Here is a 71,666-nt window from a genome sequence, read left to right on the forward strand (position 1 = left end):
GGTGGGTTCAAACCCAGCCCCAGGCAAAAACTGCAAAAAAATATATATATTCTTGCCTATCTCCTATTCTCAGGAGCCTGGTTGTATTAGTTTCCTTTTGCTGCTATAATGAACTACCACAAACTGACTGAAACCAACACAAATGTATTATTTTGTGGTTTCAAGGACAGAAGTCCAAAATGGTTCTTATAGGCTGAAATCAGGGCATAAGTAGAGCTGTATTCCTCTGGGAGGCTCTAGGTAAGAATCTATTCCCTTGTTCTGTTCATCTTCTAGGGGCTGCTTGCACTCCTAGGCTCATGGACACACTACTTCGACCTCTGCCTCCACGATCACTTCTCTGACACAGAGCCCCCCACCTCCCTCTTCTAAGGACCCTTGTGATGACAGTGGGTCCACCTGGACAATTCAGGCTAACCTCCCAATTTCAAGATCTTTAATTTAATCACACATGCAAAGTATCTTTTTACAATGTAAAGTCACGTATTCATAGGTCCTGAGGATTAAGAGACGGAAGTCTTTGTGGGAGGAATTATTCTGCCTACCACACTGGTATTCTCTTCCCTCTGCACTCTCCCCTTCAGCAGGGCTTGCTATTGGAGCCAGGCTCCTGGGAGAGGAGCTCAAGGAAGGTAGCCGAGACAAGCCACGTCTGATTTCTTGTGCCTAGACCAGCCATCTTCCTGCGATGATTTAGCTGCATCTTGCCTAAGGACAAAGGCACGGTGACATTTTATATCTCTTCCTGAATAACTAGACTGGTACATATATTACTGTTAAATATGCATCTGTGTGAAAAGAATGGGATAAGTTTACATGTACTAACACAGAGAGACCTCTAAGACATATTAGTGATTGACCAATCAAGTCACAGATCAATATGTAGAGTCTGGGCCCATTTAGGGAAAGAGAAACCCAAACCCAAATGTATGTGTGTATAAATGCATAGAGTGCATAGAAAGGAGACTGTTAACAAAGAGTGAATAACTTTGAGAAGGGATGTGGGACTGATGGGGGAGTGAAGAGTCACGGTCTCAATTTACTTCGAGTACTTCTTCCTAGTCATATGTTTTCACAGAATGTTTTTATGTGATTTTGAAACAAAAAACCTCACCCTCTTTCTCTTCCAGCTTAGACACCATTTTACAAAGGACTTTTCCAGACTACACAGAAATGCACGTGTACCTGTGTGCACACACACACCATACATCATACATTCTTAACGATGGGGATAAATTCGGAGAAAGGCATCATTCGGTGATTTCATCATCATGGGTGCATCTTAAATGTATTTACACAAACATTATGGGGATACACAAACCTAGATGTTATAGCCAACTACACACGTATTGCTCCTAGCCTAGGCTACACACTTGTATGGCATATTACTTGTGTGGCACTGAATACTATAGGCAATTATAACACAATAGTATTTGCACATCTAAACATAGAAAAGGTACAGTAAAAATATGGTATTATAATCTTATGGGACCAGTGTCATATATGTGATTTCACTGTTGACTGAAACATCTCTGTATGCCACGTGACTGTGTGTGTATATATAAATACACACATATATATACTATTTTATATATGTAAATATATATTTTTATAAAAATATATACATACATACCATATAGTCAACATACATAAAATACATATTCATATATACACTCTCTCTACATATATATAGACAATATATGTTTCCTTTTGTTCATGTTGCTTTTAACCTGCCTAGGCTGCAGTTGTACAGAGGGAGTGTGTGTGGATTGACAGAAATGGTAGGGCAAGACAGGGTTGGAGAATCAGTATTTGAGGCTTCAGTCTCTTCTGGGAGTGGGTGGCACTTTGAGGAAATAACCCTGTACTTCAGGGTCATCTGAGCTGCCTTGTAGCTAACATTTATGGGGCCTTTAAGTGCCAGGTTCTGTGCTGAATATACAACATGGATTTTCCTTTAATCCTCACAACAATTCTATAAGATAGGTACTATTGGTGCTTCAATTTTACAAATGAGGAAATCTAGGCACACAGAGAAGGTGACTTAGTGATATTTGCCCAAGGCTATGCAGCTTGTAGGTGGAAGATGTTGGAAATTGTCAGAGGAGCCAGCAGCTCGTGTGGGACCTGTGGACAGCCACCAAGAGTTTGTACTGCCTCATATCAAACACAGAGACTACGTTTGTCCTCTTCCCTTGTTGGTTTGTGTCTCTGCCTTTCGAACTAACACTTTTATGCTTTGGGTTTTATCAAAGATAGCTGGGTTTAGAAGTGGAAGCCTTTCTTTGGCAAAAAAGTTTAGTGATCATGGAAAGTGAAGATCATTTTACCTTGAGCCCAAGGAAATGTGTAAGTCTGAACTCATGTATACCTCTCCATTTATATTCCCACTCCTTCTTTTCATTCTTGCTATTGCCTCTTTCATTTAGGACTTTATCATCTTTCATCTGCACTATTGCTGTAGCCTTCTAACTGCTCATCCTGTCTCTCCTCACGTGAACATCCTCCTATACTAGCACGATTGCTGCCTACTCTGCTAGTTACTACATGAGGAAAGAGCTTTTTATACATTCAGGTAACATGTTGTGAGCTACAGGTTATTATTATCTCCATTTTACAAATGAAGAAGTTGAAGCTTGAAGAGGAGAACCTCCTCAACTTTACCTAACAAGAAAGGGCTGCAGGTGGCAGAGGTGAGCTAGTACTGGAATCCAGTTCTCCTTACTCCTGGCCAAAAGGTCTTTTTGCTATTCCATGTTGCAGAAGCCTTGGTATAGTAGGCCGGCTGAATCAAGCCCTTCCCGCCATAGATGTCCACTTCCTAATCCCAGGAACTTATGAGTACGTGACCTTACATGGCAAGCTATTATGCTTTGAAGGTATGATTAAGTTAAGGATCTTGAGATGGGGAGGTTATCCTGGATTTTCCACGTGGACCCAGTGATAATCACAAGGATCCTTACAAGAGGGAGTCAGAGTGAATGGTATTGGGGATATGACAACAGAAGCCGGAGGCTTTAGCAATGCAAGGAAAGAATCACAAGCCAAGGATCTAGGCAGCCTTTAAAAGCCAGAAAAGGTCAGGAAACAGATCTTCTCTGAGAGCAGTGGTTCTCAACCTTCCTAATGCCACGACTCTTTAATATAGTTCTTCATGTTGTGGTGACCCCCAACCATAAAATTATTTTTGTTGCTAAGCATTAGGAAGGTTGAGAACCACTGTCCTAGAGCCTCCAGGAGGAACAAGCCCTGCCAACACTCTTGACTTTAGTCCAGTGAAACTGATTTCAGATTTCTTTATTCAAGAACTGGAAAGTTTAAGTGTGGTTTTAAGTCACAAAGTTTGTAGTAATTTGTTACAGCAGCAAAGGAGAATAATACTCTGGGTTAAAAGGTTAATATGAGGAGACGATTAGAAAACTAGGTCCTAGTTACACTTATCCTTAGCAGTAGCTACTGCCCAAGAGGCATTTGGTTGCAATATTACAAAGGTTCTTTCCTAGCCAGGGAAGAGCAGCATTGTTGGCCCCAGATGCCAAAATGCCACTTGCCAAGAATCCCAGCAGAGGGCACTCTGCAGGGAGAAAGTGATCCTTGGAAAGGATTTAGCTAGATAAGTAGGAGGGGTTTCTAAAAAGAAAGATCCTTTCAGGCACTTCTAGTTTGCTCTGACTGTGTTGGATCTTAGCTGTGATTTATTCAGGACAGAGGAGCTGCATGTGTTCGCATACAATACACGTGCATACAAACAAATTCAGTGTCTCAGATTTCCTGAAGCCCATGCATGGATCCCAAATTAATATCTCTGGAAGAGATGATTTAGTAACATGATACATCATTTCTTATTCCCTTTATCCCCCCAGGCAACCTACTATTAAAGAAAAGACCTTTTTAACAAATACACTTAATCAGTTTTCTTAACACAGGAAAGTACTATCTACCCTTTCAGACTTGGATTTTTGCTTCCATAAGACAGCATTACCCACACATCTCCAGTGTGAGAGCAGTTAAGTACAGGATGGCATGCTGGTTAGATTTATGGGTCCTCTTGAGTCAACTTTTTTGATGGTGACACTGTTTTTTTTTTTTTTTTTTTTTTTTTTTTAGGATGAAGGCATACAAAATTTATTAACATGTGTGCACAGGAGTCATACAAAATATGAATATTCAGAGTGCCAGATGGTTGTGTTATAGGTGTTCTTTTTTTTTTTTTTTTTGAGACAAGTCTCACTCCATCATCAGGTAGAGTGCTATGGGATCATCTTATAGCAACCTCAGACTCTTGGGGTCAAGGAATCTTCTTGTCTTAGCCTCCTGAGTTGTTGGGACTATAGGCTCAGCCTGATCTGGTCTGGTGACACTGTTTTAAATCAACTGAAAGAAGTGGGTGAAAGCAGTAAAAAATTAAAGGTGCTTAGTCCAAGAGAACTTTTATGCATTGTTTGATAATAATGATCACCTTTTGCTTTCTTTTGTTGTTTTAAAGACTTGCTTTTTTTTTGTTCTTTTTTTGAGACAGTCTCATTCTGTAACTCTGGGTAGAGTGCTGTGGAATCATCATAGCTCACAGCAACCTCACTCTTGGGCTCAAGCGATCCTCTCCTCTCAGCCTCCCGATTAGCTGGGACTATAGGCACCCATCATGACATCCGGCTAGTTGGTTTTTTTCATATATATATATATTTTTTTTTTTTTGCAGTTTTTGTCTGGGGCTGGGTTTGAATCTGCCACCTCTGGCATATAGGGTCGGTGCCCTACTTCTTTGAGTCACAGGCGCCACCCTTTTTTATTAATATTTTTAGTAGGGATGGGTCTCACTCTTGCTCAGGCTGGTCTGGAACTCCTGAGCTCAAGAAATCCACACTTCTTTGCCTCCCAGAGTGGTAGGATTATAGGCGTGAACCACCTCACCTGGCCAGATTACTTTTTTTTTTTTTTTTTGAGACAGAGCCTCAAGCTGTCACCCTGGGTAGAGTACTGTGGCATCACAGCTCACAGCAACCTCCAACTCCTGGACTCAAGCGATTCTCTTTGCCTCTGCCTCCCAAGTAGCTGGGACTATAGGCGTCCACCACAACACCGGCTATTTTTTGGTTGCAGCCGTCATTATTGTTTGGTGGGCCGGGGCTGGATTCGAACCTGCCAGCTCAGGTGTATGTGGCTTCTTCCTCAGTCTCATTTATTGACTCCTCAGGCACTTTTTCATTCATTTATTTTCCAACCGAGGTCACTAATTTTACTGCTAACCAGTTTTCCTACCTTTCTTACCTTGGCAAAGGGTGTCACTACCCAACTCGTCTCTCAAACCAAAAACCTAAGTGTCATCCTCAGATGTTTCCTCACTACCCACATCAACTTTAGTCAAGGTGTTATCCCTCTAAATCTGTTGATTTTGGTTCTGCACACCATACCAAACTACTCCCCTAACTTATTTCCTAGCATCAAGACTCATGTGTTGGCTCGGCACCCATCACTCAGTGAATAGGGCGCCAGCCACATACACTGAAGCTGGCGGGTTCAAGCCTGTGCTGGGCCTGTTAAAAAACAATGACAACTGCATCCAAAAAAAAAAAAAAAAAAAGCAGCCGGGCGTTGTGGCAGGTGCCTGTAGTCTCAGCTACTCGAGGGGGCAACCTCAAATCCCAAGAGTTTGAGGTTGCTGTGAGCTTTGACGTCACAGCTCTCTACAGAGGGTAACATGGTGAGACTCTGCCTCCAAAAAAAAAAAAAGAAGACTCATGTGTCTTCAGTTCAACCCCTATACTGGTTCCAAAACAATCTAAAATTAAATTGGCCACGCCACTTGCATGCTCAAATTGTGTGTGTTTTTTTTCCACATAAATATTTTCCTTATATGCTGAGCGTGTTCACGTTTGTATTCTCAGCACCTAAAGAAGTGTCTTTATATAGCAGGTCCTCCACAAAAGTGGCTGACTTGTTGGTTGGTTGAATGAGCCATATTATCACTTCTCGTTGCTTACAGGCTACGATCTAAACTTGTTGCTTTCACCTGAAAAGCCCTTTACAACATGGCCCAATTTTTTTCAACCTTATCGTCAGCTGTTATTGCCTGGCCCCGTCCCATCCGCCATCATACCACACACCTTTCACACTTTCAGGCTTTTGCCTCTGGTAGTTCTGCTGCTTGAAATGCTGACTGTGCACCATCTCCTGTCTTCCATCTACATGGTGACTGCCTTCAAAGCCCAGCTCAATTGTCACCTGCCTGTCTGTAGCTTTCCCTGACAATCTGTTTTCTACCCCCAATTCCTTCTGACCCCTCAGTAGTCACAATTAGTTCTCCTTCATTTGGTTCTAATGGCATTTCACTCATACTTCCATTATGACACTCATCCCTTTCTTTTATGTTTCTACTTATCTGTAACTATCTTTTTTTTTTTTTTTCCCTTGGTAGAGTGCTGTGGTGTCACAGCTCATAGCAACCTCCAGCTCTTGGGCTTAGGCAATTCTCTTGCCTTAGTCTCCCGAGCAGCTGGGACTACAGGCGCCCGCCACAACGCCCGGCTATTTTTTTGTTGCAGTTTGGCCGGGGCTGGGTTTGAACCCGCCACCCTCAATATATGGGGCTGGCGCCCTGCTCTCTGAGCCCACAGGCCCCACCCTGTCTGTAACTATCTTGCAACACTGGGAGCTGCTCATAGACAACGACTAGGTCTTGTGCTCTTGTTAACTGTACCCCAGCATTCGGACCAGTGCCTGAGTGATGAAAAACACGGGATATGCCTTTGTGTTCAAATCATGTGAGTTCTTATTTATTTTTATTTAAAAATACAATATATTTTAGTTTGAAAAATATCAGCATGGAACACCACCTTCTTTGCTGTCACCCAGAGGCAAATCACTATGACCTCTTTCCTGAATGATCACAAAGCTTCCCAACTAGTCTTCCTGCTTCTATCCTGGGTGCCTTCCTACTCTATCCCTAATCTGTTATCAAGACACAGCCAAGGAGATCCTGCTAAAATATTCATCAGATCAAAGTCCTTTGGTGACTTCCTACCTCCCATCAAGCAAAATCCAAAGTCAGTACCCAACATGTCTGTGCCCCATCTGTTTCCCTTACCCCAACTTATCCTGTGCATAGTGGTTAAGAGTGCAGACTTCAGAGCCAAACCACCTAGACACTTCTTTAAAGAAGACATATGAATAGCTAACAAACACATGAAAAAATGTTCATCATCTCTATATATTAGAGAAATGCAAATCAAAACAACCCTCAACGTCCCTAATTATTAGAGAAATGCAAATCAAAACCAGCCTGAGATATCATCTAACCCCAGTGAGAATGGCCCACATCTCAAAATCTCAAAACTGCAGATGCTGGCGTGGATGTGGAGAGAAAGGAACACTTTTACACTGCTGGTGGGACTGCAAACTAATACAACCTTTTTGGAAGGAAGTATGGAGAATCCTCAAAGAACTCAAATTAGACCTCCCGTTTGATCCTGCAATCCCATTACTGGCATCTATCCAGAAGAAAAAGAAATCCTTTTATTACAAGGACATTTACTCTAGACTATTTATTGTAACTCAATTGCAATCGCCAAAATGTGGAAACAGCCTAAATGCCCACCGATCCAGGAATGGATTAACAAGCAATGGTATATGTATGCCATGGAATACTATTCAGCCACTAAAAAAGATGGAGACTTTACATTTTGTGTATTAACCTGGATTGAGTTGGAACACATTCTCCTTAGTAAAGTATCACAATAATGAAGAAGGAAGAATCCAATGTACTCGATTCTAATATGAAGGCAGTAGATGAGCTAATACAATGTGTGGGGTAGGGGAATAAGGGATAGGGAGAGGAGAGGAGGGAGGTGGATGGGGGTGTCACAGTGTATGGCATATTTCTGGGGGTGGGATGGGACACAGTTACAAGAGGGAATTTACCTACCAACTGCAATTGGTGTAACCTAATTCTTTGTACCCTTAAGGAATCCCAAACAATAAAAAATAAATAATAAAAAAATCTATCATTCTCCTCTTTGCCCCCTCTTCTCCAGCCATACTGACCTCTTTATTGTTTCTGAAACACACTGTCTCAGGACATGTGCACTTGCTGTTTTCTCTGCCTGGAACACGCTTCCCCAGATGCCACCATGGATTGCCTTCCATTTTCTTGCATGTCTCTGCCACTTTGTCACTTTATCAGAGAGGACTTCTTTGACTGAACACCCTTTATCAAATAGCAACAACCCAGCACTCTCTGTCCCTTAACCTACTTCATTTTTCTCTCATAGAACTTATCAACCTCAGATGTATATTTATATGTTTATTTTCCTTCAACATCAAGAATGTATGCTCCATGAGGACAGGGACTTTGCTTACCTTGTTCACTATTATAATGCTAGAACCCAGAACAGTGTTTGGCACTTAGTAGCTGCTCAATAAATATTTAATGAATGAATTAAAGACAAAAGCAAGTAGCCAAGACATTACTCAGAAATAAAAAAACAAAGCAGGAGGAATCACGCTACTAGACCTCAGACTATACTATAAATCAATAGTGATCAAAACAGCATGGTACTGGCACAAAAACAGAGAGGTAAATGTCTGGAACAGAATAGAGAACCAAGAGATGAACTCAGCTACTTACCATTATTCGATCTTTGACAAGCCAATTAAAAGCATTCAGTGGGGAAAAGACTCCCTATTTAACAAATGGTGCTGGGTGAACTGGCTGGCGACCTGTAGAAGACTGAAACTGGACCCACACCTTTCACCATTAACTAAGATAGACTCTCACTGGATTAAACATTTAAACTTAAGACATAAAGAAACTATAAAAATACTAGAAGAAAGTTCAGGGAAAACTCTTGAAGAAATCGGTCAGGGTGAATATTTTATGAGGAGGACCCCCTGGGCAATTGAAGCAGCTTCAAAAATACACTACTGGGACCAGATCAAACTAAAAAGCTTCTGCACAGCCAAGAACACAATAAGTAAAGCAAGCAAACAGCCCTCAGAATGGGAGAAGATATTTGCAGGTTATGTCTCCGACAAAGGTTTAATAACCAAAATCCATAGACAACTTAAACATATTAGCAAGAAAAGAACAAGTGATTCCATCTCAGGCTGGGAAAAGGACTTGAAGAGAACTTCTCTGAAGAAGACAGGCACATAGCCTACAGACATATGAAAAAATGCTCATCCTTAGTCATCAGAGAAATGCAAATCAAAACTACTTTGAAATATCATCTAACTCCAGTAAGATTATCTCATATCACAAAATCCCAAGACCAGAGATGTTGATGTGAATGTGGAGAAAAGGGAACACTTCTACACTGCTGGTGGGAATGCAAATTAATACATTCCTTTTGGAAAGATGTTTGGAGAACACTTAGACACTGAAAATAGAACTGCCATTCAATCCTATAATTCCTCTACTAGGTATATACCCAGAAGATCAAAAATCACACTATAACAAAGATATTTGTACCAGAATGTTTATTGCAGCCCAATTCATAATTGCTAAGTCATGGAAAAAGCCCAAGTGCCCATCTATCCACAAATGGATTAATAAGCTGTGGTATATGTACACTGTGGAATATTATGCAGCCTTGAAGAAAGATGGAGACTTTACCTCTTTCATGTTTACATGGATGGAGCTGAAACATATTCTTCTTAGTAAAGTATCTCAAGAATGGAAGAAAAAGTATCCAATGTACTCAGCCCTACTATTAAACTAATTTATGGCTTTCATATGAAAGCTATAACCCAGTTATAACCTAAGAATATGGGAAAGGGGAGGAGAGGAAGGGAGGGGAGGGGGAAGGATGGGCTTAGGGAGGGTGATTGGTGGATCACACCTACCGTGCATCTTATAAGGGTACATGTGAAACTTACTAAATGTAGACTATAAATGTCTTAACATAATAACTAAGAAAATTCCAGGAAGGCTATGTTAACCAGTGTGATGAAAATATGTCAAATGGTGTGTGTGTGTGTGTGTATATATATATATATATATGGCAAAAGCAAGAAAATAAAGATCATGATATTTTTGCAAAGAAAACATGACAATAAAAAATATAAGTGATATCTGCAAAGATAGAGATACAGATCTATGGAACAGAATAGAGAATCTAGAGATGAACCCAGCCACATACAGGCATCTGATCTTTGATAAACCAAACAAAAGCACACATTCAGAAAAGAATCCCCTTTTAATAAATGGTTCCAGGAGAACTGGTTAGCCACATATAGAAGACTGAAATTGGATCTGCACCTCTCATCACCGCCAAAAATCGACTCTTGCTAGATAAAAGATTACAATTTAAGGCACAACAAAATAAAAATCTGAGAGAAAGTGTGGGAAAAACTCTTTGCAAAATCAGCCTGGGAAATTTTATGAAGAATACCCTTTTGGCAATTGCAGCAACACCATAAATAAATAAATGCAACAAGATCAAGCTAAAAAGCAACTGCACAGCTCAGGGTACCACAACTAAAGCAAACTGACAGCCTTCAGAATGGGAAAAGATACTTGCAGGGTATGATTCTGACAAAGGGTTGATAACTAGAATCTACAGAGAATTTAGATTAATCAACAAAAAAGAGCAAACAATCCCATTTATCGGTGGACAAGAGACTTGAATAGAAACTGCTCTGGAGAAGACAGATGAATGGCCAACAGATACATGAAGAAATGTTCATCGTCCCTAATTATCAGAGAAATGCAAATCAAAACCACTCTGAGATATCACCTAACCCCAGTGAGAATAGTCCATAGCACAAAATCCTAAAGCTGCAGATGCTGGTGTGAATGTGGAGAGAGAACACTTTTGCACTTCTGGTGGGTTTGCAAACTAATACAGCCTCTATGGAAAGAAGTATGGAGAATTCTCAAAAAACTAAAAGTACCAGTTTGGAGAACTCTCAGGGATCTAAATGTGGACATGCCATTTGATCCTGCAAGTCCTCTTCTAGGTGTATATCCAAAGGACCAAAAATCATTTGGCAATAAAGATATTTGCCCCAGATTGTTCATTGCAGCTCAATTCATAATAGCCAAGTCATGGAAGAAGCCCAAGTGCCCATCGACCCATGAATGGATTAATAAATTGTGGTATATGTATACCATGGAGTACTATGCAGCAGTAAAAAAGGAGACTTTACCTCTTTTATGTCTACATGGATGGAACTGGAAAATATTCTTCTTAGTAAAGTATCTCAGGAATGGAAAAAAATATCCAACGTACTCAGTACTACTGTGAAACCAATTTATAATAACTCACACTTGCATATGAAAAATGAAACACAATTTTAGCCTAAAATGAAGGAGGGAAGGGGAGGGAGAGGGATGGGAGTGGGTGGGAGGGATAGTACGGGACAGTAGGGGGACCACAACTATGGAGCACATTGCAAGTACAAGTTGATTCTATCATGTGTAGAGCACAAATGTCCTAATATTGTAATTGGGTAAATGAGGTGAAAGCTATATTGATTAGTATGATGTAAACACTCCAATTTGTACAAATAATCAACACACTGAAATTAGCATAAATGTATTTATGATCTATATGCAAAAACAATAAAAAAACAAAACAAACAAACAAAAAAACTAAAAGTAGACATTTCATTTGATTCTGCAGTCCCATTGCTAGGTATCTACCCAGAAGAAAGAAAATAATTTTACCACAAGGACATTTACACTAGAATGCTTATTGCAGTTCAATTCACAATTGCCAAAGACATAGGAGCAACCCAAGTGCCCACTGACTCATGAACAGATTAATGAATGGTGGTATATGTATATCCTGGAGTACTATTCCGCCATAAAAGTATGGAGACTTTACATTTTTGGTAGTTACCTGGATGGAGTTGAAAAACATTCTTCTTAGTAAAGTATCACAAGAATGGAAAAGCAAGTATCCAGTGTATTCTATACTACTATGAAACCAATATATAAACAACTACACATGCCCATGAAAGAAAAACACAGATATATTCAAGTGAGGGGGAGGAGGGGACGGGGAAGAAGAGAGGGGCATTCATAAGTTCTCACATAATGTGCACAATGTAAGAGTATACAGCACACCCCCTGGGTGAAGAGCTCATCTACAACTTGAACGTTCCCTTAAATATGAAAACAATGTAGCCAAAACATTTATGCATTCATATCAAATTGAAATAAAAAAATATATAAATGATATCTAGATAAAAGTAAGAAAATTCTAACAGTATAGAATGGAGTAAAGGTGGGGGATTGGGGTACAGACAAAATAAAGAGAAAGTGTCTTTTTTTTTTTGGCCAGGGCTGGGTTTGAACCCACCACCTCCAGTATGTGGGGCCAGCGCCCTACTCCTTTGAGCCACAGGCACCACCCGAGAAACTGTCATTGGTGGATAGCTTTTGTTCTGCTTCTAGTCAGGACATTGGCTACCATGGTTAGTCATTGAGAGTATGGTTGTCATTATAATCATAATGTTTCCATGAAGGCCCTAATATCTAATGTTCTGAGTGAGCTAGGCCTACAGAGCGAACTACCAGCTCTGGAGCTTCACTTTTAAAAAATCATGGTCCAAGACCAGGTATTGATAGGGAAACATGCAAGATGGATTAAAATTTTCAATATGGGTTAAATCACACATTGTATATCAACCATCTCTTCTACTGATTTCTTGATATTTCTGGAGTGAAATCTATCGAGCAAATACACTTTGTCCCTGAATTGTATTATTAGCTCCTTGAAGTAAGAGGACAAATCTGTACACTTCTGTCTACAGACCTTAGCTATACAGAACAACTATAGATGCTCAGTGAAGGCTGATTAAATCAACCTGATCTGATGGGTGCAGGCACATCACGTTTCAAGCTAATTCCTTCCTTAGAAGGTAATTGTGTGTACTTCATGGGGTTGTTGCCAGAGGGGAGAGACTATACATGCAAATTACTTCGCACATCATCTAGCACTGGGCTCACACCTGTAATCCTAGCACTCTGGGAGGCTGAGGTGGGCGGATTGCTTGATCTCACAGGTTCCAGACCAGCCTGAGCCAGAGGGAGACCTCGTCTCTAAAAATAGCCACGCTTGTGGCAGGCGTCTGTAGTCCCAGCTACTTGGGAGGCTGAGGCAAGAGAATCGCCTGAAGTTTGAGGTTGCTGTGAGCTATAAACGTCACAGCACTCGACCAAGCAAGGGCGACAAAGTGAGACTCTGTCCCCGCCCCCCCAAAAAATCTAGGTAGTTTATCATATTATCTGCTCAATTGTTAGCTATTTAATATCAACTTCTGCCTCCTGCTCAACTAGGAGTCTATGGAAAAGAGTGAGTGTAGCAGCTCTCACACAAATCTGTTATTCAATTCAGTCTGTAGAAGCACACTAATCAGTTGCCTATGTGTTGGGGTTGAGGGACAACAAATAATTTACTATTTCACCTATCTGCCTCACTCTTCTACTGTAAGTCCCGAACAGGGTTGCATTTGATGGGGCTGCGTGTGAGCCCCACTGTGGGACTGGGAGCGAGGGATAAACTAAAGTCGCCACATCAGGCACCTTATTCAGTCTTCATTCAGCTAACCCAATCAGTGCCAGGCATCGTCCAGGAGCTAGGAGTCTTTTAACGGATCAGGCTTGTACCATTGCCCCATTTCACAGAAGGGAGTAGCGAGGGAACCACATAGAACACAGAAAGCCTCCTCTGAACTAGTGCGCAGGCGCCGCGCTCCGGCGGGAACACCTCTTTAGGCGCGTCCAAGCTCTTCCGGCGCAAGCTCACTGACACCAATGAGCATGCAGCGGCGGGGCGGCGCAGGCGTCACACAGCCCCATCCGGAAGCTGAATCCTCACTGCAGAGCGCGAACTTTGGAAGATGAAGTAAGGACTGAACTTCCCACCGAGGAAGTGGGAGCGGGGATCGAGAGTGGCTCTCTGGGGCTAGGATGGTAGAGCGTTTGTGAGCCCAAGGCGGGGGGTGGGGGGCGTGGCGACCAGAACAGTTAGTCCTCTAGTTTTGCTCTTCCTCCCCTCTGACTGGGCCGCACTTATTTGTCCGCTTTTTCGCCTCCCCTCCCCCCCGTGCAGCCCTTTAACTAAGGTGAAGCTGATCAACGAGCTGAATGAGCGAGAGGTCCAGCTTGGGGTGGCGGATAAGGTGTCCTGGCACTCTGAATACAAGGACAGCGCCTGGATCTTCTTGGGTAAGGTCCTCATCTTTCTCCCGCAGCGTTCCCTAGATTCTCTCCTGGCGCTCCTCCCCACATTCATCGCTGATCATTTTTATACCCATCTGCTGTCTGCCGGTGAATCCATGTTCCATACCTCTTTTCTCCCCCATTTCTGGTTTGCTATCCCTGCCAAAATAGTGCTTGTGAGAGTTACTGTTCCCCATTCACCGTGCTAAAGCTCAGAGACTGTTATCTGTCTCTCTCTCTCACACACACACGTATTATACATATGAGGAACCTGAGGTAGAGAGAAGTTAAGGGACTTCCTTAAGGTCACTTGCTAGAAAGTGCAACAGCAATAACTGTGAGATTCTAGAACTCATGATCTTAGCCCACTACCCTATTTCATTGCTAACCTTCCTCTCCCATTTTCCTCTCCCAGAATTCACTTTCCTCCTATATTTGGCTCCTGCTGTCTGTCAGTGACCATATTATCATCCCTGTATTCACTTTCTACAGTTTTGCTCTTCAAAGAGGTTATTGTGGGCGGTGCCTGTGGCTCAGTGGGTAGGGCACCGGCCCCATATACTGAGGGTGGTGGGTTCAAAACCTGCCCCGGCCAAACTGCAACAAAAAAGTAGCAGGGTGTTGTGGCGGGCGCCTGTAGTCCCAGCTACTCAGGAGGCTGAGGCAAGAGGTTGCTGTGAGCTGTGACGCCATGGCACTCTACCAAGTGTTAAAAAGTGAGACTTTGTTTAAAAAAAAAAAAAAAAGAGGTTATCATACCAGATATTGTGCTAAACATTTATTATGCATTTTTATTTAATTCTTATCACAATCCTGTGAGGTAAGGACTAGTAGTCCCATTTTTCAGATGAGGAAAGAAACTTTTGGAGGAGAAATTACTCCCTATGAAATGTTTAATAGTGTTTTCATAATCCTTAGTCTGTATGTATGTAGGTGCGGTTAATAATGACATTAAACAGGGTGCCGCCTGTGGCTTAAAGGACTGGGGAGCCGGCCCCATATGCCAGAGGTGGCGGGTTCAAACCCAGCCCTGGCCAAAAACTGCAAAAAAAAAACCCAAAAAAGACATTAAACAGCTTTTGTATAATAGCAGTTTGTGGCTAACAAGAAGGTGAATTCAAGATATATTTGTGGAAGAAGACTTTTGTGATGGAAGCTATCTGCTTTGGCCATAAGATTTTGGGTGTGAAGAGAAGGACCAAGTGATCAGATTAATTTGGTTAGTGGTGACACTGACCTTTCCAAAGTTAATCACTTCCTTTTCTGTACTACTGGCATTTCTGTCATTGCATCAGACTGCGATTTCCCTGTGGCTTATTCTTTGCACTCCCAGCACTTGGGCTAGTGCATGGTACATAGTAGATACTTGGTAAATGTTTGTTGAACTGAAATATGTTTTTTTCTTCTAGGAGGGCTTCCTTATGAACTAACCGAAGGGGACATCATCTGTGTGTTCTCACAGTAAGTCCCCTTTCATTTCCTGCCTTCTGAGTCAGTAGAGTAGTTTGCTTCCATGATGTATTTTGTGGCATCATAAAAGCCATTTATTTTAATTGTGTAATGAATGGCATCCCTACATGGGGAGGGCTGGAGCTTCTGCTCTAGTCTCAGGTCATGGTTCTAGAATACTCTCAGGTGGAAGATCCCAGCAGTTGGATAATTTGAAAGGCTGTCTTAGAGATTCTGGTCTATTTCTGTTGTTTTTCCCGTGGAGGCTTGTTCATCTTGGGCTTATGGAACAGTCTGGAACTCTCAGGAAGTTCTACTATCCCACCTTGGCTCCTGCAAACTAGGGATAACCCATGATCACAGGACCTTTTTGAATCCTCACCTATGTGGCAGTGTAGGATTGGGGCAAAGCACAGAGGAACTGGGGGAAAAACAGAAGGTTTAGGTGGTAGTTTGCTTTCTTTGTTTATAGACAAGTGTAACGTTAGGAGAGTCAGTCTCTTTACCCAGAGGCTGAGAATCACAGGCTGATGAGGAACAAGAATGAATAGGAGACTGTGTATTCTTCATTTCTGCTATGGGATGATGGCAGGAGCACTTGGTGGGAGAAGGTGTTGGCAGCTCACACTGGTAGTAGCAGTTGGTAGGAGAAAGACTGGGCAGATGACACATAACTCCAGAGCTAAACAGAGTGGTTAGACAGGCTAAGAGGACCATGGCATCTTACAGGAGTAGAGGGCCACTAACTCTGGGTTTTGTAGCCCTTAGGAGCAAAGGACTATTTCAGAGAAGTTGGGCAACATGTACAGGCAGAGGACTGTAGGAAAAGGAGCTGGCCAAGCACACACAGGTAGCATACCCTGGCAGAGGGATTGCTGTGGCAGGATGGTTGGGTAGCTTGTGGGGCAGCAGGCAGTAGGAAAGGATTCGGGCAGTACTGGTGAGAAGGCTGTGGTAGAGGCCCAAGGCGGCCCACACAGACAGAGAGCCTTGTCATGGACAAACTCTGCTTCCTCCACCTTCTGAGTGTCAGGAAGTTCACAGCAGGTGCAGCCTATACTTCTACCCCTTCCTGGTACCTCTACCTGATCTAGCTTTCCATTTTGGAGCTGTTTTCTGTTGCAGTGGCATTGAGTGTCGAGCAGTTAGTGTGTGTATATGTTCATTCTAATTCTCTATTCTGGCTATATGCGTTGCTCTCCATGAAGATTGTCTTTGCCATTGATAACAATGGCTTTCCAAATATGCTTTGTTTTCTGAATATGAAGGTAATGTACAGTCATTATAGAACTTTTGGCAAAAAAGATATTAAGAAAAACTAGAATATAATCTTAAGGAAATACTTAACATTTTGGTATATTTCTTTATTTTTTTTTAAATGTTAAGCATTATTTCTAATGGTTTGCTATTATAAATTATATTGCAGTGTACATTGTAGCATATAATCTTTGTGTGCATCCCTGATGGTTTCCTTAGGGAAAAAGGAATATGGATCACTATGTTAGCATTTTTTTTAGAGACAGTCTCACTTTATCACAGCTCACAGCAATCTCTAGCTTTTGGGCTTAGGTGATTCTCTTGCCTCAGCCTCCTGAGTAGCTGGGACTACAGGCACCCGCCACAATGCCCAGCTATTTTTTTTTTTTTTAAGTATTCTCTTTTATTTATTTATTTATTTTATTATTATTAAATCATAGCTGTGTACATTGATATAATCATGGGGCATCATTCCTCTTTTTTATTTTTCTTTTTCTTTTTTGTAGTTTTTGGCCAGGGCTGGGTCTGAACCTGCCATCTCCAGTATATGGGGCCGGCACCCTGCTCCTTTGAGCCATGGGGCACCGCCTGCCCAGCTATTTTTTTGTTGCAGTTTGGCAGGGGCCGGGCCTGAACCCTCCACCCTCGGTTTATGGGGCCAGCGCCCTACTCACTGAGCCACAGGCGCCACCCCTTTGTTAACATTTTTAAGATATTATATAAATATTGCCAAATTGCTCTCTGGAAAGGTTGTACCAATTTCCATTCACTAGAATGTCCATTTTTCTGAACCCTAATCGACAGTGCTTATTAAAAAAAAACTTGTAGTCCTGGAGGCTGGAAAACAAATACTTACCTAATAGTTTCTTATTATTATTTTACTTTGCCTTTGTTTCATCAACAGTGAGGTTGAACATCTTTTCATAAATTTGCAGCCTACTATTACTTATTTTTCTTTGTAAATTGTTTATTCATATCCTTGGCCAGTTATTCTCTACTTGTGTGTTCCTTTTTTTTGCTGTTGATTTTATATGAGTCCATGTTCATGTATTAAGGATTTTATTTAACTCTTTGCTACAACACTTAGTCCTATATTGTATTACAGCATGAATATCCCTTATTCAAAATGCTTAGGACCAGAAGTGTTTCAAGATGTTGGGTATTTTTTCCCTGGATTTTGGGATATTTGCATATACATAGTGAGTTATCTTGGGGATGGGACCAAAGTTTCTACATGAAATTCATTTGTTTTATATACACCTTATACACATAACCTGAAAGTAATTTTATACAGTATTTTTAGTAATTTTTTTGAGACAGAATGTCACTATATTTCCCTCAGTAGAGTGCTATGGTGTCACAGCTCACAGCAACCTCTAACTCCTGGGCTTAAGCAATTCTTACCTCAGCTTCCCAAGTAGCTGGGACTACAGGCGCCCACCATAACACCCGGCTATTTGTTGTTGTTGTAGTTATTTAGGGGCCTGGGCTGGGTTCGAACCCGCCACCTTCAGTGGATGTGGCTGGTGCCATAACACTGTGCTGTGGGTGCCGAGCCAGTAATTTTGTTATTAAACAGAGTTTGTGTACATTGAACTATCAGAAAGCACAGGTATCGGGTGTAGAATTTCCCACTTATGTCATCATTTCAGCACTCAAAAAGTTTTGGATTTTGGAGCATTCTGGATTTCAGGTTTTTGGATTAGGGATGCTCAACTTAGACTATGGACTTTTAAAAAGATTAGACAGCACCTGTAGCTCAGTGGGTAGGGTGCCAGCCACATACACTGAGGCTGGCAGGTTAAAACCTGGCCCAGGCCAGCTAAAACAACAATGGCAACAACAACCACAGAAAAATAGCCGGGCGTTGTGGCGGGCTCCTGTAGTCCCAGCTACTTGGGAGCTGAGGCAAGAGAATCGCTTAAGCCCAAGAGTTGGAGGTTGCTGTGAGCTGTGACGCCACGGCACCTACTCAGGGCGACAGTGAGACTCTGTCTCAAAAATAAATAAAAAATAAAAAGATTAGATATGATATCGTTATTCTTTCTTTTTTTTTTTTTTTTTTGTAGAGACAGAGTCTCACTTTTATGGCCCTCGGTAGAGTGCTGTGGCCTCACACGGCTCACAGCAACCTCTAACTCTTGGGCTTACGCGATTCTCTTGCCTCAGCCTCCCGAGTAGCTGGGACTACAGGCGCCCACCACAACGCCCGGCTATTTTTTTTGGTTGCAGTTTGGCCGGGGCCGGGTTTGAACCCGCCGCCCTCGGTATATGGGGCCGGCGCCTTATCGACTGAGCCACAGGCGCCGCCCATCGTTATTCTTTCTTGATGCTTAAGTTGTCCCATTTATCCCTTCAAGCCAGTTCCTATATATTTTTCTAATTTGAATTTTGAAATAATTTTAGGCTTAAAAGAGGAAGATTCTAAAATAGTATAAAAAATACCTGTATCAAAAAAAAGATATGGGTATGCTACCTGTACCTACTTCATCAAGATTTCCCAGATGTGGGCGCCAGCCACATACAGTGAGGCTGGTGAGTTTGAACCCAGCCTGGGCCAGCTAAACAACAAAGACAACTGCAACAACAACAACAAAAAAATACACACACACACACACACACCCCGGGCATTGTGGTAGGCTTCCATAGTCCCGGCTACTTGGGAGGCTGAGGCAAGAGAATCGCTTAAGCCCAAGAGTTGGAGGTTGCTGTGAGCAGTGAAGTTATGGCACTACTGAAGGCAACATAATGAGACTTTGTCTTAAAAAAAAAAAAAATTCCCAGATGTGAACATTTTAGCACATTTGCTTTGTTATTATTTCTGTCTATACATACTGTAATTTTTTCTGAACCGTTGGAGTGTCAGTTGCAGATGTGATTTTCATATATCCCTATATTCTTCAGTGTATTTCCTAACCATAAGAACATTCTCTTGTTTCACCTCATTATAGTGATCCAATTCAGGAAATCAGCATTAATACAATGTTGTTATCTAATCAGTAGACTTAGTTTTCTATCAGTTGTCCTGATGATGGCCTTTATAACAAAAGAAATGTTTTCTAGTTCTTTATCTGTAATATAAATTATAAATTTTATTTATAGATAACTTATTTACAATTAGAAATTATAAATATTTTCTCTGTTATCTTTTTGTCATTTATCTTTTAACTTTTTTTGCTAAGCAAAATCATTTTATTTTATGCATTCATTCATTTATATGTTTGATTAGTATATGGTAAAATTTACTTTTGGGGGGAGTGTATAGCCCTTTGAGTTTTAATACATATATAAATTTGTGTAATCAAACTCATAATTTGAATGCAGAACAGTTCCATCACCCCCAAAACTCCTTCCTCCTTTCTCTTTACAGTTTCCCCCTCAGTATTTTATGTTTATCTAGTGAAATTTATCAATCTTTTAAAAAAATTGTTTCAGGATTTTTGAGTCGTAAATAGAAAGTATTTCTCCCCACTTACCCATCTCTGTTCTCTTCTAGTGCTTGCACCCGTGTGGTTTTCATTTTGTACATTGAAGTTTCTGATCCATTTATTCTGTTCTACAGTGTAAGGTTTGGGTCCAGTTTTATGTTTTATTTTTTTCAAATTGCTGTCTGGTCCCAACACCATTTCTCTAGCAAATTGCGATGTCACCCTGCCATATACTAGTTTTCTCACATATAAATCCAAGAAAGAGTCTCTTTCTTGGATTTCTATTCTGTTGGTCTGTCTATTCATTTGCCACACTGGTTCCTCACAGAAGCTTTTCAGTATATTTAACATCTGGTGGAGTTACCCCCCTTCATTCTTTTTTTTTTTTGCAGTTTTTGGCCAGGGCTGGGTTTGAACCCACTGCCTCCGGTATATGGGGCCAGCGCCCTGCTCCTTTGAGCCACAGACGCTGCCCCCCCTTCATTCTTTTTTAAAAGATATTCCTAGCTATTACATGTTTATTTTTTTCCATAAGAATTTTGAAATTAACTTAGCTCTAGGAAAAAAAGTAATATTTTTATTGAGATTACATTAAATTTATATATTGGGGGAAATTTTGATATCTTTATGATACTGAGTCATCTTTTCCATGAGCAAGGGATGCCTTCATATTTGTTCAAATCTGTATTTGTGACTTTTTAGTTGGTTTTTTTTTTTTTTTTTGGTTGGTTGTTTGTTTTTTGAGACAGAGTCTTACTCAGTTGCCCTGGTTAGAGTGCCATGACATTATCGTAGCTCACGGCAACCTCAAACTCTAGGGTTCAGGTCATCCTCCTGCCTCGGCCTTGCCAGTAGCTGGGACTGCAGGTGCCCGCCATGATGCCTGGCCAGTTTTTTTATTTTTCCTGTTTTTAGTAGTGATGGGGATCTTGCTCTTGCTCAGGCTGGGCTGGAACTCCTGAGCTCAAGCAATCCACACTCTTCGGCCTCCCAGTGTTAGGATTACAGGTGTGAGCCACAGCACCTGGCTTTTTTTTTTTTTTTTTAAGGACAGTGGTGCTCAACCTGTGGGTCACCACCCACAGGAACTGTATTAAAGGACCGCAGCATTAGGAAGGTCGAGAACCACTGTTTTAGGAGATTTTTAAAAAAGTTTTCTTAATATAGGCTTTGTACATTGTTGTTAGGTATACTTCTCAGTATTTTATCTTTTGTTATTATAAATGGGATTTCCTTTCTAGTATTTCTTCTGATTATTATTTGTATGTAAGAGGGTGATTGATTTTTTAATTGTATAACTTATTTAACAAATTGTCATAGTTTGTTTTTAATCATTGTTTATCACTGATTCTCTTAGGTTTAATCTATATACTATTACATATAATCTGCAACAGAAGTAGTTTTACTTTCTTTCTTTCTTTCCTGCTTTCTTTTGTCTTTCTGTCTTTCCTGTCTGTGTCTCTTTCTTTCTCTCTCTTTCCATCTTTCTTTCTGTTTTTCCTGTCTTTTCTCTCTCTCTCTTTCTATTTCTTTCTTTTTTCCCTTTATTTCCTGTCTTTGTCTGTCTTTCCTGTCTCTCCTGTCTGTCTTTCTGTCTGTCTGTCTTTTTTTTTTTTTTTTTTTGAGACAGTCTCACTATGTTGCCCTCGGTAGAGTGCTGTGGTGTCACAGCTCACAGCAACCTCAAACTCTTGGGCTTAAGTGATTCTCTTGCCTCAGCCTCCCAAGTAGCTGGGACTACAGGCGCCCGCCACAATGCCCGGCTATTTTTTTTGTTGCAGTTGTCATTGTTGCTTAGCTGGCCCTGGCTAGGTTGGAACCCGCCAGCCTCGGTGCTTGGGGCCAGTGCCCTAACCATTGTGCTACGGGTGCTGAGCCAGCCAGTCTTTCTTTTCCTTCCTTCTTTCCTTTCCTTCCCCTTCCTTTTCCCTTTCCCTCCTTTCCTTCCTTCCTCCCTCCCTCCACCCCCTGTTGGTCTTTCTGTTTTTCTGCCTATATTTTTGTCTTTCTGTCTGTATTTCTTTCTGTTTTTCTGTCTCTCCTTTTTTTCCTTCTTACTGTCTGTCTGTTTTTCTATGTGTCAGTCTTTCTAGCGGTCTTTCTCTCTTTCTGTCTTTTTGTGTGTATGTCTTTGTCTTTCTGTCTTTTTGTCTTTCTTTCTGTTCTGTCTTTTGTCTGTCTGTCTGTCTGTCTGTCTCTGTATTTCTGTCTGTCAGTCGATCTTTCTGTCTCTTGTCTAGTTGTCTGTGTGTCAGTCTGTCTTTCCGTATCTCGTTGTCTGTTGGTCTGTCTTTCTGTCTGTATTTCTGTGTGTCTGTCTGTTGGTCTGTCTTTCTGTCTGTCTGTTCATCTGTTGGTCTGTCTTTCTTTCTTTCTATCTGTCCGTCCGTCAGTGTCTGTCTGTCTTTCTGTCATCTGTCTTTTTGTCTGTCTGAATTTCTGTGTCTTTCTGTCTGCTGGTCTGTCTGTCCATCTGTCAGTCTTTCTGTCTGTCCTTTTGTCTGTCTGTCTCTGTGTTTCTGTCTGTCTTTCTGTCCATCTGTCCATCTGTCTTTTGGTTTGTCAGTCCATCTTTCTTTCTGTCAGTTTGTCTTTCTGTCTGTCTGTCTGTCTATCCATCTGTCTTTCTGTCTGTCGGTCTGTCTCTGTCAGTCCATCATTCTGTCTGTTGGTCTGTCTTACTGTCTGTCAGTCTGTCTGCCTGTCAGTCTGTCCATACTTCTGTCTGTCGGTCCATCTTTCTGTCTGTCTTTCTGTCAGTCTGTCTGTCTGTTGGTCTGTCCATCTGTCAGTCCATCTTTCTGTCTTTTGGTCTGTCAGTCCATCTTTCCGTCTTTCTCTCATTCTGTCAGTCCATCTTTCTGTCCATCTGTCTTTCTGTCTGTCCGTCTGTCAGTCTGTCTGTTTCTGTCAGTCTGTCTGTCTCTGTCCATCTGTCAGTCCATCTTTCTGTCAGTCTGTCCTTCTTTCTGCCTGTTCGTCTGTCAGTCCGTCTTTCCGTTTTTCTGTCCGTCTGTCAGTCCATCTTTCTGTTTGTCTGTCTTTCCTTCTGTCCATCTGTCTTTCTGTCGTCTGTCTCTCTGTCAGTCTGTTTATCGGTCTGTCCGTCTGTCAGTCCATCTTTCTGTCTTTTGGTCTGTCAGTCCGTCTTTCTGCCTGTCCGTCTGTCAGTCCATCTTTCCGTCTTTCAGTCTGTCTGCCTTTCTGTCATTTTGTCAGTCCATCTTTCTGTCCGTCTGTCTGTCAGTCTGTCTTTCTGTCTGTCCATCTGTCTGTCTGTTGGTCCATCTGTCAGTCCATCTTTCTGTCTGTCGGTCTTTCTGTCAGTCCGTCTTTCTGCCTGTTTGTATGTCAGTCCGTCTTTCCATCTTTCTGTTTGTCCGTCTGTCTTTCTGTCTGTCCATCTGTCTTTCTGTCCGTCTGTCTCTTTCTGTCAGTCTGTCCATCTGTCAGTCCATCTTTCTGTCAGTCTGTTTGTCGGTCTGTCTTTCTGTCTGTCTTTCTGCCTGTTCGTATGTCAGTCCATCTTTCCATCTTTCTGTCTGTCAGTCCATCTTTCTGTTTGTCGGTCTGTCTTTCTGTCGGTCTGTCTCTTTCTGTCAGTCTGTCCATCTGTCAGTCCATCTTTCTGTCAGTCTGTTTGTTGGTCTGTCTTTCTGTCGGTCTGTTCGTCTGTCAGTCCATCTTTCTGTCTTTTTTTTTTTTTTTCATTCATCTTTCTGTCTTTTGGTCTGTTAGTCCATCTTTCTGCCTGTCCATCTGTCAGTCCATCTTTCCGTCTTTCTGTCGTTCTGTCAGTCCATCTTTCTGTCCATCTGTCTGTCAGTCCATCTTTCTATCAGTCTTTATGTCTGTCCATCTGTCTTTCTGTCAGTCTGTCCGTCTGTCAGTCCATCTTTCTGTCTGTCTTTCTGTTGTTCTGTCTGTCAGTCCATTTTTCTGTTCGTCTGTCTCTTTCTCTCTGTCTTTCTGTCTGTTGGTCCATCTGTCTATCAGTCCATCTTTCTGTCTGTCTTTCTGTTGGTCTATCCATCTGTCAGTCCATCTTTTTGTTGGTCTGTCTTTCTGTCTGTTGGTCTGTCCGTCAGGCCATCTTTCTGTCAGTCTGTCAGTCCTTCTCTGTCTGTCTGTATTTCTGTCTGTTGGTCTGTATTTCTGTCGGTCTGTCCGTCAGGCCACCTTTCTGTCAGTCTTTCTGTCTGTCTGTCTTTCTGTCAGTCCTTCTCTGTCTGTCTGTCTGTATTTCTGTCTGTTGGTCTGTCTTTCTGTCTGTCGGTCTGTCTGTCTTTATGTCTGTCAGTCTGTTTCTTTCTGTCTTTATGTCTGTCGGTCTGTCAATCCATCTTTATGTCAGTCTGTCTTTCCATATGTCAATCTTTCTGTCAGTCTGTCTCTTTCTGTCTGTCCTTCCGTTTGTCTGTGTGTCTTTCTATCCATCTGCCTGTCAGTCTGTCTTTCTGTCTGTCGGCCTATCTGTCTGTGATTCTGTCTTTCTGTCTGTTGGTTGGTTTATCTGTCTGTCCATCTGTCTGTGAGTCTGTCTCTGTTTTTCTGTCTTTCTGTCTCTCTTTCTGTTTGTGTGTCTTTCTATATATCTGTCTTTCTGTCTTTCTGTTTCTGTCTGTCCATCTGTCTCTCTTTCTGTGTGTTGTTCTTTGTCTTTCCTTCCTCCTTTCCATTCCCTCCCTTCCCCCCTCTCTCCCTTCCTCCCTTCTTTCCGTCTTTCTTTTCTTCCTTCCTTGTCTTTCCTTTCTTGTCTTTCTGTCTTCCTTCCTCCCTCCCTCCCTCCTTCCCTCCTTCTTCCCTGTCTTGACAGAGGCTCACTATGTTGCCTAGGCTAGCGTGCTGTGGTGTCAGCCTAGCACACAGCAACCTGAAACTCCTGAGTTCAGGTGATCCTTCTGCCTCAGCCTCCTGAGTAGCTGGGACTATAGGCACCTGCCACAATGCCTGGCTCATTTTTTTTTGTATTTTTAGTAGAGACAGTGTCTCACTCTTGCTCAGGGTGGTCTAGAATTCCTGAACTTAAGGGATCTGCCTGCCTTGGTCTCCCCAGAGTGCTAGAGTTATAGGCATGAGCCACCGTGCTAGGCCCCTTTTATTTATTCTATCTGTTTTATCTCATTACTTTGGCTTACACCTTCAATATAGGGTTAAACAGTTCCCAACCTTAGCTGAATTACCTCTAATATTTATTAAGAATGATGCTAGATTTCAGGTTGAGCTATATGTATGTGATCATGTAGTATTAATTTCTATTTTATTTTTATGATGTTATTTCTAACTTATAAAGCTTCAACTTTTTGAAATTTGTTTTTATAATGAGTGAGGTAGACTTTTTTCTATTTAATTTCTGTTTTTATCTTTATTAATTCCTGTCTGATTTCATTAGGTTTTGCCTTCTTATACTCATTTTTTAATATAAAATTCTTATAGTTATAAATTTTCCTTAGTATGGATTTCTCCATATTCTGTAAATTTTGGTATATATTCTAACATTTGTTATTTTCAAAATAACATTGATTTGTTTTTCTTTAGTTTGTTTCATTTCCCCCTTCATCTAGTTATGAGGATAGGTTTCAAGTTTGAGTAGGGTATTCATTATTTAAAATATTTCCAGCTTGGTAACATTGTGATTGGAGAACCTAGTCTGTTCTAGTGTTTTCTTAGAGTTTATTGAAAAGTGATCTATAGTTAGTTTTAATACATGTTTCATGAGTTCATAAAAATAAATCTTCATCTTGTAGGATTTATAATTTATTAATATAAATATTATTTGTATTTATATCACAGAATTATATGTTGATTTATTAATTTCTCTGATCTTATTTCTGTCAACTTTCTATGTTATATGCTTTAAAGTGATGCATTAAATTTTCTCATAACTTTCTCTTTTAGTTTTTCTTTGCATTTCTTATTTTTTTTGTTTTGTTTTGTGAGACAGAGTCTCACTTTGTCACACTTGATAGAGTGCTATGGCATCTTAGCTCACAGCAACCTCAAACTCTTGGGTTCAAGTGATCCTCTTGCCTCAGCCTCCCAAGTAGCTGGGACTACAGGTGCCCGCTACAACACCCAGCTATTTTTTGTTGTAGTTGTCATTGTTGTTGTTTAGCATGCCCAGGCCAGGTTTGAACCTGCCAGACCCAGTGCATGTGGCCGGCGCCCTAACCACTGAGCTATGGGCGCCGAACCTTTCTTGGCATTTCTGATAGTTTTTTAATTAAAATTTTTTGATTTCCTAATTGATGCATAAAGTTTCATGACTTAGACCTTTAAATGTATATTAGGACCTTTTTCGATGTAAAATACTTCTTGATTCCACTAAATGTTTTTTTTTCTGGCCTTGAATTTGACTTTGATCTTGATATAGCCACCTGTTTTTTTACTTGAGCGTTCCTTTTATTGTCTGACTTTTAATTTTTAACCTTTCTATGTCATCTTATTCTAAATGTGTCTGCTGTACAGAGTATATTATTTGAATTTCGTTTTATCACCCAATCTGCAAGTTTTTACATTTTAAGTCAATAATGTCTTATTCTTTTAAAAATAAATAGATACGGGGAGATTGTTAACATTAATCTCGTGCGGGACAAGAAGACTGGGAAATCCAAAGGATTCTGTTTCCTCTGCTATGAAGACCAGAGGAGCACAATTCTGGCCGTTGACAATTTTAATGGAATCAAGGTAAGGGTGCTTATTAAGCAGTATTGGCTGGACTCTTCTCATGTGTAGTGTTAGGTTTTGTTTTCTACCTGGTCCCCACAAGCAGAACAGAGCTGGTCAGCTATGTGTATTCTGAGGGCTGCAGAGGAAGTATAGAGACACACTGGCCAGGAAGTAATCCCACAAAATAATTCTTTTGTCTCATGGCCCTACTAGGAATTGTTTTTTCCCGTTAGCAAACTATCTCTGTAGGAGTGTAGATACCAGGCCTGTTCCCCATCCAGGCCTCTGTTTTTTACCTTTCTTCCTTGTCCTCCACTCATCTCTGATGCACTGGACAACAAGAGACTAGCAAACACTGCTCTTCCATATTATTCCGTGTTAGGGGGTTTGGGTTTCATCATGGCCTCATGACCTTAGACTTAGCCATGTATTCCTGTCTTATATCTCCTGTGACCTCGCACATTCGGCCCTGGGAATTCTCTAGCTAAAATCTGAGGACAATTTCACAGAAGTAACTCATTGTAAAATCTTCTCTCTTCTGTCCCTCTCATCCCCACCCTTATAAGTGAGGCACTGAGCTGAGGGAAGGAGATAAGGCAAGTCAGTCTTATCTTTGCTCCATGGGGCCCCTGCATATGTTTAGGAAAATGATGCAGTTGAAACGAACATTGTCCTAGGATAAAGGATAACTCTTCATTTGGATAGTTTGTTACTGATTATACCAATATGAAATAGTTAGAGATTATAGAGGTGGGGGGAGGGGATTAGGTTCTAGGCTTGATTTTTTTTTTTAAGGGACCCAGCAGTCAGAAGGAATCACTGTAAAAGGAAGGTTTTCAAATATTGTTTCAAAATGGGGAATAGGCTAGGTGACAGAAGCTGCTCAGGCTTCAGGGTAAGAATAAAAATCTGACCTTGTACTGGAATAATAAAAGCCAAACTTTTCAAATTTTGGGTGGCTTTTCCTATGGAATAAGGCTGTATCTACCTGAAAACAGAATGTTTTTAAGTGTCCGTTGTTCACTTGGACAGTTGTGAGTCGTATGTAGCACAAGAATCAGAGTGAGCCAGTGCTATTATGGTAGGGATAGAGTAAAATATGAGGGAGTTAAGAAAAAAGAAAATGATCCTTTCTTAATTCCTTCTGCCTTCCCAACTATTGGTCTGACCTTGCCTCTTCCTAATTACTGTGTTGAGAAAGCAGCTGTAGCATTAAGCTTGATTTCAAGAATTTCTTCTAGATTGCCAGGCCATCCCAGGGTTTGTGTCTTTCTCTTTTCTCTTCCCTTCCCTTCCCTTGGTCTCTTCCCTTCCCTGGGTCCCTTCCCTCCCCTCACCTTCCCTCCCCTTCCTCCCATGGGTCTCTTCCCTTTGGGTCCCTTCCCTGGATCCCTTCCCGCCCCTTCCTTTCCTCCTGTCCCGTCAGGTCCCTTTGTCCCTTCACTTTGGGTCCCTTCCTATCCCTTCCCTGTGTCCCTTCCCTTCCCTCCCCTTTTCTTCACTTTCTCCCATCTTCTGGTCCCTTTGTCCTGTCCTATTGGATACATACCATCGTCCCTTCCCTTTCCTGGGTCCCGTCCCTTCCCTCCTCTCTCCTCCCCTCCCGTAGGGTCCCTTCCTCCTTTCCCTTCAAGTCCCTTCTCTTCAGGTCCCTCGGGTCCCTTCGTCCCTTCACTTTGGGTCCCTTCCCTTCGGGTCCCTTCGTCCTGTCCCTTACTTTTCCTGGGCCCCTTCCCTTCCCTACAAGTCCTTGGGTCCCTTCCCTTCGCGTCCCTTCGACTCCCTTCCTCCCTTCCCTTTGGGTCCCTTCGTTCCTTCTCTTTGAGTCACTTCGTCCCTTTCCTTCAGGTCCCTTCGTGCCTATATCCCTCCCCTTCTGGTCACTTTGGGGTCTCTTTGGGTTCCTTTGTCCCTTCCCTTTGTGTCCCTTTGACTCCCTTCCTCCCTTCCCTTCGGGTCCCCTCATCCCTTCTCTTTGAGTCACTTCGTCCCTTTCCTTCAGGTCCCTTCATCCCTATATCCCTCCCCTTCCTGTCCATTTGTCCCTTTGGGTTCCTTTGTCCCTTCTCTTTGAGTCACTTCATCCCTTTTCTTCGGGTCCCTTTGTCCCTACGTCCCTCCCCTTCTGGTCCCTTTGTCCCTTTTGGGTCCCTTCGTCTGGTCCCTTCCCTTCCCTCCCCTTCCCTTTCCTTACCCCTCTCCCCTTCCCTTCCCTCACCCCTCTCCCCTCCCCTCTCCTTTCACCCTTCTCCTCCCCTCCCCTTTCACCCTTCCCCTCCCCTTCCCTGTCACCCTTCTGGTTGGGTCCCTTCATCCCTTTCTTTAGGGTCCCTTTGTTCCTTCCCTTCCGGTCCTTCGTCCCTTCCCTTCGGGTTTGTTTGTCCCTTCCCTTCAGGTTCCTCGGGTCCCTTTGTGCCTTCCCTTTGGGTACCTTCTCTTTCTTGGGTCCCTTCTCGTCCCTTCCCTGGGTTCTTTTCCTTCTCTGTGTTTCTTCCCTTCCTGAGTCCCTTCCTGTCCTGTCCCTTCAGGTCTCTTCATCCCTTCCATTCCCTGGGTCCCTTCCAGGGGCCCCTTCCATTCCCTTCTCTCCCCTCCCCTTCCCTTCCTCCTCTCAGGTCAGGTCCCTTCGTTCCTTCCCTTCGGGTCCCTTCATCCCGTCCTTTCGGGTCCCTCGTGCCATAGCTTCGGGTCCCTTAGTGCCTTCCCTTCGGGTCCCTTCGTCCCTTCTCTTTGGGTCTCTTTGTCCCTTCCCTTTGGGTCCCTTCATCCCTTCCCTGCAGGTCCCTTCGTTCCTTCTCTTCTGGTCCCTTCGTTCCTTCTCTTCTAGTCCCTTCGTCCCTTCTCTTTGGGTCCCTTTGTTCCTTCCCTTCAGGTCCCTTCGTCCCTTTGTCCCTTTCCTTTGGGTTCCTCCGTCCTTTTGTCCCTTCCCTTGGGTTCTTTTGTCCCTTCCCTTCGGGCCCCTTCCTTTCCCTGGGTCCCTTCCCTTCTTTTCCCTTACCTTCCCATCCTGTCTCATTCCGTCCAGTCCCGTAAGTTCCCTTAGTCCCTTCCCTTCGGGTCCCTTTTCCCTTCCCTTCAGATCTCGTCCCACCCCTTCCCTTCCCTCTTATTTATTATTATTATTATTATTATTATTATTATTATTATTTTGAGACAGAGCCTCACTCAGTCACCCTGGGTGACAGGAATTGCTTGGCTTCATAACCCACAGCAACCTTATACTCCTGGGTTTGAGTGATCATCTAGCCTCACCCCTCAAGTACCTGGGACCATAGGCACCTCCCAAATGCCGGGCTCATTTTTCTATTTTTAATAGAGATGTGGTCTTGGTCTTGTTCAAGCTAGTCTTGAACTACTGAGCTCAAGCAATCCACCCACCTCAGCCTCCCAGAATGCTGGGATTGCAGGTGTAAGACACTGTGCCTGGTCAAGGTACGTTTAATTCTAAACTAATGTTACAGGTTTGGGGTAATTCACCATGGTGCATTTAATTCTCACATTCTTCCTTGATGCTTGTGCTTTGGGGTAGTACTTCTCAGTCTTTTTTCACTTAATGGCACACATAGAACACGAAGCTATTCATATGGCACCCTGGAGTAAACCAGTGAGGCTGCTGGTAGAATTTCCCCAGGGGCTCCAGCTGTCCCAGGCCCCCACCTGGTTGCCCTAAGGATTGAGTGTATTAGTATCTAGTATGTGCTGAGACACACCAGTTGCAAAGGTCTGCTTTAGTGATAGAATTAGCAAGAAAGTCACGGGTATGATTCAAACCATGGTTCTCTGTTGCTTGGGTTCGTGTAGTTTGGTACAAAGGCTGTCTTTGCTGAAGCATCTCCTGTCTGCTTAGATCAAAGGGCGAACTATCCGAGTGGATCATGTGTCTAACTATCGGGCTCCTAAGGACTCAGAAGAACTAGATGAGGAGACCAGAAAGCTGCAGGAGATTGGTTGTGGGGCTCACACCCCCTCACCGACTTTGTCTGAGGGCTCTGAAGATGACAAACCCACAAAAAAGCACAAAAAAGGTAAACCGTTAAGATCCGAGAGAAGATTCTGGGTTGTTTTAGTGTATGCTCTTCCTAGTGTTCCCTGATAGTTGGTAATCAACTCTTACATGTGGAGAGAGAAGGCCTGGGGCACGTTATTTTAATCAGGAAAAGGGGAGGGATCAGTGGAAGTATAGTATTATGAGCAGAACTCTATCCCCCCAAGTTGGCATGTTGAAGTCCTAACCCCTGTACCTACGCATGTGAGTGTTTTTGGAGAGAATGTTTTTAAAGTGGTAATTTAGCATGGAGTAGCCTTGTATAGTAACTTGACATATCAAGAGTGGCAGACATCCCAGTTGACTTCTCAGAGGCACTTGAAATCTAGACTATGACAGCTTCATGCTGCTTCCAAAGGTATTTTTCTTATGTGTATTCTCCACTTCCTAGCATGGGAATATTTTGAACTACAATGCCTGTCTTAAAGTAACGTACTCAGAGAAGAATGGAACTTGTTTTTTTTTTTTTTTCAGACAGAGTCTTAAGCTGTCACCCTGGGTAGAGTGCTGTGACATCACAGCTCACAGCAACCTCAAACTCTCGGGCTTAAGCTATTCTCTTGCCTCAGCCTCCCAGGTAGCTGGTGCTACAGGTACCTGCCACAATGCCCAGCTATTTTTTGTTGCAGTTGCCTTTGTTGTTTGGCAGGCTGGGGCTGTATTTGAACCTGCCAGCTCCAGTGTATGTGGCTGGAGCCCTAGCTGCTTGAGCTACAGGCACCGAGCCAAGAATGGAACTTGTATTGAAGGAATTCTGTACCTTTTTCTTATTGTTTGCCCCCCACCCCCACTTTTTTTCCTCTAGAAAAAAAGGAAAAAAAGAAAAGAAAGAAAGAAAAGGGGAAGACTGACCGGGAAATACAGGCAAAGCAGTCCTCCTCTTCTTCATCGCCCAGAAGCAAGGCAGCAAAGGAAAAGGATGACCCAGGCCCTAAGAAGCTCAGCAGCAAGAACACTGAGAGAGTTCAGAAGCCAGAGTCCAGGGAGAGATGGAAGCACTGCTCAGGCTCCCCCGAGGTCAGGACCACCTGCCATGGTGCAGCAGAGGACCTGAGGAAGGAGCTGAGGAAGGAGAAACCCAAGCATGAACACAAGTCCTCAAGCAGGAAGGAGGCAAGAGAAGAAAAGAACAGGGATAAGGACAGAGGGCGAAGCTCCGATGGACATTCTAGCCGGAACAGTGGGCGTTCTGAAGGACATAGTCACAGAAGCAGAAGTAAGAGCCGAGACAAATCCCACAGGCATAAAAGGGCTCGGCACTCCCGGGAGCGGGACTTCTCAAATCCCAGTGACCGTAGGCATCACTGAGGTCTTTTCACCTGCTCAGTAGATTTGGCAATGAATTGTGTGTTTCAAAGACAGATTCAATTATGCTATTACTATTTTTTGTATATAAAACCTCTGAGGATGAACTATTTGAATCCTTTGAATATTAGAGTCATTGAGAGGGCTGTAGTTTCAGCAGCCATATATCCTGGATGTTTTAGCATGTTTAATTGTCCCTGACAATGAATACACTTGGTACTTAGCAGAATATGTGTCCTAAATTTTGGTTCATTTATGTGAGTCTTAGACTCATAGACCCCAATTTAAGATGTCATTGCCAGGAATGGGAAAATACTGGACAGTTCTAGAATTCTAGTTTTCATGTTAGATGTTGAAGAATCAGTATCATAGGACCTTTGCAGTTTGCAGTACTATACAGTGAGAAATGTGGTGTACTAGGTTTGGACAGCTTGATGTGAATGTGAAAAGATCCTTAAAATCAGCTCCCTCCTTAACACTTTTTTTATTGTCTTTCTAATTAAAAAAAATATTGTTGGTTCATACATCTCTTTCCAATTTTTTCCTTGCAATTTATTTATTTGTATTGAAGTGAAGTTCACACACATGATGTAAAATTAACTGTTTTAAAGGGAACAGTTTAGTGGCATTTGGTACATTCACAGGGTTGTGTAACCATTATCTAAACAACTCCCCATCCCACTGCACTCCCACACTCACCCCCTGCTTCCATCTCTGTCATCACCAGTTTTATGTTTGTAGATTTGCCTATTCGGGGTATTTCAAATAAGGAATCACAATCATGGCCTTTTGTGTCTGGCTTCTTTCCATCTATGGTAGCATATATAGCAATACTTCATTCCTTTCTATGGCCGTGTAATATCCTATTGTATGACTGTATCACATTCTGTTTATCCACTTGGTAGGTGGATGTTTGGTTTGTTTCCATCTTTTGGTTAGTCAGCTTCCTTATTGTGTTCCGGACATACTAGGATACCTTCTAGGTTTAGGCCACTTTTCAGGTAGCTGCTCTTTCTGAGATGAGAAACTTTGTCAGCTCCATTATCTATCTCTCTTGTCTGCTGGGCAGTTCCTTATTATGTGGAGTCTTTTTCTTTTTTTTTTTCATTAAATCATAGCTGTGTACATCAATGCAATCATGGGGTACAATGTGCTGGTTTTATATACAATTTGAAATATTTCCATCAAACTGGTTACCATAGCCTTCACGGCATTTTCTTAGTTATTGTATTAAGACATTTATATTCTACACCTAGTAAATTTCCCATGTACCCTTGTAAGATGCACCATAGTTGTGGTCCTACCAATTACTCTCCCGCCACCATCCTCCCCCCTCCCTTCCCTTCCTTCCCTTTCCCCTTCTTCTTGGGCTATAATTGGGTTATAGCTTTCATAAGAAATCTATAAATTGGGTGGCGCTTGTGGCTCAGTCGGTAAGGCGCCAGCCCCATATACCAAGGGTGGCAGGTTCAAACCTGGCCCCGGCCAAACTGCAACCAAAAATAGCCGTGTGTTGTGGCGGGCGCCTGTAGTCCCAGCTACTCGGGAGGCTGAGGCAAGAGAATCGCTTAAGCCCAGGAGTTGGAGGTTGCTGTGAGCTGTGTGAGGCCATGGCACTCTACTGAGGGCCATAAAGTGAGACTCTTGTCTCTACAAAAAAAAAAAAAAAGAAATCTATAAATTGGTTTCATAGTAGGGCTGAGTACATTGAATACTTTTTCTTCCATTCTTGAGATACTTTGCTAAAAAGAATATGTTCTAGCTCCATCCATGTAAACATGTAAGAGGTAAAGTCTCCATCTTTCTTTAAGGCTGCATAATATTCCATGTTGTACATATGCCACAATTTATTAATCCATTCGTGGATCGATGGGCACTTGGGCTTCTTCCATGACTTAGCAATTATGAATTGGGCTGCAATAAACATTCTGGTACAAGTACCTTTGTGGTTTTTTTTTTTTTTTTTTTGAGACAGGTTTACTTTGTTGCTCTTGGTAGAGTGCCATAGCCTCATAGTCCTTAGCACCCTTAAATTCTTGGGCTCCAGCAATTCTCTTGTCTCAGCTTCCCAAGTAGCTGGGACTACAGGCACCTGCTACAACGCCTATTTTTAGAGACGAGGTCTCGATCTGGCTCAAACTCCTGATCTCAGGCAATCCATACCTGTCTTAGCCTCCCAGAGTGCTAGGATTACATCCTTCTGAGTCTTAACTTTTTATCTGCCAATCTCTTATGAGTTTAGTAGGAATTAGTTCACAGAACCTTTAGTTACCCTGTGGTAAATTCTTCAGAGTGAATTCCTAACCCTGCTAAACAGAGGACCAGCGCTTTAATAGTGAGCATATTAAGTTAGATTTCTGTGTTAGTTTGGGTCCTTGATGAGATGTGCAGGAGATTTTGAGAGAAGATGGGGGAAGTGGAAGAGTCTGGGAAAGCTATCAGATTTTGTAGGTCTGATAAAAGTAAATTAGCTAATCTGTGTGTGTTTTTTGTTTGTTTTTTGAGACAGAGTCTCACTTTATTGCCCTTGGTAGAGAGCTATGGCGTCTTAGCTCACAGCAACTTCAAACTCTTGGGTTCAAGTGATCCTCTTGCGCCAGGCTCCCAAGTAGCTGAAACTGTAGGGCAAGCCAATTCAGAGATCTGACTCCTCAGAGGGCCTCAAGCCTCCAGGCCTCCTCTTAGCCCTTCTAAGACACATGGACCACTGATGTGGACAGGAGGAGCTCATGCTTTTCAGTCATACCTGTTCCCCTGTACTTGCCAAAATTCAACTGATGGAGAAAGGACAGGCCCCATCTAAAACACCAAAGTCAAGTAATCATAAAGAGCAAAGCAAAACCTGCACCCATCAGCTGACCTCAAACACAGTGCTCAGCTAGAAACAGTTTCCATAGACAGAAACACCACTGTCATACTGAAATCTCCACTCTGGCCCTCCTCTATCCACTCATTGAGCAGGAAAATGATCAATCAACTAGTTATTCTCATACTCTAGCTTCCACGAAGCTAAGTCAGCATGTCCCAGCCTTATCCAAAACTCTCCAGGGAAATATTTTTAGGCAAATTTCCTTTATGCTGTATCTAGTCCGTGAATGTTGGGTTAACTGAACCTCTAAATAGAATGGCAGGCAGTTCTACTCCCCAAATTTGGCTGCTTTCATCTAATTATTCATTCCTGCCTACCCTTATATAAGTTTATCACAGGTAGCAGCATAAGCTTTAAAGTCAGTTTTTAAAGGTTCACAATAATGATAAGTACTGATCTTACATATGGCTTTAATTCACTTTTATTAATAAATAATATACTCAGTACAGAATTAAAAAGTACAAAAGACACAGTGAAAAGTAAGCCTCTCTCTGCCCATCACCCTCCTCCCCAAATTGTTACCTGGTTCTCTTTGCCAGAAGCAATCTCTGTTACTAATGGATCAAGTACCTTCCCAAGATAGTTTGTGGGGATGACGAGTATACTAACATGTGACTTTATTTAATTTTTTTTTTTTTTAAGTAAGGGTGGCATCAGATTCCTCTGTGGGGTGAAATTGTCTCTTTATTTATTTATTTGCAGTTTTGGGCCGGGTTTGAACCTGCCTCCTCCGGTATATGGGGCCGGCGCCCTACTCACTGAGCCACAGGCGCCGCCCAACATGTGGCTTTAGAAAGAAGTCTAATTGAGTATCCTCCCTCATAAAGGCAGAAAACAGGGAGGAGAGGGAGAGAATGCCATTGTGCTTATATAACAGCCACTATTTCTTGGTGGCATTGCTTTGATCTGTTTCTATGCTTGCAATTATAGCTTTGAATAAACAGTCTTCATTTTCATATCGCTTTGTGTCTAATAAATATAAAAAGGTGAGCACCAGAATAGGGGGAAAGGTACTTACCATAGCTGTTCAAAGCCTGCTGGCCAGAGTACATTAAAAATGCCTGACCTGGGGTGGCGCCTGTGGCTCAGTGAGTAGGGCACCAGCTCCATATACCGAGGGTGGCTGGTTCAAACCCAGCCCTGGCCGAACTGCAACAAAAAAATAGAGCCGGGCGTTGTGGCGGGCGCCTGTAGTCCCAGCTGCTGGGGAGGCTGAGGCAGGAGAATTGCGGAAGCCCAAGAGCTGGAGGTTGCTGTGAGTCCTATGACATCATGGCACTCTACCGAGGGCGGTAAAGTGAGACTCTGTCTCTACAAAAAAAAAAAAAAAAAAAAAAAGCCTGACCTGGGGTGGGGGTGGCGCCTGTGGCTCAACAGAATAGGGCGCCGGCCCCATATGCTGGAGGTGGCGGGTTCAAACCCAGCCCCAGCCAAAAACTGCAAAAAATAAAAAAAATAAAAAAGCCTGACCTGGTATCTATTGTCCTTGGAAATGAAACATTTAAATATTTTTTTAAAAACTAACGTGTAACAAGTAAAAATGCATAAACAGCCTCACCTGTGTGAAAAAATGCAAATTACAATAATCTAAAGGTATCCCAATGCATCTTTCTGAGAAGAAAAGAAATAGTAAGATGTTCAAATCAGGGTTGTCCTGAATGTGGGGAATTATACTTGAACTCTATAGTGATGATGGTTCTACAAATCTGAACTTTCTGAAAAGCACTGACAATAAGACAAAATTTGGTTCTATCTATATTTATGGGCTTGGTAACTCCACTTTGAGAAATATAGTACAAAAAAAACCTTAAAGAAAAGGAAAAAATGGCAGCACCTGTGGCTCAAAGGAGTAGGGTGCCGTTCCCATATGCCGGAGGTGGTGGGTTCAAAACCGGCCCTGGCCAAAAACTGCAAAAAAAAAAAAGAAAGAAAAGAAAAGTAAATCACTCAGTATAAAGATATTCATAGCAGTACTATTAATTACAATAAAAACTAAAATAATTCAAGTGGGAGACTGGTGTAGGGTATTAGGGGAAAGAATGCTATGCAGTGATTTTCAACTGGTGTGCTGTGAGAGGATCTTAGGTTTGCTTTGAAAATATTGAAAGATCATTAATTAAGTTATTCTCAAAAGAAGTTCAAAGCACAGTAAGTATATTCTTTTTTCTCTCTTTTTTTCATCAACATAATTTAAGTGTGCCATGGAAGTCTAACTATAGGTTCAAGTGTGAAGTAAGATAAAAACGGTTGAAAAATGCTGCTATGCATTCACTGAAAATGACAGGATATTGACAACATAGACACATAGAAATGTACCTATAAGTGACAACTTCATACAAAGTAAGATGTACACTCCGGTAACAATCACACAGTACACTTTATCATTTAACAGTCATGTGGTGTAAGAATAAACATCCAATAAACTTTAGGATTTAAATTAATAATCATGAAGTTTTTTTCTGTTTTGATAGCTGCTTGTTAATCACACCTTCCTCTTAAAGAAACATCATAATCATCACCAACATCATTTCTTAAGGAAATGCTAATCCTAACCTAAGGTGAATGGAATGACGTCAAATGTCTCAGCTTCTCACCAGGCATGAGAAAAAAGCATTTATTCAGACTTCTTTGAACAGCTTCATTAAAGAGGCTAGGTCATCCTCAATTGTCCCCAAAGTATTCTAAATTCTAAGCTAGCAAAAAGTAACCAAATTTTACTAAGCAATGGACTCTCACCAAATAAGACGAATAGAATACTACCACACTTATCAATTATCTCAATAAATGTTAATGGCTTGAATTCCCCACTGAAGAGATATAGATTGGCTGACTGGATTAAAAAACACAAGCCATCCATTTGCTGTCTGCAAGAAACACACCTGGCTTCAAAAGACAAAGCTCCAAGTCAAGGGTTGGAAGACAATTTTTCAGGCAAATGGAATTCAGAAGAAAAGAGGAGTTGCAATCTTATTTTCAGATACATGTGGATTTAAAGCAACTAAAGTCAAAAAAGACAAAGATGGTCACTTTATATTGGTCAAGGGAAAACTACAACAAGAAGACATTTCAATTCTAAATATTTATGCACCCAATTTAAACGCTCCCAGATTCTTGAAGCAGACCTTACTCAGTCTGAGCAATATGATATCTGATAATACCTTCATAACAGGGGACTTTAACACTCCTCTTATAGAGTTGGACAGATCCTCTAAACAGAAATTAAACAAAGATATAAGAGATTTAAATGAGACCCTAGAACAACTGTGCTTGATAGATGCATATAGAACACTCCACCCCAAAGATAAAGAATATACATTCTTCTCATCACCCCATGGAACATTCTCCCAAATTGATCATATCCTGGGACACAAAACAAATATCAACAGAATCAAAAGAATTGAAATTTTACCTTGTATCTTTTCAGACCATAAGGCACTAAAGGTGGAACTCAACTCTAACAAAAATGCTCGACCCCACCCAAAGGCATGGAAATTAAACAATCTTCTGTTGAATAACAGATGGGTGCAGGAAGAAATAAAACAGGAAATCATTAACTTCCTTGAGCATAACAACAATGAAGACACAAGCTACCAAAACCTGTGGGATACTGCAAAAGCAGTTTTGAGAGGAAAATTCATCGCTTTAGATGCCTACATTCGAAAAACAGAAAGAGAGCACATCAACAATCTCACAAGAGATCTTATGGAATTGGAAAAAGAAGAACAATCTAAGCCTAAACTCAGTAGAAGAAAAGAAATATCCAAAATCAAATCAGAGATCAATGAAATTGAAAACAAAAGAATCATTCAGAAAATTAATGAAACAAGGAGTTGGTTTTTTGAAAAAATAAATAAAATAGATAAACCATTGGCCAGACTAACTAGAAATAGAAAAGTAAAATCTCTAGTAACCTCAATCAGAAACGATAAAGGGGAAATAACAACTGATCCCACAGAGATACAAGAGATCATCTCTGAATACTACCAGAAACTCTATGCCCAGAAATTTGACAATGTGAAGGAAATGGATCAATATTTGGAATCACACCCTCTCCCTAGACTTAGCCAGGAAGAAATAGAGCTCCTGAACAGACCAATTTCAAGCACTGAGATCAAAGAAACAATAAAAAAGCTTCCAACTAAAAAATGCCCTGGTCCAGATGGCTTCACTCCAGAATTCTATCAAACCTTCAAGGAAGAGCTTATTCCTGTACTGCAGAAATTATTCCAAAAAACTGAGGAAGAAGGAATCTTCCCCAACACATTCTATGAAGCAAACATCACCCTGATACCAAAACCAGGAAAAGACCCAAACAAAAAGGAGAATTTCAGACCAATCTCACTCATGAATATAGATGGAAAAATTCTCAACAAAATCCTAGCCAATAGATTACAGCTTATCATCAAAAAAGTCATTCATCATGATCAAGTAGGCTTCATCCCAGGGATGCAAGGCTGGTTTAACATACGCAAGTCCATAAACGTTATCCACCATATTAACAGAGGCAAAAATAAAGATCACATGATCCTCTCAATAGATGCAGAAAAAGCATTTGATAAAATCCAGCATCCTTTTCTAATTAGAACACTGAAGAGTATAGGCATAGGTGGCACATTTCTAAAACTGATTGAAGCTATCTTAGACAAACCCACAGCCAATATTTTACTGAATGGAGTAAAACTGAAAGCTTTTCCTCTTAGAACTGGAACCAGACAAGGTTGTCCTCTGTCACCTTTACTATTCAACATAGTGCTGGAAGTTCTAGCCAATACAATTAAGACAAGGAAATAAAGGGAATCCAAATGGGAGCAGAGGAGGTCAAACTCTCCCTCTTTGCTGACGACGTGATCTTATACTTAGAGAACCCCAAAGACACAACCACAAGACTCCTAGAAGTCATCAAAAAATACAGTAATGTTTCAGGATATAAAATCAATGTCCACAAGTCAGTAGCCTTTGTATACACCAATAACAGTCAAGATGAGAAGATAATTAAGGACACAACTCCCTTCACCATAGTTTCAAAGAAAATGAAATACCTAGGAATATACCTAACGAAGGAGGTGAAGGACCTCTATAAAGAAAACTATGAAATCCTCAGAAAGGAAATAGCAGAGGATATTAACAAATGGAAGAACATACCATGCTCATGGATGGGAAGAATCAACATTGTTAAAATGTCTATACTTCCCAAAGCAATCTACCTATTCAATGCCATTCCTATCAAAGTACCTACATCGTACTTTCGAGATTTGAAAAAAATGATTCTGCGTTTTGTATGGAACCGGAAAAAACCCCGTATAGCTAAGGCAGTTCTTAGTAATAAAAATAAAGCTGGGGGCATCAGCATACCAGATTTTAGTCTGTACTACAAAGCCATAGTGCTCAAGACAGCATGGTACTGGCACAAAAACAGAGACATAGACACTTGGAATCGAATTGAAAACCAAGAAATGAAACTAACATCTTACAACCACCTAATCTTCGATAAACCAAACAAGAACTTACCTTGGGGGAAAGACTCCCTATTCAATAAATGGTGTTGGGAGAACTGGATGTCTACATGTAAAAGACTGAAACTGGACCCACACCTTTCCCCACTCACAAAAATTGATTCAAGATGGATAAAGGACTTAAATTTAAGGCATGAAACAATAAAAATCCTCCAAGAAAGCATAGAAAAACACTGGAAGATATTGGCCTGGGGAAAGACTTCATGAAGAAGACTGCCATGGCAATTGCAACAACAACAAAAATAAACAAATGGGACTTCATTAAACTGAAAAGCTTCTGTACAGCTAAGGAGACAATAACCAAAGCAAAGAGACAACCTACACAATGGGAAAGATATTTGCATATTTTCAATCAGACAAAAGCTTGATAACTAGGATCTATAGAGAACTCAAATTAATCCACATGAAAAAAGCCAACAATCCCATATATCAATGGGCAAGAGACATGAATAGAACTTTCTCTAAAGACGACAGACAAATGGCTAACAAACACATGAAAAATGTTCATCATCTCTATATATTAGAGAAATGCAAATCAAAACAACCCTGAGATATCATCTAACCCCAGTGAGAATGGCCCACATCACAAAATCTCAAAACTGCAGATGCTGGCGTGGATGTGGAGAGAAGGGAACACTTTTACACTGCTGGTGGGACTGCAAACTAGTACAACCTTTCTGGAAGGAAGTATGGAGAAACCTCAAAGCACTCAAGCTAGACCTCCCATTTGATCCTGCAATCCCATTACTGGGCATCTACCCAGAAGGAAAGAAATCCTTTTATCATAAGGACACTTGTACTAGACTGTTTATTGCAGCTCAATTTACAATCGCTAAAATGTGGAAACAGCCTAAATGCCCACCAACCCAGGAGTGGATTAACAAGCTGTGGTATATGTATACCATGGAATACTATTCAGCCATTAAAAAAAATGGAGACTTTACATCCTTCGTATTAACCTGGATGGACGTGGAAGACATTATTCTTAGTAAAGCATCACAAGAATGGAGAAGCATGAATCCTATGTACTCAATCTTGATATGAGGACAATTAATGACAATTAAGTTTATGGGGGGGGGAAGCAGAAAGAGGGATGGAGGGAGGGGGGTGGGGCCTTGGTGTGTGTCACACTTTATGGGGGCAAGACATGATTGCAAGAGGGACTTTACCTAACAATTGCAATCAGTGTAACTGGCTTATTGTACCCTCAACGAATCCCCAACAATAAAAAAAAAAAAAATTGCAAAAAAAAAAAAATAAAAAAAAATAAATGAAATTATTGAAAAAAAAAAAAGTAACCAAATTTTGACTGATGTTCATTATAGAGAGCATATTAGTTTAAGCTTAAATATATAATTTCAACCACTAAATAACTGTGACAAAATATACTCTAAGAGTAACATAATTCACATGTCATATAGTTTTGCCCGTATATAGGACCTGGTACATAATTTCAGTATATTTATTCATTTATTTATTTATTTTATTAAATCATAGCTGTGTACATTAATGTGATCATGGGGCACCATACCCTGGTTTCATAGACCGTTTGACACATTTTCATCACACTGGTTAACATAGCCTTCCTGGCATTTTCTTAGTTATTGTGCTAAGTCAGTATTTTTAATTATTCACCCAGGGACCACTGTATCTTTGGTGACGTACTATTGGTCATATATAATTTATAGAATACTAAATGTTTGTCACAATGTAATTGTTCATTATTTCCTGTTGAAAAATATGACCTGTTCTTATAATCTATTTTATGATGCAGTTTCTAGTAACTCTAGCAGAAATCAGGGCCACTTATTTAGTAAAGGAAGATGTCTAGGTTAAATCCTTCACTGAGAAAATAATAACACCCCAAATCATATCTTCTAAGCTTACATTTTCAAATAAAAAACACAAGCAAATGTTTGGCTTTATTCTTTGGCCATGATAGAACAGCACAGCGCACTTTACACTTGACTAGAAGACCATTTAGACAATGACCAGGTTATTCCTTTCAAAGAGCTTCAAAATATGTTTATAGAAGGAATGGCCTATACCAGATAAGGATTATTCCAGTTTAGGATTCATGAGTCCATAAACTGCAAACACAGGTACATGCCCAAATAGATTAGAGGCAAAAAAAGACAGAATCAGGTGTAGGCCACATCAAAAGACTATTGATGCTCCAAGAACTAAAAAGCATTCTTCATTCAATGTAGCTGTTTAGGTTTCAGATCACTGGGAATTTGTCCACCAGTGAATTCCAACTGTCCTCTCTGAAGTGAACCCATGAAAGGATAAACATTCACTGTTCCCAAAGCTTAACTGAAACCGATGGCTAGTGGGTTCTTTTAGGCTGGGCCCAGTGCAGGGCGTATATGCACTTCTCAGGTCTCTGCAGGGAGACTGACTGACTGATGGTCACAGCTGTTGAGCTCCGGAATCCAATGCTGCTGTGGCTGAAATCTAACATGGCTGAAACCCATCATCTATCACTGCATTTTCAACAAGCCCCAACTCCCCACGTGTGCTTCTTGGTGTGGCAGAGACTCTAAAGGAGGCCATTTCTATGAGACATAGGACTTCCCTAAAAGGTGATTTTGGGTTTGGGATGCTGTCAAGAAAGTCCCAACTTCATAGACGATGGCAAGGACTAAACCTGCCATTGCTTCATAGGTGTAGAACCTAGACAGCGAGACTTCATGGGTTAGAACAAGACAGTTCGTTACAACACAGGAGACAGCACAAGCATCAGCGTAGTTTCTCCAGCTCCCCTTCCCCCAAGTCTCACAGGCAATTCAGCAGGCTCAGAAGAATGCTACAAATACAGGGAGATGCATCACAGCCCAGGAACCTAGGGTTAAGGACTCAGGGGTTTTTGAGCAATCAGCAAACAAATCAGTGCCCTCCTCACCCCCAGAAGTGAACAGTTAACAGCAGTCACAGTGTGGCCGCCTTATCCTACTTTGTTGCCTATGTGATTATCCGCAGCAGTGCCTCGGTATTAGGAGATGGATCAAGTCTTCGGTTTAAGACACCATGAACGTGCAGGGGTGCTTAGGGCCCATGATGGACTTCCCTTCATGACAGACACATCTGTTTTGCTAAAAGGTTCTTAGAACTGGACTACTGGTGATAGATGTGTTATTTAGCTTGATATAATCATTCCATATTATGTTCATAAATCATATTATTTTGTACCCCATATATACAATTATAATTTGTCAATTTACAATGAAGCAAAATAAAAATATCTTGAGAATGGTGCCCCATAGTCTAAGACTTTTTGTACCATTCCTTCTTTTCTCCCTTCTCTCCCTTCCCTCCTTTCCACCCTGTCACTCCTTTGATGTGCACCTGGGCTCTCCTTGATTCCTCTGGCTCCCTCCTCATTTTCCCCTACAGGTATTTTCCCTAATAAATTTCTCATATTTCTAATCCCATCTTGCCTATGGGGCCGGCGCCTTACCGACTGAGCCACAGGTGCCGCCCAAATTTCTCATATTTCTAATCCTATCTTGCCACCTGCCTCTCAGAGAACCAAAATTAGCACAAGTGGTACCTGCAGTGGTCCAAACAAGCAATTGTGAGCCACTTCACTCATTGCCTGTTGAGTAAAACAGACACTGTCCTGAGGGCATCAATAGTCCCAGTCACAGGGTGTCAGTCCAACTGCATTCTGAGGAGATGACCTGGAAAACTGGGAGAATGGCCTTACAGCTGTGCTGACTCTGACTTTAAAAAAAATCTAGGTGAAATAAGTCCTGCAAAGACAGTAGAGACAGCTGGATAACTTAAGACTTTTAAGTTGTCTTGATGCCCTATAGCAGGGTAATGAGAAACAGGTGACTTCTCATTAATACGGGTGAATTCTCAGTCAATAAGTGGACAAAGACTGTGAAAGAGCCAGAGGGCTTCTGTAGAGCTTATAAAGAGGTCTTTCCCTCCTGCAGTGGAGGAGCAGACACAGCTGGATGAAAGAGAAGATGTGATCAAGTTGCAGAACTCCCGGAAAATGAAACAATTGATATCAATTACACCACGGGTCTGTTTGCTACAGTCGGGGCCCTGTGACTTCATGAGTTTGGAAAGACTCTGAAACAAAGGGTAGGAACTCTGACTAGGTGGCCCTGAGCGTGCTGGATCTGCAGACACTGTTAGGTTGCAGATAGGGTCCACTCTCACCTCGTAGAAGCTAGCACTTGCTCTCTACTGGAAGATGCCACAGAAGCTAAGCACAGTAGGCAACCAGTGCCCGCCTTCACAGGATCTATCCCCAGTTCTCCCTCTCTTCGTTAAACTAATAACTAGGGTTTAATCCCAGTATACCCGGCTGAGGAAATGTTGGGCCTAATAAAGGAGAAGGGATCACACATCAAAGAGCTGCAAAAGTTAGCTGGCATGTACTGAAAGGCACAGAGGTAGCATTGGGTTTGTATTTTGAGGGTGTAAAGCAAGAAATCAGGAAAAGCGAGAATTCATAGACTTGGAAGCACTTTCTCAGGCTACAGGATTTAGATTTAATTCCCTGGGAAGGATGGCCAATGCTGACTCAGCAAATGGCAGAGTAAGGAAATGAAGGGGAGTGGGCATGATGGAGTGTACAGATGACCAGTGGTTGAAAACCCCACCAGAAGACAGCATTCCGCCGTGGGGCCCAAAGACACCCATGCACCAAGGTCATCACAAGGAAGGCGCTGGTGAGAGGGGCACCAGCATCACTCAGTTTGGAGGTGGCCACCTCTGCAGAGCAGGGCTGACAATAAGAGAGATCATCACAGAGCTGGGCTCATCAACACCCAGGGGGGCAATGGGACCCCCAGAGTAACAGAGACCAGGTAGAGATGCGGAACCTCCAGAAGGCAGGAGACTGCAAACACCACAAGGTCTGAAGGACAGCCAAGGGGGCTTTACTTTTAGGAAGTTGTGGGGATGGTTATTGGAACATGGTATCATTAGGAGCAATACAGGCAGTCAATATGGGTATTTCTTATTATCTACAAGCTCAGAAAGAGTCTCTACTAAAACAAACAAACAAACAAACAAAAAAAAACAAAAAAAACTAAGACTGAAACTGTACCCACACCTCTTGCCACTAACAAAAATGGATTCTCACTGGATAAAACATTTAAATTTAAGACATGAAACTATAAAACTCTCTAGAAGAGAGTGCAAGTAAAATGCTTGAAGATATTGGCCTGGGAAAACATTTTATGAGGAAGACACCTGCTCCCCAGCAATTGTAGCAACACCAAAAAATAAAAAAATAAAGTTGGGATTTGATTAAGCTAAAAATCTTCTGCACAGCTAACAGCACTACAACTAAAGCAGTCTTCAGAATGGGAGAAGATATTTGCATGTTATGATTCTGACAAAGGTCTGATAACTAGACTCTACAGAGAACTCAAATTACTCAGTAAGAACAATTCCATTTCTTTGTGGGCAAGAGACATGAACCAAAACTTCTCTGAAGATGATAGACGAATTGCCAACAAACATATGAAAAAATGCTCATCAGAGAAATGCAAATCAAAACTACCCTGAGATAGCACCTAACCCCAGTGAGATTAGCCCACATCACAAAGTCCCAAAGCTGCAGATGCTGGCGTGGATGTGAAGAAAGGGGAATACTTTTACACTGTTGGTGGGACTGCAAACTTATACAGCCTCTTTGGAAAGAAATATGGAGAATCCTCCAAGCTCTCAAATTAGATCTCCCATTTGACCCGACAATCCCACTACTAGGCATCTACCCAGAAGAAAAAAAAAATTTACCATAAGGACATTTGCACTAGATTGTTTATTGCAGCTCAATTTATAATCACCAGGATGTGGAAACAACCTAAATGCCCATCAACTCAGGAATGAATTACAAATTATGGTACATGCACAGTATGGAATACTATTCAGCCATAAGAAGATGGTGACTTCACATCTTTTGTAATATCCTGGATAGAGTTCACATACATTCTTCTCAATTAAGTATCACAAGAATGGAAAAGAAAATATCCAATGTACTCAATACTAATATGAAGCCAGTAGACAATCCACCCAAATAGGAGAAAAACTCATTTCAATTCAAGCTGGGGGGAAGGAGTATTGAGGGAGGAGGTTGGGGTGCTCTCACTGAATGGCAACTAGGTGGGGGGTTGGTACACCTTTTGTGTGTGGGACATAACCACATGACAAACTCTACCTAACAAAATCAAATATGTTGATCTGATTTCTTGGACCCTCACATTAACCTGAAGTAAATTTCCTTAAAATTTTATAAAATTAAATAAAATAATTTTTTTTTCTTAAGACTTAAAAAAAAGATTAGCCCACATCAAAAAAAATCCCAAAGCTGAAGACGCTGGCATGGATGTAAAGAGAAGGAAACACTTCTACACTGGTGGTGGGACTGCAAACTAATACAACCTTTATGGAAGGAAGTATGGAGAATCCTCAGAGAACTAAAAGTTGACCTTCCCTTTGATCTTGCAATTCCATTACTAGGTATCTCCCCAGAAGGACAAAAATCTTTTTATCACAAAGACATTTGCACCACAATGTTTATTGAAGCTCAATTTGTAATTGTCAGATCATGGAAGCAACCCAAGTGCCCATCAACCCATGAATGAACAAATTGCAGTATATGTTACCATGAAATACTATTCAGCCATAAAAAAGATGGAGACTTTACATCTTTTTTAGTATATGTGCTGCCAAAGTGAGCATGAGACTTTACATCTTTTACGCTTACCTGGGACACATTCTTCTTAGGAAAGCATCTCAAGAATGAAAAAAAAAGTATCCAATGTAGTCAATACTGTTATGAAACCAATATATAAATGCTTACATACTCATACAGAGGATAAAACACAAATATAATCTATCAAGGGAGAGAGGAGAGGAGGGAGAGGGGAGGAGGGAGGAGGGTGATTGGTGGGAGGAGGGAGAGCATTTGGTGGCATCTCACCTAAGATGCCCAATACAAGGGTGCATTTCAAAATAAGAGTAAATTGAGCGTTCAGTAGCCACGTGTGGCTGGTGGCTGCCATGTGGGGCAGTGTGGGTCACAGGATGTTTTCACCACGGCAGGAAGTTCTGGATGGTACTGCTCAACGCACTGTCTCATAAAGGATGCTCGTCAGAAGTTCCGCTCTGTTCTGGTGGAAGCAACGGTGAAGCTGGATGAACTGGTGAAAAAAATTGGCAAAGCTGTGGAAGACTCGAAGCCCTACTGGGAGGCTCGGAGGGTGGAGAGGCAGGCTCAACTGGAAGCTCAGAAAGCCACTCAGGACTTCCACAGGGCCACAGAGGTGCTCCGTGCTGCCAAGGAAACCATTTCCCTGGCCGAGCAGCGGCTCCTGGAGGATGACAAGCGGCATTTTGACTCCGCCTGGCAGGAAATGCTGAATCACGCCACTCAGAGGGTCATGGAGGTGGAGCAGACCAAGACAAGGAGTGAGGTGGTGCACAAGGAGACAGCGGCCAGGTACAATGCCGCCATGGGCCGCATGCGACAGCTGGAGAAGAAACTCAAGAGAGCCATCAACAAGTCCAAGCCTTATTTTGAACTCAAGTGCAGCTTAAGCAACTGAAGAAGACCGTGGACGACCTGCAGGCCAAACTGACTCTGGCAAAAGGGGAGTACAAGACTGCCCTGAAGAACCTGGAGATGATTTCGGACCAGATCCTCGAGCGGCGGCGCTCCAGTGCCATGGGGCCTTGGGCAGCAGCACGTCTGTGGAGGACCTGTCAGGGAGCAAGCCGGAGCCGGATACCATTTCTGTGACTTCCGAGGCCTTTGAAGATGACAACTGTAGCAACTTTGTGTCTGAAGATGACTCAGAAACCCAGTCGGTGTCCAGCTTCAGTTCAAGACCAACGAGCCCGTCTGAGATGCCTGACCAGTTTCCTGTTGTGGTGCGGCCTGGCAGCCTGGATCTGCCCAGCCCTGTGTCCCTCTCAGAGTTTGGGATGATATTCCCAGTGTTGGGCTCTGGAAGTGAATGCAGTGGGGCCTCCTCCCCTGAATGTGAGGTAGAACGAGGAGATAGGGCAGAAGAGGCAGAGAATAAAACAAGTGACAAAACCAACAACAACCGGGGTCTCAGCAATGGCACTGGCAGTGGTGGCAGCAATAAGAGCCAAAGCAGCACTTCCCGGGAGGGCCAGGCCTTGGAGAACAGGATGACGCAGCTCTCTCTCCAGTGTGCAAAGGGAAGAGACAGGATTATCGCTGACATCAAGATGGTGCAGATTGGCTGATCCACCCAGGGCCCTGGCCGCGTACATGTCAATATTTATACATGAAACTGGAGGACATTGTGCCAATAATCATTTACTATATGCCAAATCTTAAGCATTTACCCTAAACTGCACTAAAGAGATTTCATTGACCTTGAGGGCTGAAGATTTTTCTTCTGGATAAGAGTTCTGAGGCTGGTTTGTTTTTCAGATCAGAGGAGTTGTTGTAGGTGGACTGTGACCAAGTCCACAGCCTTTGTGGACCATTCTGTGTAACAGCGTTGTGGAAGCAATAACTATAACAGTTCCTATGAAAGAACCAGAGCCAGTAAGAGGGCTGAGGAGCTAAGCCAAAGTGGGGGCAACAGCTTGCTTCTCTTTCCCTTTTCTCACCCTCAATTTGGAGAACATGGAGCTGTTCTCTCCAGGGTTTCCTAATGAAATAAAAAGTGGCCACACACACACAAAATAAAAGTTCAAACATTCAGAGCACACCTTTTTGAAGGCTTACCAAAAAAAAAAAAAAAAAAAAATCCAAGAACACACTTCATTTTCATCACCTCTGGTGTTCAGAGGGGCTTTTACAAAGTGTTATGCCAGGCCACTCATTTTCTAGAAAGGTTACCATGAACTGCACTTTTGGGGTGGAAAAAATGAATGCTGGTGTCAGGGCTGGGGTGGGGGTGGGGGACATGGGGAGCAGAGAAATATCATAGAAAGGGATTTGTGGCTGTGGGAAAGAAGGTTCTATAGCATAAACCTTATCCTGCCAGCCAAAGGGATTTATTCTATGAGAAGTGCATGTGAAGAATGGTTGCCACCGTTACTAGATTGACAAAGTGTTCATTTCTCTAGGTTGTAACTTTAAATTACTTAAGGGTTATGCTGTACTAGTATTCCTTAGAGGAAACCATTTCTTTTTTTTTTTTTTTTTTTTGGCCGGGGCTGGGTTTGAACCCACCACCTCTGGCATATGGGACCTGCGCCCTACTCCTTGAGCCACAGGCGCCGCCCGAGGAAACCATTTTTAAAGCTAGGAAAGGGAGTAGGCATGTGCTGGCAAAGGCTGTTACATAGAAGCAATGGAGTCTGTTATGCTAATAGTGCTAAGACTGCTTTTCTTTAACGTTTTCATGGTTATGCACATTTAGAACAATATTTTATTTGCCCTGTTTTGTTAAAAAATTTTGCATTTCTAAAAAAAAAAAAGCAACCCCCTCTGAAATTGTTCTGTCACAGCTTGTATATTAAGTCATTTGTAAATCTTTTCATACAGTAGTAACTTTTTTTGACTGATACAGTATCTTAATTACAAGATTATTTTGTACTTGTCCTAATACCTTGAGTGCAATAAAAACAGCTTAAGAAAAAAAAATAAGAGTAAATTTTAAATGTCTTACCACAAAAAGTGAGATGGTTATGTTAATCAGCTTGATTTGAGCATTCCACATTGTATATAAAATCATCACATTATACCCCATAAATGTATACAGTTATGATTTTAATTAAAAATTCAATTTAAAAAATTAAAAGAAAAACTAGCCAGGCATAGTGGCAAATGCCTGCAGTCCCAGCTACTGGGGAGACTGAGGCAAGAGGACTGCTCCAGCCCAAGAGTTTGAGCTCGCCATGATGCCATAGCACTGTACTTAGGGTGAAAGGAGGAGGAGGAGGAGAAGAAGAAGAAGAAGAAGAAGAAGAAGAAGAAGAAGACAAGGTTGAGGCAGGTTCACCCAATAAAAAGTTCTACTGCCTTGCTCAGTTCCCAGACTTCAGCCTATTTTCAAGTCTGGAAAGAAGTGGCTGAGTCCCTCAGAAGGACAATGCCAAGTAAGTGATGATTCATCCAGTACTTGGCCAAAGGGACCTACAGCTATTTACATGGGTGTACATACACTGGGGCCCAGACATTTAGAGAAATACTGGACTCCATGTTTAAGTTGACTGATACCTGGAGACGAGAAACATGATTATGGCCCCATGTAAAGGTTGAGTAGTAACTAAAGTGTTGGCTAAAACAGGGCTCACAGTAGCCCCGCTCACCCATCCAGTGGCTATTTTCTAGCCCCAAGTATGTAGTTGGAGCTGAGTTGGTATTTAGCAGTAACCCCCACATGGCCTATTGAGTAAGAGCTATCACAATGAGAAAAGCCAAGCAGAAACCTCTGAAAATACCCCTCACAGTGGACAAGATAGTAAATTGTCATGAATAGTGTTGTATCAATTCAGCTTAGCCTACTATACAGGGTGGCCATAAAGTTCGTGTGCAATTTTTGCACATGAACTTATGGCCACCCTGTATTTTGTACATATGGTTAACATCTATAACCAGTTAAGCAATAATTACCCTCGAAAATGTGGGTGGCCCAAATCCAATCAGTTGAAAGCCTTAAGAGCAAAACTGAGGTTTCCCTGAAGCAGAAATTTCTACCTGTGTCAGCTCTTATCCCAGGAATTTCAGGCTACCTAAACCAGCTCCCACAATTGTGTAATCTAGTTCTTTGCCATACAAGGTCTCACAATTTGTCCTAGAAAAAGTGCTGCATATCTCCTTGCTTAAAATCACTACAGTTACCATATGGCCAAGGGGAATACCTCAAAGGTGACCATAGTAATATTTAGCAATGAGGTATGTAGCACTTTTTCTAGGATGACTTTGTGAATTTAACTGTTGGAGCTCCTATATATAGAAACCAGACAAAATGACCCAGTCAAGTGCATGGTCCTTTGTCACTGGCTATCAGAACTGGCATATGGGCACATGAGCAGAGCAGCCACAATGGCTGAGATGGAGGCCAACATTAATATTTATAACTCCTGCTTACCAAGGAAACCTGGCAGGACTCTTCTAACAGGGGACTCACCTTGGTCCTACTGACTCTTAGCACTGTACCACAAGACTTCCTACCCAATCTTCTTCCCTTCCCCTTCTTCTCCAGAGGTTAGACCTACAAAGTCTGATAGCTTTCCCAGACTCTTCCACTTCCCCCATCTTCCCTCAAAATCTCCTGCACATCTCATCAAGGACCCAAACTAACACAGAGAGAAATCTAACTTGATATGCTCACTATTAAAGCGCTGGTCCTCTGTTTAGCAGGGTTAGGAATTCACTCTGAATAATTTACCACGGGGGAACTAAAGGTTCTGTGAACTAATTCCTACTAAACTCATAAGAGATTGGCAGATAAAAGGTTAAGACTCAGAAGGATGTAATCCTAGCACTCTGGGAGGCTGAGGCAAGTGGATTGCCTGAGCTCATGAGTTCTAGACCAGCTTGAGCTGGATCGAGACCTCCTCTCTAAAAATAGTCAGGCATTCCAGTGGGTGCCTGTGGTCCCAGCTACTTGGGAAGTTGAGACAAGAGAATTGCTTGAGCCCAAGAATTTGAGGTTGCTATGAGCTGCGAGGCTATGGCACTCTACCAAGGGCAACAAAGTAAACCTGTCTCAAAAAAAAAAAAAAAAAAAAAGACAAAGGTACTTGTACCAGAATGTTTATTGCAGCCCAATTCATAATTGCGAAGTCATGGAAGAAGCCCAAGTGCTCATCGACCCACAAATGGATTAATAAATTGTGGTATATGTACACCATGGAATATTATGCAGCCTAAAGAAAGATGGAGACTTTACCTCTTACATGTTTACATGGATGGAGCTAGAACATATTCTTCTTTTTTTTTTTCAGGTTTTATTTTTTGGCTGTGGCCAGGTTTGAACCCACCACCTCCAGTATATGGGGCCAGCACCCTACTCCTTTGAGCCACAGATGCCGCTCTAGAACATATTCTTCTTAGCAAAGTAACTCAAGAATGGAAGAAAAAGTATCCAATGTATTCAGCCCTACTATGAAACCAATTTATAGCTTTCTTATGAAAGCTATAACCCAATTATAGCCCCAAAAGAAGGGAAAAGGGGCGAGGGAGGGGAGGGGGAGGATGGGTGGAGGGAGGGTAATTGGTGGGACCACACCTACGGTGCATCTTACAAGGGTACATATAAAATTCACTAGGTGTAGAATATAAATGTCTTAATACAATAACTAAGAAAATGCCGTGAAGGCTATGGTAACCAGATTGATCAAAATATTTCAAATTGTATATAAAACCAGCACATTGTACCCCATGATTACATTAATGTACACAGCTATGATTTAATGAAAAAAAAAGAAAAGACAAAGACTCCACATAATAAGGAACTGCCCAGCAGACAAGAGAGATAGATAATGGAGCTGACAAAGTTTCTCGTCTCAGAAAGAGCAGCTACCTGAAAAGTGGCCTAAACCTAGAAGGTATCCTAGTATGTCCGGAACACAATAAGGAAGCTGACTAACCAAAAGATGGAAACAAACCAAACATCCACCTACCAAGTGGATAAACAGAATGTGATACAGTCATACAATAGGATATTACATGGCCATAGAAAGGAATGAAGTATTGCTATATACGCTACCATAGATGGACCTCAGAAACATTAAGTTAAAGAAGCCAGACACAAAAGGCCATGATTGTGATTCCACTTATTTGAAATACCGCGAATAGGCAAATCTACAAACATAAAACTGGTGATGACAGAGATGGGAGCAGGGGGTGAGTGTGGGAGTGCAGTGGGATGGGGAGTTGTTTGGGTAATGGTTACACAACCCTGTGAATGTACCAAATGCCACTAAATTGTTCCCTTTAAAACGGTTAATTTTACATCATGTGTGTGAACTTCACTTCAATACAAATAAATAAATTGCAAGGAAAAAATTGGAAAGAGACGTATCAACCAAAAAAATATATTTTTTTTTATTAAAAAGACAATAAAAAAGGTTTTAAGGAGCTCTTCCTTTCCTGGGCCTTCCTGTGCGGTGCCACCTGACCTCAGTTCCCCCAGCCCCTGTGCGAGGCTGGAGTGTGAGGTTCTGGAGCCCTGGCGCTGGCAGGGTCCCCGTGTAGACGCTGCCGGCCAGCAGGCCTCAGCCTCCTCGGCAGTGCCTCGGTTGCTTCAGCTGCCCCAGGGTGTGCAGTTCACTTATAACTGGCAAAGTAGCAGCTCAGTTTTAAGTGACATAATGGTGATGATAAGAATCCCAAGCAAGGGCGGCGCCTGTGGCTCAGTCAGTAAGGTGCTGGCCCCATATACCGAGGGTGGCCCGTTCAAACCCAGCCCCGGCCCAACTGCAACAAAAAAATAGCCGGGCGTTGTGGTGGGCGCCTGTAGTCCCAGCTACTCGGGAGGCTGAGGCAGGAGAATCGCGTAAGCCCGAGAGCTGGAGGTTGCTGTGAGCTGTGTGAGGCCACGGCACTCTACCTAGGGCCATAGAGTGAGACTCTGTCTCTACAAAAAAAAAAAAAAAAAGAATCCCAAGCAAATCAAGTGGCATCTGGGGATCTCTGCTCACCTGCAAAAGGGATGGAAATACTTCAACAAGTGTGCAGCAAACAGCTTCCTCCTTGTAACCTGAGTGAAGAGGACCTGTTACAGAACCCATACTTCAGCAAGCTGCTTCTGAGTCTCTCACAGCATGTGGATGAGACTGGCTTAAGCCTCACTGCTGGCAAAGGAGTAGGCTCAGGTATGAAAGGAAGTTCGACTGCATAAGACAACATGGGTAAGGCCTGAGATTTTATAGAGAGTCATTCAAGAGCTGCTTGTAGATTACTATGTGAAGACACAAGACACAAATTTAACTTCTGAGGATAAAAAGTTTCATGAGACCCTTGAACAACGGCTACTTGTGACTGAACTGACACGGCTGTTAAGTCCTAGCCAAGAGAAGGAAATACCTCCATTGCTAGAGCTGGAGAAAGCAGACCTTCTGGAACTCATGCCACCCTCAGAGCACTTTGTGTGGGTGAGAGCTCGACTCCAGCTAGAAGTGGAAGAGCAACTCCAAAAGAAATGTTTCACTCTGCTTTGCTTCCATGATCCCAATTCAGATTCTGACAGCGAAACCCTGAAGGCAGCAAAGGAGTGGAAATTGACAGAGGTCTTGGCAGGTGAGAAGCAGCAGTGCCAAGATGCCAAGAGCCAGCAGAAGGAGCAGATGGTGCTTCTGGAAAAGAAGAGGGCCACGTATTCTCAGGTGCTTCTCTGCTGCCTCACCTTGCTACAGAGGCTTCTTAAGGAACACCGGCTGAAGACCCAGTCTGAGCTAGACTACATTAATGCCCAGTGCCTGGAAATCAAGTGCAGTGCCATGATCCTTAAGCTGAGGAAGGAGGAACTAAAGATTTTGTCTGACACTTACACTGCTGAGAAAGTGGAAGTTCACCGTCTCATTAGGGACCATTTGGAGGGAGCCATTTGCCTACAAGAGCAAGACATGGAAAAGTCAAGACAGGTTCTGAACACCTATGAGGTTCTTGGGGAGGAGTTTGACAGGCTGGTAAAAGAGTACACCCAACTCAAGTAGGCAACCGAGAACAAGCGCTGGGCCCTCCGGGAGTTCAACAAGGCATATCATTGAGTGCTGGCAGGGCCAGGAAACATGGCTCCTACACAGCCACTGCCTCCTACTCTCCCTTCTAACAGGGCCATTTTCACCTGGGGCTGCCTTCATCACAAGGGAGTGTGGAGATGTTTGCTTCAAATGGCAGTCATTTAGGTACCCTCCTGGTTTCTCTTGTCTACAATGACCGAACCCCTTCTAGAAAATGTAGCAAGCAGATTTATATGATTTTATGCATAGTTTCTCAGTGTCAGCTCTATATTGTATTTGATTACCTCCTGAATAAAGTGATGATATTATATTAAAAAAAAGGTTTTAAGGAGGGAGTTAGGGAGGGAGCTGATTTTAAGGATCTTTTCACATTCACATCAAGCTGTCCAAACCTAGTACACCACATTTCTCACTGTATAGTTCTGCCAACTGGAAAGGTCCTATGATACTGATTCTTCAACATCTAACATGAAAACTAGAATTCTAGAATTGTCCAGTATTTTCCCGTTCCTGGCAATGACATCTTAAATTGGGGTCTATGAGTCTAAGACTCACATAAATGAACCAAAATTTAGGACACATATTCTGCTAAGTACCAAGTGTATTCATTGTCAGGGACAATTAAACATGCTAAAACATCCAGGATATATGGCTGCTGAAACTACAGCCCTCTCAATGACTCTAATATTCAAAGGATTCAAATAGTTCATCCTCAGAGGTTTTATATAAAAAATAGTAATAGCATAATTAAATCTGTCTTTAAAACACACAATTCATTGCCAAATCTACTGAGCAGGTGAAAAGGCCTCAGTGATGCCTACGGTCACTGGGATTTGAGAAGTCCCGCTCCCGGGAGTGCCGAGCCCTTTTATGCCTGTGGGATTTGTCTCGGCTCTTACTTCTGCTTCTGTGACTATGTCCTTCAGAACGCCCACTGTTCCGGCTAGAATGTCCATCGGAGCTTCGCCCTCTGTCCTTATCCCTGTTTTTTTTTTTTTTTCTTCTCTTGCCTCTTTCCTGCTTGAGGACTTGTGTTCATGCTTGGGTTTCTCCTTCCTCAGCTCCTTCCTCAGGTCCTCTGCTGCACCATGGCAGGTGGTCCTGACCTCGGGGGAGCCTGAGCAGTGCTTCCATCTCTCCCTGGACTCTGGCTTCTGAACTCTCTCAGTGTTCTTGCTGCTGAGCTTCTTAGGGCCTGGGTCATCCTTTTCCTTTGCTGCCTTGCTTCTGGGCAATGAAGAAGAGGAGGACTGCTTTGCATTTATTTCCCAGTCAGTTTTCACCTTTTCTTTCTTTCCTTTTTTTCAAGAGGAAAAAAAGGAGAGGGGCAAACAATAAGAAAAAGTTAAAGAATTCCTTCAATACAAGTTCCATTCTTGGCTTGGTGCCTATAGCTCAAGCAGCTAGGGCTCCAGCCACGTACACTGGAGCTGGCGGGTTCGAATCCAGCCTCGGCCCACCAAACAACAATGGCAACTGCAACAAAAAATAGCCGGGTGTTGTGGTGGGTGCCTGTAGTTCCAGCTACTTGGGAGGCTGAGGCAAGAGAATAGCTTAAGCCCAAAAGTTTGAGGTTGCTGTGAGCTGTGACACCACAGCACTCTACCCAAGGTGACAGCTTGAGACTCTGTCTCAAAACAAAAACAAAAACAAGTTCCATTCTTCTCTGAGTACATTACTTTAAGATAGGCGTTGTAGTTCAAAATATTCCCATGCCAGGAAGTGGAGAATACACATAAGAAAAACACCTTTGGAAGCAGCATGAAGTTATCATAGTCTAGACTTCAAGTGCCTCTGAGAAGTCAACTGGGATGTCTGCCACCCTTGATATGTCAAGTTACTACACAAGGGTACTCCATCCTGAATTATCACTTTAAAGACATTCTCTCCAAAAACACCCACATGCTTAGGTACTGGGGGTTAGGACTTCAACATGCCAACTTGGGGGGATAGAGTTCTGCTCATAATACTATACTTCCACTGATCCCTCCCCTTTTCCTGATTAAAATAACGTGCCCCAGGCCTTCTCTCTCCACATGTAAGAGTTGATTACCAACTATCAGGGAACACTAGGAAGAGCATACACTAAAACGACCCAGAATCTTCTCTCGGATCTTAACATTTTACCTTTTTTGTGCTTTTTTATGAGTTTGTCATCTTCAGAGCCCTCAGACAAAGTCAGTGAGGGGGTGTGAGCCCCACAACCAATCTCCTGCAGCTTTCTGGTCTCCTCATCTAGTTCTTCTGAGTCCTTAGGAGCCCGATAGTTAGACACATGATCCACTCAGATAGTTCGCCCTTTGATCTAAGCAGACAGGCGATGCTTCAGCAAAGACAGCCTTTGTACCAAACTACATGAACCCAAGCAACAGAGAACCATGGTTTGAATCATACCCATGACTTTCTTGCTAATTCTATCACTAAAGCAGACCTTCGCAACTGGTGTGTCTCAGCACATACTAGATACTAATACACTCAATCCTTAGGGCAACCAGGTGGGGGCCTGGGACAGCTGGAGCCCCTGGGGAAATTCTACCAGCAGCCTCACTGGTTTACTCCAGGGTGCCATATGAATAGCTTCGTGTTCTATGTGTGCCATTAAGTGAAAAAAGACTGAGAAGTACTACCCCAAAGCACAAGCATCAAGGAAGAATGTGAGAATTAAATGCACCATGATGAATTACCCCAAACCTGTAACATTAGTTTAGAATTAAACGTACCCTGACCAGGCACAGTGTCTTACACCTGCAATCCCAGCACTCTGGGAGGCTGAGGTGGGTGGATTGCTTGAGCTCAGTAGTTCAAGACTAGCTTGAACAAGACCAAGACCACATTTCTATTAAAAATAGAAAAATGAGCCAGGCATTTGGGAGGTGCCTATGGTCCCAGGTACTTGAGGGGTGAGGCTAGATGATCACTCAAACCCAGGAGTATAAGGTTGCTGTGGGTTATGAAGCCAAGCAATTCCTGCCTCCCAGGGTGACGGAGTGAGAATCTGCCTCAAGAAAAATAATAATGGTAAGTAAGAGGGAAGGGAAGGGACCAGAAGGGAAGGGACTAAGGGACTTGAAGGGAAGGGAGGGAAAGGGAAGGGAGGGAAAGGGAATGGAAGGAACCCAAGAAAGGGTAGGGAAAGGAAGTGACCCAGGAAGGGAGGAGACCAGAAGGAATTGAATGAAGGTACGTGAAGGGACCTGAAGGGAAGGGACAAAGGTACACAAAGCGAAGGGAAGAAGGGATCCAAAGGGAAGGCAGGAAGGGACCCAAAGGGAGGGATGAAGGGACCAAAGAGAAGGGACAGAGGGACCCGAAGACAAGGGACGAAGGGACACGAAGGGAAGGTACGTGAGGGACACGAAGGGACCCAAAGGGAAGGGATGAAGGGACCCGAAGAGAAGGGACAGAGGGACCCGAAGACAAGGGACGAAGGGACACAAAGGGAAGGTACGTGAGGGACATGAAGGGACCCGAAGGGAAGGGACAGAGGGACCCGAAGACAAGGGACACGAAGGGAAGGTACGTGAGGGACACAAAGGGACCTGAAGGGAAGGGATGAAGGCACCCTAAGAGTAGGGACGAAGATAAGGGATGAAGGGACGGGAGGGAAGGCACGAAGGGACCTGAAGGAAAAGCATGAAGGGACACGAAGAAAAGGGACAAAGGGACCCGAAAGGAAGGAACGAAGGGAGATGAAAGAAGGCAAAATGGGACCCGATGGACCCGAAGAGAAAGGATAAAGGAGAGAAGGGACAGAGGGACCCGAAAACAAGGGACAAAGGGACACAGAGGGAAGGTACGTGAGGGACATGAAGGGAAGAGGGACCCGAAGGGAAGGGACAAAGGGACATGAAAGGACCCGAAGGGAATGCACGAAGGGACCCGAAGGGAAGGCAAGAAGGAACCTGAGGGACCCGACGGGAAGGGACGAAGAGATCCAACAGAAAGGGATGAAGGGACCTGAAGAGAATGAAGGAAGGGACTGGAGGGAAGGCACAAAGGGACACAAAGGGACCTGAGGGACCCGACCGGACCGAAAGAAGGAACTCCAGGAGATGGAAGAGGATGGGAAGGGGCTGGACCCAAAGAAAGGTAGGGAAGGGAAGGGACCCAGGTGAGGCAAATGACTGGAAGGGACCCAGGGAAGGTAAGACAGGAAGGGATGGGAAGGGAAGGCACGAAGGGACCTGAGGGACCAAAACAGAATGGACAAAGGGAAATGATTGGAAGGGATGAAGGGACCCAAAGAGAAGGGATACGAAGGGAAGGCAGGAAAGGTCCCTAAAGGAAGGGACAAAGGACACGAAGGGACCCGAAGGTAAGGCACGAAGGGACCCGAGTGACCCAAAGGTAAGGGACGAAGTGACCCAAAGGTAAGGGACGAAGGTAAAGGAACGCACGAAAGGAGCTGAAGGCAGGCACGAAGGGACCCGAGGGACCCAAAGGCAAGAGAGGAAGGGACCCGAAAGGAACGCACGAAAGGAGCTGAAGGAAAGCACGACCGGACCCGAGGGACCCAAAGGGAAGGGAAGAATGGACCCGACGGGATGGGACGAAGAGACCAGAAGTGAAGGGATGAAGGGACACGTAGAGAAGGCACGAAGGGACCTGAAAGGAAGAGACCAGGGACCTGAGGTAAAGGGACGAAGGGAAGTCAGGAAGGGACCGGAAGGGAAGTCACGAAGGGACCCGAGAGACCCAATGGGAAGGGACGAAGGGACGTGGCGGAAAGGGACGAAGGGACCCGAAGAGATGGGACAAAGGGACCCGAAGAGATGGACGAAGGGACCCGAAGGGAAGGCACCAAAGGAGCTGAAGGAAGGCACGAAGGGACTCGAGGGACCCAAAGGGAAGGGATGAAGGGACCCGACAGGACCGAAAGAAGGGACTCACGAGATGCGAGAGGATAGGACGGGAATAGATGAAAGGAAAGGTAAAGAAAGGAAGGGACCCAGGGGAGGCAAATGACTGGAAGGACCCAGGAACAGGAAGGGAAGGCACAAAGGGACCCGAGGGACCGAAAGGGAAGGGAAGAAGGAAACCGAAGAGAAGGTACGAAGGGACCCAAAGACAAGGGACGAAGGGACCAGAAGGGAAGGCATGAAGGGACCCAAAAGGAAAACACGAAGGGACCCGAAGGGACCCGAAGGGAAGGGACGAAGGGACCTGAGGGAAAGGGATGAAGGGCCCTGAAGAGAAGGGAGGAAGGGATCTGAAAGAAACGCATGAAAGGAGCTGAAGGAAGGCGCAAAGGCACCCGAGGGACCCAAAGGGAAGGGAAGAATGGACCTGACTGGATGGGACAAAGGGACCCAAAGACAAGGGACGAAGAGACCAGAAGGGAAGGTATGAAGGGACCTCAGGGGCCCAAAAGGAAGGGACTAAGGGACACAAAGAGAAGGGACGAAGGGACCCGAAGGGAAGGGACGAAGGGAGACGAGGGAAGGCACTAAGGGACCCGAAGGGAAGGCACGAAGGGAACCGAAGGGAACGCGCGAAGGAACCCGAGGGACCCGAAGAGAATATACGATAGGACCCGAAGACAAGGGACGAAGGGACCCAAAGGGAACCGTAGGTAAGGGACGAAGGGACCCGAGGGACCCAAAGGGAAGGGATGAAGGGACCTGAGGGAAAGGGACGAAGGGACCTGAGGGACTCAAAGGTAAGGCAAGAAGGGACACTAGGGATCCAAAGGGAAGGGACGAAGGGACCCGAGGGACGAGGATGAACGGACTGGAAGGGAAGGCACCTGAGGGATCTGACGGAAAGTGACGACGATAACAGAAGAGAAGAGACGACGGGACCCGAAAGCAAGGGAGGAAGGGACCTGAAGGGAAGGCACGAAGGGACCCGAAGGTAAGGGACGAAGGGACCTGAGGGAAAGGGATGAAGGGACCCGAAGAGAATGGACGTGAAAGAAACGCACGAAAGGAGCTGAAGGAAGGCACGAAGGGGCACGAAGGGAAGGAATGAAGGGACACGTAGAGAAGGCATGAAGGGAACCGAAGGAAAGAGACGAAGGGACCTGAGAGATAGGGACGAAGTGAAGTCAGGAAGGGACCCGAAGGGAAGTCAGGAAGGGACGAAGGGACCCGATGGAAAGGGACGAAGGGACTCGAAGAGATGGGACGAAGGGACCCGAAGGGAAGGCACGAAAGGACCTGAGAGACCCAACGAGAAGGGACGAAGGGACTCGAAGAGATGGGACAAAGGAACCCGAAAGGAAGGCACGAAGGGCCCCGAGGGAACCAAAGGGAAGGAAGGAAGGAAGGGACCCGAAAGGAACACACGAAAGGAGCTGAAGGAAGGCCCGAAGGGACCTGAGGGATCCGCAGGGAAGGGACGAAGGAACCCAACAGGACTGAAAGAAGAGACTCGACGAGATGAGACGGCAATAGACAAAGGTAGGGAGGGAAGGGACCCAGGGGAGGCAAATGACTGGAAGGAACCCAGGGACTGGAAGGGAAGGCACAAAGGGACCCGAGGGACGGAAAGTGAAGGGAAGAAGGGACCCGAAGAGAAGGTATGAAGGGACTCAAAGACAAGGGACGAAGGGACCAGAAGGGAAGGCATGAAGGGACCCAAGGGACCCAAAGGGAAGGGACCCGAGGGACCCGAAGGGAAGGGATGAAGGGACCCCAAGGGAAGGCACGAAGGGACCCGAAGCGAAGAGATGAAGGGACCTGAAGGGAACGCACGAAGGAACCCGAGGGACCCTACGGAAAGGGACGGCGGTACACGAAGAGAAGAGACTACGGGACCCGAAGACAAGGGTCGAAGGAACCCCAGGGGAAGGCACAAAGGGAACCGAAGGTAAGGGACGAAGGGACCCGAGGGACCCAAAGGGAAGGGATGAAGGGACCTGAGGGAAAGGGACAAAGGGACCCGAAGGGAAGGGATGAAGGGACCTGAAGGGAAGGCACGAAGGTACCCGAGGGATCCAAACGTAAGGCACGAAAGGGACCCTAGGGACCCGAAGGGAAGGGATGAAGGGACCAGAGGGATGAGGACGAAGGGACCTGAAGAGAAGAGACAAAGGGACGCGAAGGGAAGGGACCCCAAGGGAAGGCAAGAAGGGATCTGAGGGAAAGGGACAAAGGGACAGGGACGGGAAGTGAAGGGACGAAGGGCCCCGAAGGGAAGGCACGAAGGGACACGAAGTGAAGGCACGAAGGGACACGAAGTGAAGGGATGAAGGGACACGTGGAAAAGGCATGAAGGGACCAGAAAGGAAGTCACGAAGGGACCGAGAGACCCAACGGGAAGGGACGAAGGGACCCGAAGGGAAGGCACAAAGGGACCCGAGAGACCGAAAGGAAAGGGAAGAAGGAACCTGAAGGGAAGGGAAGAAGGGACCCGAAGAGAAGGTACAAAGGGACCCAAAGACAAGGGACGAAGAGACCAGAAGGGAAGGCATGAAGGGACCCCAGGGACCCAAAAGGAAGGGACAAGGGGACACCAAGAGAAGGGACAAAGGGACCCGAAGGAAAGGGACGAAGGTACACGAAGGGAGGCACGAAGGGACCCGAAGGGAAGGCACGAAGAGACCCGAGGGGAAGGCACAAAGGGAACCGAAGGGAACGCACGAAGGAACCCGAGGGACCCGAAGAGAATATACGACGGGACCCGAAGACAAGGGACGAAGGGTATCGAAGGTAAGGGACGAAGGGACCCGAGGGACTCAAAGGGAAGGGATGAAGGGACCCGAGTGGACCCAAAGGTAAGGGAAGAAGGGACACTAGGGACCCAAAGGGAAGGGACCCGAAGGAAAGGGACGAAGGTACACGAAGGGAGGCACGAAGGGACCCGAGGGGAAGGCACAAAGGGAACCGAAGGGAACGCACGAAGGAACCCGAGGGACCCGAAGAGAATATACGACGGGACCCGAAGACAAGGGACGAAGGGACCCGAGGGACTCAAAGGGAAGGGATGAAGGGACTTGAGGGACCCAAAGGTAAGGGAAGAAGGGACGCTAGGGACCCAAAGGGAAGGGACGAAGGGACCCGAAGGGAAGGGACGAAGGGACCTGAAGGGAAGGCACGAAGGGAACCAAAGGGAACGCACGAAGGAACCCAAGGGACCCGAAGACAAGGGTCGAAGGAACCCGAAGGGAAGGCACGAAGGGAACCGAAGGTAAGGGACGAAGTGACCCGAGGGACCCAAAGGGAAGGGATGAAGGGACCCGAGGGAAAGGGACAAAGGGACCCGAAGGGAAGGGATGAAGGGATCTAAAGGTAAGGCACGAAGGGACCCTAGGGAACCAAAGGGAAGGGATAAAGGGACCTGAAGAGAAGGGACAAAGGGACCCGAAGGGAAGGGACCCAATGGGAAGGCACGAAGGGACCCGAGGGACCCGATGGAAAGGGATGACGGGACCCCAAAGACAAGGGACGAAGGGACCCGAGGGACCCAAAGGGAAGGAAGAAAGGGAACCGAAAGTAACGCACTAAAGGAGCTGAAGGAAGGCACGAAGGAACCCGAGGGATCCCAAGGGAAGGGATGAAGGGACCCGACAGGACCGAAAGAAGGGACTCGACGAGATGGGAGAGGATGGGACGGGAATAGACGCAAGGAAAGGTAAGGAAGGGAAGGGACCCAGGTGAGGCAAATGACTGGAAGGGACCCAGGGACGGGAAGGGAAGGCGCAAAGGGACCGGAGGGATGGAAAAGAAAGGGAAGAAGGGACCCGATGGGAAAGGACGAAGGGACCCGAAAAGAAGGGACAAAGGGACCCAAAGACAAGGGACGAAGAGACCAGAAAGGAAGGCATGAAGGGACCCGAGGGACCCAAAAGGAAGGGATGAAGGGACACGAAGAGAAGGGACGAAGGGACCCTAAGAGAAGGGTCGAAGGGACCCGAAGGGAAGGGACGAAGGGAACCGAAGGGAACGCACGAAGGAACCCGAGTGACCCGAAGAGAATATACGACGGGACCCGAAGGGAAGGGTCGAAGGGAACCGAAGGGAAGGGACGAAGGGACCCGAAGAGAAGAGACAAAGGGACCCGAAGGGAAGGCACGAAGAGAACCGAAGGGAAGGGGCGAAGGGACCCGAAGAGAAGACACGAAGGGACCCGAGGGATCCGAAGGGAAGGGACCAAGGGACCCGACAGGACCGAAGGAAGGGACTCGACGAGATGGGAGAGGATGGGATGGGAATAGACGCAATGAAAGGTAGGGAAGGGAAGGCACAAAGGGACCAGAGGGACCGAAAGGAAAGGAAGGGACCCGAAGAGAAAGTACAAATGGACCCCAAGACAAGGGATGAAGGGACCAGAAGGGAAGGCATGAAAGGACCCGAGAGACCCAAAAGGAAGGGACAAAGGGACACGAAGAGAAAGGACGAAGAGACCCGAAGAGAAGGTACGAAGGGACCCGAAGGGAACGCACGAAGTAACCGAAGGTAAGGGACGAAGGGACCCGAGGGACCCAAAGGAAAAGAATGAAGGGACCCGAGGGAAAGGGACGAAGGGACCCGAAGGGAAGGCACGAAGGGACCTGAAGGACGGGGACGAACGGACCGGAAGAGAAGGGACGATGGGACCCGAAGGGAAGGCACGAAGGGAACCGAGGGTCCCGACGGAAAGGGACGACGGGACCCGAAGAGAAGGGAGGACGGGACCTGAAGACAAGGGATAAAGGCATCCGAAGGGAAGGGATGCAGGGACCCTAAGGGAAGGGACGAAGGGACCTAAGGTAAGGCACGAAGCGACCGGAGGTACCCAAAAGGAAGGGACTAAGGGACCCGACAGGACAAAAAAAGGGACTGGACGAGGTGGGAGAGGATGGGAAGGGAATGGATCTAAGGAAAGGTAGGGAAGGGAAGGGACCCAGGGGAGGCAAATGACTGGAAGGGACTCAGGGAAGGGGAGGGACCCAGAGAAGGGAAAACAGAACGGGAAGAGAAGGCAGGAAGGGCCCCGATGGACCCAAAGGGAAGAAATGAATGAACCCGAAGAGAAGGCACGAAGGGACCCGAAGTGAAGAGACGAAGGGACCTGAAGGGAAGGTACGGAAGGAACCCGAAGGTAAGTCATGAAGGGACCCGACGGGAAGGGACGAAGGGACCCGAAGAGATGGGACGAAGGGATCCGAAGGGAAGAGCCTGAAGAGAAGGGATGAAGGGACCCGAAAAGAAGGGACGAAGAGACCTGAAGGGACAATGGGACCTGAAGGTAAGGCATGAAGGGACCCGAGGGACCGAAAGGGAAGGGACGAAGGGACCCGAAGAGAAGGGATGACGGGACCTAAACACAAGGGACGAAGGGAACGGAAGGAAGGCACAAAGGGAACCGAAGGGAAGCGACGACGGGACCCGAGGGACGCAAAGGGAAGGGACAAAGGGACCCAAAGGGAAGGCACGAAGGGACCCGAGGGACCCAAAGGGAAGGGAGGTAGGGACCCGAAGAGAAGGGAGGAAGGAAGAGAAGGGACGAAGTGACACGAAGGGAAGGCACAAAGAGAGCTGAAAGAAGGCACGAAGGGACTCGAGGGACCCGAAGGGAAGGGATGAGGGGACTCGGCGGGACAGAAAGAAGGGACTGGAAGAGATGGGAGAGAATGGGAAGGGAGTGGACCCCAGGAAAGTTAAGGAAGGGAAGGGACCCAGGGGAGGCAAAGGGACCCAGGGAAGGGAAGAAAGGAGGGGACCGGAAGGGAAGGCACGAAGGGACCCAAAAGGAAGGGAGAAAGCGACCCAACGGGATGGGACAGGACAGGACAGGACGTGAAAGGGACGCAGGGAAGGGGCAAGGTACCCGAAGGGAAGGGACAAGGAACCCGAAGAGAAGGTAAGAATGGACGAAGGGACCCGAAGGGAAGGGATGAAGGGAGTCGACGTGATGGAAGAGGATGGTAAGGGAATGGACCCAAGAAGAGTAGGGAAGGGCAGGGACCCAGGGAAGGGAAGTGACGGGTGGGACTCAGGGAATGAAAGGGACCCAGGGAAGGGAAGTGACGGGTAGGGACTCAGGGAATGAAAGGGACCCAGGGAAGAGAAGGGGCCCAATGGGAAGGGACCAGGGGATCCGAAGGCAAGGAACGAAGGGACCCGAAGGGAAGGGACGAAGGAACCCAAAGGGAAGGAAAGAAGGAACCTGAAGGGAAGGCACGAAGGGAGGAAGGAACCCGAAGGGAAGGGAAGAAGGGACCCGAAGGGACGGGAAGAAGAGAAGAAAGGATCCGAAGGGAAGAGAGGAAGGGATGGGAAGTGAAGGGACCAAGGGACCCGAAGGGAAGGCAGGAAGGGACCCGCTGGCACCCAAAGGGAAGGTACGAAGGGAAGTTGCGAAGGAACCCAAAGGGAAGAGACGAAGGGACTCAAAGGGAAGGCACAAAGGGAACAGAGGGACCCAAAGGGAAGGGACGAAGGGACCTGAGGGACTGGGAGGGAAGGCATGAAGGACTCGACCGGAAGGGAGAGGATGGGAAGGGAATGGACCCATGGAAAGGTAGGGAAGGCAAGTGACTGGAAGGGACCCAGGGAAGGGAAGAAGGGACTCAAATGGAAGGGACAAAGGGAACAGACGGGACGGGACAGGACGGGAAGGGAAGGGAAGAGATACAGGGAAGGGAAGGGGCCCGACGGGAAGGGACCAAGGTACCCGAAGGGAAGGGACGAACGTAGGAAGGGACCCAATGGGACACAGGGACCAGGAGGGACCCAAAGGAAAGAGATGAAGGGACCCGAAGGGACGGCATGAAGGGACCTGAGGGACCCGAAGAGAAGGGAGGACAGGACCTGAAGGGACCGGAGGAAGGGAAGAAGGGATCCGAAGGGAAGTCATGATGGGACCCGAGCACCTGAAGGTAACGAAGGGGCCTGAAGGAAAGGAACGAAGGGACCCGAAGAGAAGGGACGAAGGGACCTGAAGGGAAGGGAGGAAGGGACACGAAGGGAGCCCAAGGGAAGGTACGAAGGGACCCAAGGGACCTGAAGGGAAGGATCAAAGGGACCCGAAGTGTAGGGATGAAGGAACCCAAGGGACCCGAAGTGAAGGGACTAATGGACACGAAGGGAAGGGAGGAAGGGACACGAAGGGAGCTGAAGGAAGGCACGGAGGGATCCGAGGGAGCGGAAGAGACCTGGACCAAGGGACTCGAGATGTGAGAGGATGGGAAGGGAATGGATCCAAGGAAGGGTAGGGACCCAGGGAAGGGAAGTGAAGGCAGGAAGGGACAAAGGGAGCAGATGGGATGGGACGAAGAGACCCGATAGGATGGGACTGGACACGACTGGAAGGGAAGGGACCCAAGGAAGGGAAGGGGCCCTACAGGAAGGGACCAGGGGACCCGAAGTGAAGGGATGAAGGGACCTGAAGGGACTGGAGGAATGGAAGAAGGGATCTGAAGGGAAGGAATGAAGGGACTCAAGGGACTCGAAGGGAAGGGACGAAGGGACACGAAGGGAAGGCATGAAGGCACCCGAAGGGACGAAGGGATCTGAAGGGAAGGAACGAAGGGAGCCGAGGGACTGGAAGGGAAGGGACAGGGGACCCGAAGGGACTCGACGAGATGGGAGAGGATGGGAAGGGAATGGACGAAAGGAAAGGTAGGGAAGGGAAGGAACCCAGGGAAGGGAAGGGAGGAAGGGACCGGAAAGGAAGACACAAAGAGAACCGATGGGATGGGACAGGACAGGACGGGAAGGGAAGGGACCAAGGGATCCAAAAGGAAGGGACAAAGGGACGAAAGAACCCGAAGGGAAGGGACATGAAGGGAAGGGACAGGGACACGAAGGGACCCAAGGCACCGGAAGGTAAAGCACGAAGGGACCCGAGGGACCTGAAGGGAAGGAACGAAGGGACCCGACTGACCGGAAGGGAAGGCATGAAGGGATCCGAAGGGACGAAGCGACCCAACCGACTGGATGGGAGAGAATGGGAAGGAAACGGACCCGAGGAAGGTAGGGAAGGGAAGGGACCGAGGTAAGGGAAGGGACCCAGGGAAAGGAAGGGACAAGGGACCGGACCATAAGGGAAGGCAGGAAGGGACCCAAAAGGAAGGAACAGAAGGGAACTGAAGGGATGGGACAAAAGGACCCGACAGGAAGGGAAGGGACAAAGGAACTCGAAGGGAAGGGACGAAGTTACCTGAAGGTAGGGACCCAGGAACCCGAAGGGACGGGAGGGGAATGGAAGGGAAGGGACACGAAATGACGGGAGGAAGGGACCTGAAGGGAAGGGACACGAAATGACGGGAGGAAGGGACCCGAAGGGAAGGGACACGAAATGACGGGAGGAAGGGACCGGAAGGGAAGGGACGAAAGGACATGAAGGGACCCGAAGGGAAGGCACGAAGGGATGAGAGGGACCTGAAAGGGAAGGGACGAACGGATGAAGGAACCCAAAGGGAAGGGACGAAGGGACCAGAAGGGAAGAGAGGAAGGGATAAAGGGACCAGAAGGGAAGGAACGAAGGGACCCAAAGGGAATAGACGAAGGGACCCGAGGGACCAGAAGAAGGGACTGCATGGGATGGGAGAGGATGGTAAGGGAATGGACCCAAGGAAGGGTAGGGAAAGGAAGTGACCCAGATAACGTGAAGTGACAGGAAGGGAACCAGGGAAGGGAAGGGAAGGCATGAAGGGACCCAAAGGGAAGGGATGAACCCAAGGAAGGGTAGGGAAGGGAAAAGGACCCAGGGAAAGGAAGTGATGGGAAGGGACTTAGGGAAGGGAAGGGACCCAGGGAAAGGAAGAGACCCAAGGAAGAGAAGAGACCCCAAGGGAAGGGACAAAGGGACCCGAAGGGAAGGGAGGAAGGGACCCAAAGGGAGGGACGAAGGCATCTGAAGGGACGAAGGGCCCTGAAGGGACGAAGGGCCCTGACGGGACTGGAGGGGAAGGGAAGGGAAGAGGCTCAGGGAAGGGAAGGGACCCGAAGGGAAGGGATGAAGGGACCAGAATGGAAGGGAGGAAGGGACTTGAAGGGAAAACATGAAGGGACCCGATGGGACAGGTGGAAAGGAAGAGGAGGGGAGGGGAGGGAAGGGAAGGGACACGAAATGACAGAACGAAGGGACCCGAGGGACCCGAAGAGAAGGGATAAAGGGACCCAAAGGGAAGGCACGAAAGGACCTGAGGGACCTGAAGGACCTGAAGGGAAGGGCTGAAGGGACCCAACGGTACTGGAGGGGAAGGGAAGGGCCCCTGGAAGGGTAGGGAAGGTAAGGTAGGGGATGGGAAGGGACTCAGGGAAGGGAAGAGACCCATGAGAGGGAAGAGAAGTGACCCAAGGAAGGGAAGGGACGAAGGGACCGGAAGAGAAGGAATGAAGGGCCCGAAGGGAAGGGATGAAGGGACCTGAAGGTAAAGGACGAAGGGACCCGGATGGGACCCGGATGGGACGGGTGGAAGGGAAGGGAGGAGAAGGGAGGGAAGGGGAGGGGAGGGAAGGAAAGGGAAGAGACTCAAGGAAGAGAAGGGACCCAAAGGGAAGGGACCCGAAAGTAGGGACGAAGGGAGCTGAAGGGAAGGGATGTAGGGACCTGACGGGTGAAAGGAAAGGTGAGGAGAGGGGAGGAAAGGGGAACGGAGGGAAGGGAAGTGACCCAGGGAAGAGATGGGACAGGAAGGGACTAAGGGACCCGAAGGGTAGGGACGAAAGGTACTGAAGAGACCTGAAAGGAAGGCATGTAGGGACCCAAAGGGAAGGCTCGAAGGGACCTGAGAGACCCAAAGGGATGGGACGAAGGGGGCTGAAGGGAAGGAACAAAGGGACACAAGGGACCTGAAGGGAAGGGACGAAGAGACCTGATAGGACCGGAGGGGAAGGGAAGGGATTCAAGGAAGGGTAGGTTAGGGAACAGAATGGACTCAGGGAATGGAAGGGACCCGAAATGAAGGGACGAAGGGATCTGAAAGGAAGGGACTGGAAGGGAAGTGACGAATTGACCCGCAGGGACCCAAAGGGAAGGGATAAAGGGACCAGAAGGGAAGGGGGGGAGAAGGAAGGGAAGGGAAGAGACCCGAAATGAAGGGACAAAGGGATCAGAAGGGAAGGGAGGAAAGGACCCGAGGGACCCAAGGGAAGGGACGAGGGGATTGGAAGGGAAGGAACGAAGGGCCTGAAAGGAAGGGATGAAGGGACCTGAAGGGACGAGAAGGGAAGGCACGAAGGGACCGAAAGTAGGGACGAAGGGGGCCGAAGGGAAGCGAGGAAGGAACCTGATGGAACGAGTGAAAGGGAAGGGGAGGGGAGGGAAAGGGAGAGGAGGGAAGGGACCCAGGGAAGAGATGGGATGGGAAGGGACCCAGGGAAGAGAAAGGATCTGAAGGGAAGGGACGAAGGGACCCTAAGGGACCTGAAAGGAAGGGACAAAGGGAAGGGACAAAAGGACCCGACGGGACGGGAAGAGACCCAGGGAAGGAAAGGGACCTGAAGGGAAGGGACCGGAAGGGAAGGCACGAAGGGATCCAAAGGGACGAGAGGGGAAGGGCAGGGAAGGGACCCAAGGAAGGGTAGGGAATGGAAGGGACTCAGGGAAGGCAAGGGAAGGGATGAAGGGACCCAAAGTGACCTGAAGGGACCCGATGGCACGGGAGGGAAAGGGAATGGAAGGGTAAGGAAGGGAAGGGACTCAGGGAAGGGAAGGGATCCGAATGGAAGAGACCTGAAGGGGAGGGGAGGAGAGGTAAGGGAAGGGACCCAGGGAAGGGAAGGGTAGAGCACTTTACCAAGGGCGACAAAGTGAGACTCTGTCTCAAAAAACAAAAACAAAACAAAAAACACACAGGTTGTTAGCTAGTTTACTTTTAAATCAGCCACTAAATTCCTTGTCTGAACAGTTCCTGCTTTTCCTAGAATCCTGGCCTTTAGGGGATACAGCTTGCAAACACCCCTGCTGGATCTGTGAACACTCTGAAGAAACAAATGGCCATAGAGGAAGCTTGTGTACAGGGCCTGGCCAAAAAAAAAAAAAAAAAAAATATATATATATATATATATATATATTATATATATATATATTTTTACTAGGCTGTTTCCTGCCCAGTCAACAGCCAAAGCAAATACCCATGTGGAGATTTGTTTGGCCAGGTCAGGGATCAAGGGAACAGCTGTAGCTCTGAAATATGGGTAGGAGAGCTTATATCCCTTATCACAGAGGAAGATGCCTCTGGGTGGAGGATCAGAGGAAAATTCTTTTGTCTCACTGATTTTTCAGAGGAGACTGACTCCTCTGGTGGCGTTTTACCCCAACTAGTGGGGATTAAACCCTCCCCAAGGAATCCATGTGTGTGACCACAGATAGGAGGTTACCCCCACACAAGGCTCGGGTTTTGGATTTCTTAAGGCTGCCCAGACCCTTAAAGTTAATGATT

The 71,666-nt window shown here is 44.9% G+C and overlaps 2 protein-coding genes and 1 pseudogene across 3 annotated transcripts; all 3 read left to right on the forward strand.

The window, feature by feature from the left end:
* Nucleotides 1-13,773: 13,773 nt before the first annotated feature.
* Nucleotides 13,774-32,492, forward strand: RBMX2 (RNA binding motif protein X-linked 2). The gene is made up of 6 exons (XM_053579622.1): nt 13,774-13,850; nt 14,058-14,173; nt 15,577-15,628; nt 26,859-26,988; nt 30,818-30,995; nt 31,821-32,492. Exons 1-6 carry the CDS (start codon nt 13,846-13,848, stop codon nt 32,321-32,323), a joined length of 984 nt encoding a protein of 327 aa, XP_053435597.1. The 5' UTR covers nt 13,774-13,845; the 3' UTR covers nt 32,324-32,492.
* A 14,960-nt stretch (nt 32,493-47,452) lies between these two features.
* Nucleotides 47,453-49,474, forward strand: LOC128577551 (SH3 domain-binding protein 5-like; annotated as a pseudogene). The gene has a single exon (XR_008377588.1). The product of XR_008377588.1 is annotated as an SH3 domain-binding protein 5-like (transcript).
* Nucleotides 49,475-54,272: 4,798 nt separating this feature from the next.
* On the forward strand, nt 54,273-56,127 carry LOC128578219 (HAUS augmin-like complex subunit 4). Its single transcript, XM_053580755.1, has one exon. The coding sequence runs from the start codon at nt 54,737-54,739 to the stop codon at nt 55,322-55,324; it is 588 nt and encodes a 195-aa protein (XP_053436730.1). The 5' UTR covers nt 54,273-54,736; the 3' UTR covers nt 55,325-56,127.
* The last annotated feature ends 15,539 nt before the right edge of the window (nt 56,128-71,666 follow it).

Source organism: Nycticebus coucang, chromosome X (assembly GCF_027406575.1).
Source record: "Nycticebus coucang isolate mNycCou1 chromosome X, mNycCou1.pri, whole genome shotgun sequence".
Classification (NCBI taxonomy): Eukaryota; Metazoa; Chordata; class Mammalia; order Primates; family Lorisidae; genus Nycticebus; species Nycticebus coucang.

Excerpts from the sequence above, each read along its gene's own strand:
- RBMX2 (XM_053579622.1), top strand. Across the intron at positions 14,174-15,576 it reads CAGCGCCTGGATCTTCTTGG|GAGGGCTTCCTTATGAACTA; the intron begins GTAAGGTCCTCA and ends TTTTTCTTCTAG. Across the intron at positions 26,989-30,817 it reads ACAATTTTAATGGAATCAAG|ATCAAAGGGCGAACTATCCG; the intron begins GTAAGGGTGCTT and ends CTGTCTGCTTAG.
- LOC128578219 (XM_053580755.1), top strand. The coding sequence starts at position 54,737 with ATGCCACCCTCAGAGCACTTTGTGTGGGTGAGAGCTCGACTCCAGCTA.